The following is a 72089-nucleotide window of genomic DNA, read 5'->3' on the forward strand; positions in this document are numbered from 1 at the left end:
TGACTTTCACAAAAGCGCATTGTTTTCATTATTTTATCCCACCATTCATGATTTTATTGGTCTATGGGCTTCATGAAGACCTCTTTTATCTTCCTTTCAAAGTAAAATCACAGATGGAGCATCAGACTAACCGAGGTACGGTCCCAGCTGTCAATCAGCTGAGCAGCAGTTGCTATTAGCTCATCTGATACTGCAGGGAGGGGCAAAGCAGGAAAGCCGAGTTTATGTCTTCTTCCAAATAAAACATCATGACTGTAATTAGATAGGCTTCCCAGTTCCTGGCAGTAGTCGGGTGGCGCTGTTTCTTGTTACCCACCCTTTCCTTTTTTATCTGATTAACGTGTGCAAGGCAAGTCCACAGAAGCTAAATACCACCTAATTTAGACCAGATCAGCAGATAATGATGACGTGAGGTATGCAGAGAATATTCTGTGTTTTGTCTTTTGAAAGCAGATTCCAACCCCTCTGTGTTTTTTCTTCAACGTATATGTCTAAGGCAAGTCTTCACATCAAGCTCGAGCTTGCCAGACATGCATGCTGGTGGGAGGAGAGCGGCCACATCTTTTCCTCTTTCCAAACACGGTGACGTTACAGTCCAAATATAGTAAAACAGTTTAGGTCTGGCTTTACTTTCAGACCTTTAGGTAGCACTGAGGCATGGCAGAGCTTGCTCCCTGTTACGTTGCCTCTGTCCGTGCGTGTTGTGTAAAAAGCTGTGGCCCGGTTTGCCTTACTAGGACAAGCCAACATGGAGTCATTGGCAGAAAGCAGGAGGGTTTATTCAAACTCCCACTTGCCTTTTCAAAAACCCCCAACATCCCAGTTACAGCATGCTCCTGTTGCCTAGCAACCAGCTGGGTCTCGAGAGGGAAGAGGCGTCACGGATGTGTATGTATATCCACGGCTGAGCGGGAAAGCAAACACATCCTGCTGCCTCTCCCTCCCCTGCGAGCGCTCGCTCTCCGTAAACCTCACCGCCATGTAAAGGAGTATCACACACCACCCGGTCCTTCTCAGCACCACCCAAAGACACGGCACATGGAGAGGATGATCAGAATTATTTATTGTTGACACATTTGTCTACTCGGTAAACAACATACAGACTCATTATGCTGTCTTTATAGATCATTTTCACAATCAAGCATAAGAAAAATGACATAAGACACGATAAAGTTCATGGTCTTTTATTTGAAAAAAAGAAATAAAGACTAGCATGTACAACTTGGAATGAATGTAAACTGAACTCAGAAGAACATCTGCAAAGACCGGTGTGCCGACACTCCTAACAGCATGCGCTGCGAACACAGTACACCCCTCACTATGCTCACGTCTGAGTCGAGAAACAGAAGAAGAAAAGTGAAGGCCAGTGATTCTCTCTTGCAAGAAAAGAGGACAGACACTGCATCTCAGCGAGAAAAAAGAAAGATAAGAAAAAAGAAATGAGAAAGCTCACCGTAAGACTCTTTAAGTCCCCCCTCCTTTCAAAGGGCGGGACGCACAACTACTAAGATGGCCGTCCAAATAACATAACAAAAACAAAAGAACATGCCAAACATTTGAAAATGTTTTTTGTACATTGTGGGGTTTTGTTTTTTCCACTTTTTATCTAGCATACATTAAGTCCCGTTCCACTTTAACGCTTGAGTTAGAACCTGTTATATTCTCTCATCTTAACAGTACAGAGTTCCTCTCCAAATACAAAAAACTGTACCAAACCAACAAGAGGACAGCTCATAGTGGAATCAGCACGCTCTGGTAGCCCGGAGGAGGGGCGGAGGTGAGGGAGGGGTCGGAGGGTTAGGTTAGTGCTCCGGTCTCAAGCTGCATGCATGAAGAACAGAAAACAGAGAGAAAGAAGAGATGGCCAGCCCAGACTTTACCACTAGCAAATGGAACTGGAAGGAGTTCACCAAATGCTGCTGCTTTAGTCTGAAGGGAGTTACAGGGTTTGTCGTTATTATTTTTACTTGTTAAGTACTGATGCTAAACTGATCTCCGGGGGGGAGGGGACAGGATCACTAACCATTTTCATGCAGATATTTTTTGTATGTTTTTATATTTTTCCTGTGTGGACAGAAGGATATTTTATTTCAACATTCAATTATTTTCTATACAGAAACAGTATGAATAAATGAACATTTTTTCCAAGAGGTAAGTAAAACATTTTGATTTTTTTTTTTTTATCCTTTTTTTGTTTGTTTTTCTTCTAAGAGGGGGCAGGACGGGGCAGGCAAGCTTCACTTTGCAGTCATCATCTGTACAAACTCTGCAAACAGAGAGAGAGGGGACAAGAGACAATGAGGACATTGGGTGTGCGGCTTTGGCACAGCCAGTAAGAGCAGTCACCTGCTAAATTGTTCAATGCTTTATTAATTTTTTAATCAACTTGAGCAGGTTCAGAACACACATACTAATTAGTGTCCCCTTTCCAAACAGCTTCCGTGTTCATCTCATTAAACCCGTTTGATTAAAAAGCTCGAGCGTTGTGCTTACAGCTGGGGAGAAATGTGATGGTGAAATTGACAAGAGTGAACAAATAAAAGGAGGTTTTCGTGTATCCGGTCGGAGTGTAGAAGTAGGGCACTTTGCAGCCAGGACTTATGGACTGTTCATAATATATCAACAGCCTTCTAGAAAATGAGCGCAGTCTCTCGTGTAATGTGCCAGGGGACCAACAGTGGGAGGAAGGGAGGACGAGGGAGAAAGAGTGAAAAGGCTCCTGGCGCACTGATGATAATTCAGGAGGATGGCTTTCTCCTATCTCTGTTTCAGCAGGCTCCATCTATACCCCCCATCTAATAACTAATATAATGTGCGGCTGGCTTGTCTTGCGGTCGCCCTCAGAGAAATACAGTTTGGCAAATGAAGCGCTCCGTTCTCCCTGTTTAATAAAAGCTCGCACCCTGGCCTAGAAACTAAAGCTATTTGTGTAGCGTGACATTTTAGCATGCACTTTCCTTCGCGCTCGTCACAGTCTTTTACCTTCGTAGTTGACCTGTCCGTCTCCGTCGATGTCTGCTTCTCTGATCATCTCGTCCACCTCCTCGTCTGTTAGCTTCTCTCCCAGGTTCGTCATGACGTGACGCAGCTCTGCGGCGCTAATGTAGCCATTTCCGTCCTAGAAACGGAGCACGGGAACAATCGCATCAAGCGGTAAAACAAATACCCTGCAGGCTGACAACTGCTCAGGTAAAAATGGAGTAAGTAAGTAAGGAGAAGGTGTTACGCAAGCAGGAAGTAAACGAACAGACGACTTTTCTTTGCATCAGGTCTATTTTCTGTCACATACAGGCTACTGTTACAACGGGAGATGCTCGTCTTCAATTCTTGGATCTTCATGTCAAAGAAATAGGATATTCCCAATATGGTCATCTCAAAAAAGTTTGACCCACCTGCTGTTCAAACTCTGTTTAGGAAGGGCAGCCAATCAGAAGAAGGCTGACATAAAGGAGGAAGAAAGGCAGCTTGTTCCACACAGAGGAGAAACTGAGGGGCTTCACAACGGCCAAGAACGAGACAACTAAGGATTATTGTGTGGATTGTCTAACGCTACTGTAGTAGAGTCCAAAATAAAAACCACTGAGCTGGAAATGAATAGAATAGCTCTGCTTTAATTGAACATTAGCCTGGCCTGCTGTAATAAATTTACATTATCATGCAACTTAATAACCAAGAGGTTAAGGCGCATACCACATGCATCCAAATGCCATTTAGTCCCTGCGTTACCAAAGCATTTGCTGCATTTCTTCCCCCTCTAAAACTAATCTTAAAAAGGCAAAGAAAACAAAAAGCTCTCCCTGCTCTGAATTATCGGGCTTATTTGTTATTATGTGTAAAGTGCTTTGGGGTCCTTAGGGACCAAGTAAAGCGCTATACAAATACAGGCCATTTACCATTTATTTAACAATCCGTCGACCTCTTGTTCCACCAAAACCAAAACTTCAGCTTGGAAAGCACGGACGCTGTGCTGTAATTCCTTAATGATGCTCTTAAAAGCTTATTTACCTTGTCGAATACCCGGAAAGCCTCGCGGATCTCCTCCTCGCTGTCTGTGTCCTTCATTTTTCTGGCCATCATGGTCAGGAACTCTGGGAAGTCAATGGTTCCATTACCTGCAATGGGTGATCAACGGGGCGCGTTTAATCAGCAAAAAACTGCAATTACGTAAAAGCAAACACTGATAAGTAGACATAATACAACGCAGCATTTAGCTGATGAAAAGCACAAAAATACTCATTTATGTCCTTCTGCTGCTGCTGTGTATTACAGAAACATTTATATTAGCATTTAGGCCACGTCTGCTCTTCAAAGATGTTTTTGACAGTGAAGCTTGAGGCTGAACAGTTCAAAAATAATTTATCATACACCTTTACTGCTGTGCTAAACATATCTACTGAAGGCTGGGAGGAGGAGGAGGAGGAGGGGGGTATGTGTGAGGGTGACTCTGTGTATGTATGTGCTTCCTTTTCTTCCTTAGGGGAAGCCCTTGGAAAATGTTGCGTATGTTATAAGCAACGCAGCAGGATTGCAGTGAGGGGACCCATGGGCAGTCATCCATAATGCAGACATTTAGTGTACTGTGCAGCTTTGCCTTCAAGGAGCCTGCATGTATCGAAAGATCTCTTGTGGCCCCACAGTCACAAACTGAGGCTGGAGGGAGAATGAGAAAAGGTCTGGATGCTCCGTCCCTCCTATCCATCTTTGTTGCTCCTGTTCCCTGTAAAATATCTACTATTTTGTTTGCAGAAAAAGTGCAATATCTGGCACACGTGAACCAGCGATGGCTTTCCAGATGGTGCTAATGGTAGCTGCTATGCTAGTGACACATGCATGTGTGTGCAAATCGATCAATATCCATGTAGGTGTTGTTAAGACAGGATTACCAAAGGATCAGACATTCCTGACAGTGCAAGGCTCTATGGGGAGCTTAGTGGCTCACCAATAACACCATAAGAAGGAGAATGGGAAAGCTGGTGGGGGACGTAACAGATCTCCAGATCTATTACAAGATCTGAAGAATCAGTAAGAACTATGGGAAATGTATTTTCATTAACAAGTGACAAAAAATACCCAGAAATTTATGAGGGAATTGAAATGAAGGTCAGGGACACCAAGGGCAAAGTAACCATGAGGATTAGCCCTGGGGTGGGATTGTGGGCAGATTAACCAATGGCAGAGCATGCCTTAGAGGGAGAGCTAAAGAGTGAACAAGAGGATGGACGTGTATATCAAAAAAGGAATGTCGTAATGTGATGGGGCAGATGGCGATCTCATGGCCTGCGGTAGCAGTCTAAGGACCTGTTATCTAACACAGAGACATCAAGCAGCACCGAAGGGAAAACACATGCTGCCACTGGGGGGTTGGGAGAGATGGATATTGGGGGGGGGGACCACAATCCAAGGGGGAAAATAACAAGAGAGATAGCCCTTGAGCGATATCTGTACAGCTGCACCTCAGGCCAGCTGCAACAGCAAATGAGGAAGAACGGTAGAAGCAGATGGATGAAGATAGGGAGGAAGGCAGATGGGAAGAGGAAGAGAAAAGGGTGGTAAGATAAAGAGAGAGAAAAAAAGAGAGGGAGGGAGTGAGTGGGTGGCAGAGAGGGAGCTGGAGATGAGGGAGATGTGAAGAGGAGAGAATGTAAGGAGTGAACCGAGTGGGAGATGGTGCGATTACACATAAGAGGTGCTGACGCAAACTATAGAAGGCTGAGGCATCTCGACACTTGTGTGTGGTCATTGGATTTTCCTGCATCATAAAGCCAGCGTCCATCCCAGAGCCGGGAAGGAAGGGTCGGGTTGTGTAATGATGACGAGTGATGTGCTGCAGCTAAAGCTTGTATTTTAATTCATAATTACGCTTGTTTTTTATCCTGTCTTAAACATGATGTGATCTTCTTTTAGGCTGAGGAATATAATAGCTCCCGGGTGTTTTACAGCATGTGTGGTTATGCTTTCGTGCTCAACTCTGTGCGGTGGCGAATTAAAAACCAGCATTTCTATCTGATACCACACCGACACAGTGCCGTCTCTAGCTAAAGCCTTCCATCCTGTCTCCATTTGTTGTAATTCTTTACCCCAGCCTCCTTGTTTGGTAAATAAAGCTGATTTTCAATGGGCCAGCTGACATCCCATGGCTGCTGATGTGGGTACTGGATGTGCAAAGCGCAGAGAGGCCTTATGTAACCACTTTTATTTTCCATTACTAGCTTCACTGCTGTCTGACCTAGATTGCATCAGCCAAGGGAGGCAGAGGCAGAACAAGGGGATGTTAGTGTGTGTGTGTGTGTGTGTGTGTGTGTGTGTGTGTGTGTGTGTGTGTGTGTGTGTGTGTGTTCGTTCTTGGGTGTAAGAGAAGGGGAGGGCATCAAGGATTGTGGGAGGACGTTTCAATAAAGGGGCAGCCAAGCTGCGACGCAATTGATTTCTCCTGATCAATGTGCTCCCATTTACGAAATCCTATAAGCTGACAGAGCAGCACTGAGGTAAAGGCCCCACTGAAAGCTAACATCCTGTGCAGCTCAAGGACGGCCAACTTTTGAGCTACTAGCCAACAACTTGGATTCCTGTCCTCTAACTCAGTTTGCTGTCTCACTATGTCTGTTTCACACTGCAGCGCAGGGACGGATGCACAGGAGAAGAGAATTATGTCAGCCGACGGTGGTTCAACATGGGCTCGGTAACGCTGAGCCTTCGACACACAGCACTCACCAGCACTGAACACTCCTCGTGCACATCCATATGCGTGACACTGACAACTGTGATGGAGCTGAACGCATGGTGACTAAACTGCTGACACAGAGAGGATACGTCATCTAAAGATAAGGCTGGCCGGACAGTTGGCTTGGACAGTTGGTTGACAGTTGGCAGAAAAGGGAGGGACGTGGGCAACAGCACCGCTGATGTGTTTCGAGAAAGGGCCGTAATGGATGGTCGAACTAATCCCTCGTCCATTTGTAACAGAGGTTTTATCGCTAAAGTCACGCAATGAAATGTTAACTAGAAATTAAAGTCCCACCCACCCCATTAGACCATCCAATCAAATTAACAGACAAATCTCCAAACAGTTAGTCCTCTTTTCCCTAGCTGGGACCACATCCTCATTTAGGTTTGATAGTGTTTCTAGTACAGAATGGCAGATGGCGTGAACATGAATTGAGGCTGCAGTCTGGGGACTGGATGCAGATCCCCATGTACTGACAAGAAGTGAATGAATTGAAAAACAGAGGGTGGGTGTGTGGGTGGGCCACCAAAACAACAACGAACAGCGTGCAGCGTGGGGGTGGGGTCCACATATAGACAGAACCAGAAGGGGTCTGCATGGAGGTGAAGTCCCACTCCTGAAAATCAGTTAAATTATGTCCAACTGTATTTAGGCAAATGAGTCGCAGTTGTGTAATTTTTGCTGCTTCTCTGTTGGGAATGACAGCTGCCGGTCATTTTGTTGATTAAAAGTGGGGCCGTTACAGGAAAGGATCATATTAACCCAAATGTTCAAACCCATCTCCCTGGTTTAGAACGTAAGTCTTGTTTTTGTAGCCTGGACGCACCGTACCACAAATAACATCCACGTTAGAGCAGGGCGATATGGCCAAAAATATTTATCACGATATATATTTGAAAATTTGCGATAACGATATAACTGACGATATAATTGATGCGAGACAAAATACAACTCCACAACATTACTAGCGCAAAAAGACAACCTTCCATTTATTTTCACTTAAACAAGAAGCTGGTTTTTATGTACATTAAAGCTTTATAAAAATGTAACAGTGCAAATGCAAATTCCTTGCTGAAAGTTTAACCAAAAGGCATTTCCAGTAGAAATGGGCTGACATATCCTGAGCATAACCATGTATAGCATAACCATGTATAATATCCACTGAAGTTAAAAAGAGGTGCTTTGCAACATTAAACTGCAGTGTGCAGTACGCATTTTTCGGACCATAAGGTGCACGGGATTATAAGGCACATTAAGCGAAACAAAGCAGTCAGATAAATCAAACTTTATTAAACTCATTCTTCTTGCTTCCTCCACTTCTGTACCATTGATTCATTAATGTTGAATTCTCTGGCAGCTGCTCTATTCCCATGTTGTTGCAGTATATTAATGACTAACCTCGTATTGTGGATGGATTATCTCAGTTGTTCTCCTGACTGAAGTTTGGTCCGTTTACAGCATCCTGCCATGCGATTGCATTTGTCTCTAACCATGAGGAACCTTCACATTAACTTTTATAAGTGGAAAAGTGTTAGTGTTCGTCCTCCAGCTTCACTGTTTATGTTATGCTAACATAGCTGTGTCGCTAGTGATCACGTAGCACATCATTATATATCAGCTAGCCCAACTTCAGTAACCCTACAAACGTCACTGCTGTTTAGTTTCCTGTCTTCATTTATGTTGGAAGTGATAGCAGAGCTGTACGTTTGAATTTTTTCAGAAATCTCTCAGTCAGAACATGCAATATCATGCTTAGGTAACTAGCGAAACTAGCGAGCTAACTTCCGCTAGCTTCCTGCTAACTTCTAACTCCGTTAAATGTAATAACTTTTGTTTTCATGGATGCCTGGAAGTTAAACTTTATAGTTACACCTGGTAAAGCAGCAATGCTGATCATTTTATTAAAGATGAAAGAATTTAGACAGTTTTTAACTCTAAGTGATGCTGCAGTGTTGTTTGACCTGAAGCATACGGAGTTTCGGACCCAGATTACTCCCAGATTTAAGAGCATCTTAGTCCGACAAATACGACAATAACGACGGCCGCTTGCATGTTCTGCAAAAAAATGTGCTTTGTCGTGTATCTGACGGACAAACACCAAACCAGTTCCACATCACGGAAGTTGCACCATTTTTACAAACCAATTCTGGTTCATCTGTTTCACTCAACAATCGGCCATGTGCGTATGAAAACAAAGGCACTGCGCATGCGCGTTTTACTCCCATTCTATCGCGATATTTCATTTTCCTATCGTTGCCTAACATTATACCGGTATTACCGTGAACGGTATAATATGGCCCAGCCCTAATCCACGTGCATCCCTGATTCTAGTCGCCTATATTGTTTTTGGATTTGGAAAACATTATTGTTCAATTATCACATCAAACACAAACTCTTCACCTTATGGCACAAAGACGGGGTTAAAAAAATGTTCTCAATAAAAGTGATAATCGTCAACATAAAGTTAGGGTAGTACTTTTTCAACCAATCAAGAAAACTTCACTGCCTTATATGGCACCTAGGCATGTACTGAACTGACAAATCATAATTGTAATGAGTAACTTTACACAGTTTTGTTAGTCTAATGCCAAGAAATGAAGCGTGAGTATACTGACCATCAGCATCCACCTCGTTGATCATGTCCTGCAGCTCAGCCTCTGTGGGGTTCTGGCCCAGCGACCTCATGACGGTGCCGAGCTCTTTGGTGGTGATGGTGCCGTCACCATCCTTGTCAAATAAGGAGAAAGCCTCCTTGAACTCTGTGGGGGTTGGAGGTGAGAGCGCCAGTTAGATTGCTGTTGCTGTGCAGTTAGAGAATAGGTTGTGTTGGGACGCTGCGGTCAGGTCTAGAAAGGTCAACTGATTCTCAACTAACCTGCAAAGCTAATGCACACGTGTGCCGAGCTCTGACTGCACAAAGAAGTCTTATAAGACTCAGAAGACTGGAAGTGGGAAAAAGCCAGCGTGTCTGTTTTTATCTTTTGAACAAGCAGGCTTCTTAACTACAGTCCATAAAAACCCATCCAGAGATTGAAAATAGGCAATAGTGAGCATCAGCCTTGAGGCTTAACACAAGCTAATTAGCCACAGAGGGGCTTTGAGTGAGAAGAAACTGTGCAGCTTTCACTTTTTTCCCATCATTTATTATTAAGAATATCAAGGTGCCTCAGTGATTGAGACTGTTCCTAAGCTTGGCTTTAAAACCGTCTATGTGCTGCACGGGTTTCAGCCTTGACTTATGATTGCTGCAAATAGTTCTTCCCCTTATGTCCTGTTCATTTTGAAATGATAATGATCTGCTGAGGGAGGGCGGGTGCCGAATCTTTCAATGTTCTTTCACTTCATGTTCCCTATAAGCAACATGGAAACTGCCAGAACAGCTAATGGGAGACATTTCCTTACTCAGTTCTGGAACTTTACAGCATGTAAGTGATCCACTAGTACACAGGGGACATCGCACCAAGAGAAAAGGGGAAGTAGGGAAAACCTGCTTGTTCTTACCTGCAATCTGCTCCTCTGTTAGCTGGTCAGCCTGTGTGGTTGGGGGGGGGGGGGAGAATGGATTGTTATTGTCACAAACAAACAAGTCTTAGTCACAGGGCAAAGATTGCAAATCCCAAGTAGTTTTGTCATTACATTCCTCATCATCCCCACCGTGCAACCACCACACAGCTAAACACTGGCCACAGTGTTCTGGGGTTGGCTGGCTTCAGCTAGGAGCTCCTGTTGGGGCTGCCAAAACCTACCCACAACAATACTCCAAATGGGTTTCCTTATATTTCTTATCAAAATAGTGTTTTGTTCTCTCATATAATAGTTAACTGCCAATTACATGGCAGTAAGTCTCAAATGTAATGCTATAAAATTGACGCTAAAAGCTAGTAATCAGGTTTTGCTCACAGTGAGAGCGGAGGCTTACCGTCATACCGTCAAGGTTGTATTTGTAAGACTGGCACAGAGCTAACACATAAAAGCACTACATGAAGGTGATGTATGAAATGTAATTTCCAGCCGAAGAGTGGCTCCCTAAGACTGACGTCCTCGTGTATAAAAGTAGGCTACACCATAGCAGTGCTCACAAGGAGGACTGCTGGGTAACAAGATACTGCAATAAATTTGATTAAGTGCTGCCTCCAGACCAGGAGTCAAAGTTTAGGCGGGGTTGTTTCAGGACATATCAGTGCCGGCGTGTTTTCCATAACCGTAGTAACAAGAATAATGGCCTGGCGGGTTGGCCCGGCTTGGTTGCCCTCCCAGCCCTGCTCGCTGTGCCAGCTGGAGCTGTCTTAATAGCTCAGAGTGACTCACACATACTTTAAATGGCTTGAAACCGAGCATCCACCACCAGGCCTTTTACATAGATTTATTAAGCTTGTTTGTAAAAAGAGCCAGCGATTTCAAACAAACACCTTCAGCTGTAAAAGTGTGAATACAAAGCTACTGGTGCAGATAACTCCCACCGGTACACTCCAATCTCTGCCTTATAAAACATGATTTTGGGTTTTTTTATTAGTATTGTTAACAGAACGCTCTGACATCATTGTGCTTGGCAGCAAGGAAGGAACACACACAGACAAACATGGAAGAGTAAGCTAGGGCGCACACATACACAGAGTCCCTTTTAATAGCATTCTTCCTCAACACCAATACTTTCCACCCCCATGTTTCCTGTGAATTAGTCAGAGTAGCCGGTTATGCCTCAAAGCGAATTCCTGCAGCCCATCAGTGTGTTTATGTGTTTGCACATGTAATTTTGCATTGGGTACAGACAAACACGCCCTCCAGGTCGTACCTATACGCCGTAGCTATGGCGATTTGACCCTTGTGAAGTTCACATTTGGGAGTGAGAGTATCTTGTTTTTCTCAGTTAAACCAATAAATCAAATTTGCTTCATACATTTGCTCTGACTGGATACGATTTAGCAGATCACCACACAATGTGCTGCCAGATGACCTTTAACTTTTCACCAAAGAAAGAAGCCTCACGGCTTGAGCAGTAGCAGCAGGCTGGGGATGGATCGATTCAGTCAGCAAGGGGTTCACGAAGAACCTCGCGAGCACTCGTACAATTAGCTGACCTGACTCAATAACCTGCTCTGAACACGTTTCTTTCTTTCTTTCTGCTTTTTTCCTCCCTGCCTCTGCCCTCCTCCTGTCTCCACTTCCATCTGATGGAATAGGAAATGTCAAGAGACAAAAGCAACCTCCCCGACGCTGACGTGCCACTTGGGTCGACCGATATTCTCAGTCTCATCTTTGTATTTGAGTTCTGCTGCTGCTCTCTTCCTCTTTACATTTTTCGTCCCTTATTAACCCCTGTGTGAATTTCTCACTGTGTTCATGACTCCACCTTCCAGTCCTCCCTTAGTCACCCTCTTTGTCAAGCTGTGTTGCTTGTGCTGTCTCTTGCTGTCTCTCTAAGCGGACAGGGTGTGGGCACTGGTGACTCAGTACTATGGAACCTCTCCTGGCTTAGGCCCAAGCTGTCGGGGCCTTATGGTGCCGCAGCACCACTGGGCTCACTACTGACCCATCTCTTCCTGTCCTTCCTCCTCTCCCTGGCACTTGTACCTCTGCCAATATTTCCTCCTTCAGACCTTTTCTCCTCTGTGTGTCCCTTCTTCTCTCTCCATATGTGGCATACTGTTGAGAGGAAACTCCCAATGATTCACCATCCTCACTGTCTTATGGACAGCCATGTTTGCTGCCAGGCTTCCGGTGTTAAAAATGGCTTGTTTGGGGATGGGGTGTGCTCTGCTGGCAATAATTCACTGGCACGAGTGGGTCAACCACTCCCACTGTTGCCTGGGCAGTCAGCCCTAGCTATGCACTCCAAACAGGACTGCGGGAGGCAGGAGACAGTTCCCTGGGCCAGCGTAAAATAGCTTTTAGCTCTCACTTCCTTCCATATCAGGCTTGTACAAACACTGCATTCGCCTATGTTCATACTTGATTTAATTAGATAGGGGATGCAAAATAGCGCAAGAGAACACCATCAACTATCATCTTCTTCTTTAACAGCCTGTTATCAATGTTTAATGTGCATTTTTTTTCTCTGCTGCTGCTCATCTGTCACCGAGGTGCCCTAACAATTCCTGAGCTAGCATCTCTGCATTCACCAAGTGAAAGGTGCAGAACCAGCTGTCAGTCTGACAGATGGGTATGACACACACACACACACACACACACACACACACACACACACACACACACACACACACACGGTCCTGTTCTATAGTAGCACTGAGCTCCACAGCGCATTTAACACCTCTTCTCTTTGAGGCTGGACAAAAAAAAGAAGAGAAAAAGAACAGCGAGGCCTCAGGGCCGAGCTGTGTCTAATGGGAGTGAGGATGGTGTAAACAACACCAGGCTCCCAACATCCTGCAATGGGGGCGCCCGTTCACCATATGGCTGGTGGTGGCAGGTGACCGGGTACTCCATTGTACTTCATTGCCGCCAAACACTGGGAACACGGGACCTGGCTAGGTGTTGTCGGCAAGCGTATAAATTATTCACTGCACTGGATAGGATGTCAACTGAGTTACTAAACATGCATCAGCAAGCAAGCGCGTAACAGGAACAGGATAGGGCCTTAGCCCGGTCCCGCTACATATTCGATACGTCCACCTCAATGGGGGGAGTCTGTTTCCACTTCAGCGCATGTATTGATGCAGACAAGGGGGCTTACGGCCGTGGATTAAACTTTTCAGAGCGGCTGATACACGGGGACAACTATTCCCCTTTACACTCCAATTACTGCACTGCGCTGCAACATGAAACTGCATCACAGCTTGTTACCATATATGGGGTATTTGATTGCAGCAAAGGGGCTGGAGGAGGTCTACAGCTTCTTGACCTCCTTGAGCCATTAATGAGCTATCAAGCCCGATAATCAATGGATTAAGCTCGAAGGCCTCTTTTCCACATCCAGATCATTTCCACTTGTTAACTTCTCCTCACAGCCAGCAGAGAGGCTCTGCCTCGTTAGCTGGTTGCAGATGTCAAGAGTGTGTGTGGCTTCAGGGATCTGGTGAAAATTGTTAGTTGCCCCCCCCTCACAGAATTCAGGTTACTGCATTCTGTAGTGCAAGCCTGCCACTTCCCATAATTCGCAACATCTGGTTTTGGAAAAAGTCGACTGAACTCTCCAGCTGCTGATGCCTTTTTTTCTTTTTTTTTTTTGCGGTGACCAAGCGCCACAAAGAGCTTCTTGGACAACTCACACAGGCACCACATTTGCATAACATCGAGAAAAATTTGCAAAGAGCCAAGCAAATCAGCCACCATAACACAAATAGATAACCCCGCTTACGATAAACCACCAGTAAAGGCTGCATGCATTAAAGGTGGAATTGCGTCTATTAGTGGTTGTTTACAGGCCGGGATGACACGTATAATGTAGCCATAACCTCGCAATTACATAAATATGGTCAGTTTCCGTTGCGGAACACTGACGAGATACAACAACCGTTCCCCATCATGACACGGCTCGGCTCGACCAACAAGGTGGTGCAACCTAAAAAAAAGAAAGAAAGAAAGAAAGAAAAATGGAGGGAGGGAGAAGCAAACGCAGCCGGTTCGTTTTCCTTCTAATTACCAGTGCTGCGTTCACGTTGCGAAATTTACCGCGCTTCTCTGTTCAAACACGCTTCTCCCGGCTGGGGAAACAGCGCTTTATGGCTCGGCTACGTTTCTCCGAACGATAGGTGTGCTTCTCGGTAAGGTGTGCTCCTCAGGCGGATTGTAAAAACGCACCCTAACTCACCCGTGGCTCCAGAATTATGCCGTAATAACCCAGAATAGCTTGCTAGTTACACCGTTAAACTAGTCCAAGAATTAATTCGATATGCACCGTGCAGCCGTGAAGCGGCTACTTGACCCCATATAGCCGAATAGCCAATAATGCTGTGTGAATTGCGCAGTTATGAAGCATAAAGCAAACCCATTTGGAAGTGGACAGTATTTCCATTTAGAAAGTCACTAAAACGGACAGACAAAACACATAATAGTGTACTTCATATTGCCCCATGCACTAGCTTAAAAAATGCGCCTGGCGGGCGTTTTCCGCCTCCTCCGCGCATACCGGATAGCTGATAAGAGCAATCAATGACTAAACAGTAAACATACACGTATGGTAGGTTTGCGCTTCTAATAAGCAGGCTTTCCCTACGTTTAAAACACATTTCCCTACTAAACGGAATGAATGACAATACATACCATGTTGGATGGGTTGTGTGCTTGTTGGTCTGTGGAGGCAGACTAGGAGTGTAGTCGTTCCTTAGATGGAGTTCCACTGGCGGGTTAGGAGTGAGTGTATTGGCCGTGGTTAGAATGGGGATTGCCTCGTGTATCCCTCCGCCACACTAGCACTGATCACTCACTTCCTTATTTTCAATTCAGGGCTGTTGCAGCAGTAACAGCGACGCGGGCCTCCAGCAGTGGACACGTCAATCACTGGGGCCAAAACGCCTGCAGTACATGGAGAGAGCGTCCCTGCACTCGTGTCAAACTACACAACTTGGGATGTGGCAGACATGCAGTTATTTTACACATTATTCTACGTTTTGTGTTGTTGTTTTTCTTTTTGATGCAGACAAACACCGCTGCCCATGTTGTTGAAATTCTGAGCCTGCTAGTAAACATGATCTGAATAAATATTTCTAGATGTTACTTTTTATTCACTTGGATGTTTGCTGACTAATGCAGACTAATATTGCTTATAGATTTACATGGTTAGTTCCCCTTGGGAGCTTTTAGGCAATAACTGAATGAAGCAGCAGTAAAGCAGCACATTAAAGTTAAGCCCAACTATTTATGGAGCCATTAAGATGCATATAAAGACCATAATTAACTTTAAGTAGAAAAGAAGGAGTGTGAAGCAAACCATTAACACCTTCATCTTTATCAAGAATAAGATGAGGCCACATTTCAGAGGATAGGATGCACTAGTAAATTGTTTGACCGAACTCCAGTGATTAATACTTATCTGGAAACACTGTAAAAACCTTTCCTACAGTTTGATAATTAGCGTTAGCCAAAAGTCTATTTTATTATTGGTAACAAGTTTAGCATTCAATGTTCAAAACTCACGATGTGGTGGTAAAAAACATACTGTGTCTTTAAATTAAAAAGAGATCGGAACAGTTGAAGTCTGGCAACTTCACTGGGTTTATAAAATGACGAGTTGTAAAGTAAAAATTACAAGAAATTTTGACGCTACCAGCTATAGCTCAGGATTTACATTGTTATTATTATTCTAGGGGCAGGTATGTTTTACTAATATGGGTACTAGTTTGCAGTCGCGGAAGGATACCGCCAGTGTAGGAAGCCCGGTTGACGCCGGAGATTTGCTGTGCCGGTGTGTGAGGTCGCTTCTGATTGGCCGCTGCAGACCTGCAATATTATACTCCATGTGTCGGCACCATCGATTGGCTACACGGGACCTGCATTGCACCAGGCAGTGGCACTTGATGGAAACAGAATAAGTACAAATACATAAAACTTAAAAACAACGCGCCTTTCAGAGCCTCGCTTTCGCTGTTTGAGGAGTTTAAGCAATTATTTATTTTGTATAATAATAAATTTGACTGGGGCGAGAGGAGAAGCGACGGCTTTTCATTGGCGAGGGGTAAACATTTAATAGGCTCAATATAGGAAGTGCGCACATTTGCTATTGGCTGCCACAAAGGTTTGGAAGGCCTGCGCGAAATTAACAGTAAAGCACGGCGGGGTTGCTAGCTGCTTGTTTTCGGTCGCAGACGAGAAAAGGGGAGTGGGTTTAAAAATGAGCCGTCCTGTGTTATTACTCTTAGTAATAACAGTGGCTGACTCCTGGGTATAACACTGTGACTTGGGCAGGTGGGAATGACGGTGCAGAATTTGGCAGAGCAGACGGCATCGCAGTGCTGTCACAAGAGTCCGCACACACACCACCAAGACCCCCGCCACAGAGTGTGAAGCGTGCCCGACAACAAAGCACCACCCAGCGGACAAAGTGGAGAAATTTTGGACGCTTGTTTACAGCAGCCAGGCGGGTAACAGGAGGACGCCACACACTTCATAAGGACAAAAAATGCCTCGTATGAAGGGTATGAATCCTTCATAAACCATTTCTAACAGTGAGATGACAGCGTGTGGGTTGCTGAAATGTTTCATCAGTCGCAGCTTTGTTTCTCAACCTTGATCTTAGAGAGAAGACCTTTGGTATCCTGAGACTAAACTGATACAAGGCCCCAAAATGTTTTAAATCACAGTCAAAGCTATTTTAACAGCAGAACTTTGAACATTACGACTCTTCTCCATACAAACCCCCCCCCCAAAAAAAAAAAAAAAACATATGATGCAACAGTCATTATGACTGTATTTATAATTAGATATGATTAATATATCTACAGTTACAGAGTAGCAGTGGAACTGGTCACCAAGACAGATCATCCTTTAAATATCTTCTTAGATATCTTAGTGGAAGCTTTAGCCCGGCATAGTGCGTCTATGTGTTCCAGCCGGGCTCCTCGCAGCCCTCTCATCAGGTCGAGTAACTAACTCAAGTTGAGCCGTTTCATTTGTTAATCTGCTGGAACTAATCGTGACTTCTTACTGAATTTGTTCAGTGTTTCGCCCTGTTTAACGGGAGAAATGGCCATTACATAAGCAGATATACATTTTTCCTGCTATTGCTTTGCATCTCTCCGACTCTCTCTCACACATTTGTGTCTTTTCTTTAAATTGTTTGCTCTTTGCAGAATCACAGAGGCGAAAGCATGAGCTCTGCTGGTTATTTTCCAGCACAAATGGCATATGAAACATAATATTGCTGTTTTGTATGTATGCCTTACGATCCCCTTTTCTCACCTTAAACCTTTATGTTCTTAAAAAAATTAAGGGGGGCGGGGGATATGTGGGGCTTACCTGAGACAGTATCAGAGAATGATTAGTCAGCCATTAGGAAAGACTTTGAGCTGTTTAAAATATACAAATACATTGATACAAGATTTGCAAGGCAAATAAGTATTTAAATATTCCAACCAACACAAAGACAATTAAAGGCATTTCTGATACAGCACTTTGTTCTTTTTTTTCTCTAATACGCGGGAACTTCAGGGGTTTTGTTGTTTTTTTGGGAGAGCGCATTAAATGGAAACTATCAAAGTGTGTCGACACCCAGCTGCATCAGCTCATATTGGTGCGTGTGTGTGCACGCGCTCACGGGGGCTGTTAATACCCAACCCCAGCCTTGAGCTGACAGGGCAAATGTCTCATTATAAAACACGGCACCCATCTGCCGGCACCCAAACGCGCTGCGCTTGATTTAAATGTTTTTCTTTTTTTACCCCCTTCAATTCTTCCATTTGCTGAATGAGCTGCAGTTGAAATGCGTGACTGATTTAATAAGGCGAGAGAGCTTGCGAGGAGGGGGCTGCAGAACAGCAGCAGCAGCTCGGTCCTCACTGGAGCCCGGTGAGTGGTTTGATGCCCGTGCTGCATGGGGCCACTTTCTGCTGAGCAGCGAGTTGCACATGGCTCCACATCAAGAGGAATTAAATCAACGCTGCCGCTCTCCGTGTGTCACACTGCAGCAAGGGCAGCTTAGCTGGATTTACTTAACTTGGAGGCTGATTTAAATAGGGGAGGGGGTTGTGCGCACAAACATAAACATGTACCAAAACCCACTCTGCATTCTCTAAACACTTAAAAAGTTGGGCATTAGTGCAGTGACATTATGCAGCTCCTGGAGGTGACGGCTGAGTGAAACATCACAATCAGGGCGTTTCATCCCAAACATTCTGAGAATCTCTAAATAGCCAGTGTGCTGTGCTGCGTATGGGGAACACACAAAACAAGACTTTGTGTATTAACAGGACTATTTATGACACTCGGGTCAACGGGAGAAGTCTCATAATTCATGTGAATATCTCAAAATGTTGTAGCCAACCAATGAAGACTACAGGAAGTGAAAAGGAAGCAGATGCTGCTGCAGCAAAGTGAAAGAAAAAGTGATGAGAACACGCAGTGATTAGATATTATATTTTGTCATTTATTGTTTTAACACGTAACGGTTAAAGGAGAGCGGGATAAGCCAGACATGACATGCACAAAATATATCAAACTCTCTGAAGAGGCGACTCAGCTGCTGCCTCCTCTCTTTCACACAGCGATAGATAGTGATGGGGTGGGGAGGATGAGAGAAAACAAAAATGTTTCAAGGTTAGAGGTAAAGCCCCTCTGGCGTGCCCTCCTGCTTCTTGTACAGAACGTTCTCCTTGGACTTTTTGAAGTCTTCGTTGGTGACTTTCATTCGGCGCTCTCGCAAAGCCATGAGGCCTGCTTCTGTGCAGATGGCCTGGAGGATGAAAGGAGGAAACACAGGGAGAGCAACAAGAGTCAAACTGGAGGAAAAACAAGCACGTTACACAGTCTAAAAATAACGTAGACTGGTTGTGATAACAGCTCTGATTTGTGCTGTTATTTAGATTCTTAAGTTTATCTTCCTGGATAAATGCTTCATTGAATAATCTCAGGCAAAACCTACGAACATCTAAATAGAACGTGAAAACGGCTTACTTGAAGGAATTCGATACAAATATGTGACAAAGCGGTACGAGCTATAATAAATAAACAGCCGGTTGTTTGTGGCTTGACTTGATGTCAAACTGACCATGAACAGTCATGTCAGTCAGAGTCAGACAGAGCCTTAATGTTTAATGTTTGTCTGAGGAAAGAAAGGACATCCCTAATATTCAAACTCATTGTTTGCTTCCCAAACATTTCCATTTAAATGTCATCCAAGAAATCTCCATGTGTCATTCTGCCATGCTCCACACGAGGGCAGCAAAGCTGTGTGAGTGATCCGAACACTTTGGGCCAGGTCTTTTTTTAACGGGGAACTTAATAAAGTTAATTAAGTGTTGATGTGAAAATCATTTAGAAAATCAACCCCCGCTTGCTTTCCTTCAAGCAGCCTTTTCTGCTCATTTTATTCCCCGTTTTGCTGAGCCACAGTGTGAACTGGCTCGCCGCCAAGCCCTCACACAATCAATAGATGGCTGCAGCATCAGAGCGAGGCCGGAGCAAATGAAGAAAGCAGGACACAGCTCCTCTGCTAGGATGCAAAGAGGCTGGACATGCTTCGTATTTCACTCATGTTTTAAACAGTCCAGCAGAGATCCCTACGCCAATTCAGATTTCAGGTTGAGCATCTTTATCGATTTCTATTTTTCACACAAATGCACAAAAAAATTTAATGGGGTGAAACATTTAAAAACCATCTAAATGCTTTGGCAGACAATTTGAGCTTGGTGTTAGCTAATGCTAAAGCAGTAAAGTGGTTAATAGACTGGTAGCTAAAACTGTCAGGTCTACAAGTACAGCCACAGTTTCAGCTTTTGGAAGTGAACAGCAAACTTTGTGGGGTAATTTCTTAACACTGAACAAGTCATTTCATGGTAGTTTTATTTGTTTACTAATTTTTAAAGTTTAAAAAAATAGTTTTAATGTGAAAAATTATTTTCCCTGTGAATTAAAAATGGATTTCCTGTTTGGCAGAGTCTGCATGGAAGGGAAAAAATGAGCAAACTGAAGTTTGCATTGAGCAGAAAATTCAATACAGTTCGAGTTCAGCCTCACAGCATTCACTTGGTCAAACCATCACAGCTGGAGGACTGGGAGGGAAAAACTTGTGCTGAGCTAGAATGTGTCAGTTTCTGTCTTCAGTTATTGTTTTTTGTGCTTCTTTGTACTCTGAAGAAAAAGGTGTGAGTGCCAAAGAGAGAGAAAAAAGCCTGTAGTCTTCTCTTACCTTGATGTCTGCTCCCGACAGGTCATCCTTTGCCAGGATGAGGTCATCGAGGGTGACATCATCTGCTACTGTCATACGGCTGGTGTGGATCTGGAAGATCCTTCTTTTGGTCTTCTCATCGGGAAGGGGAAACTCAATCTTACGGTCGATTCTCCCTGAGGAGTACGACAGAAAACAAAACATCACAAACTGACTGTGACTCTGTTCTGCCACGAGTCTGTTAGTCTTCAGCAGATCAATGAGTCTCACTCAAAAACCGTCTTGTTAATCAAACTCAGGTGATCAATCATACATTAATAATGCAGGGAAGATATTTATGGAGCTACTTTTCTCATGACACTCCCAACACTGTTCGTAAGCAGGACTTGGAGCAGTGTTTGCTAAAGCTTAGACAGCACTGAGTCTTTTCTGGAAAAACACTGAGGAAGAACATTTTACTGCTCGTGGCTGATTAGAACAAAATATGAACAGTCACTTCCAAAAGCAGCGCTGCAGTGACTCAACAAAATGCAGCCATGTCTTGAATGTCAGTCTAGTTTACAGTACTGTGGATGTGAATAAAGATGGAAGGCCGGTGACAGTCACACTGGTACTGACCGGGTCTGATGAGAGCTGGATCGAGCGTTTCTATCCGGTTGGTGGCCATGATAACTTTAACGTCTCCCCGCGAGTCGAAGCCGTCCAGCTGGTTGAGCAGCTCCAGCATGGTCCTCTGGATCTCCCTCTCACCGCCGGAGTTAGAGTCGTACCTACACAACACAGGCAGTGAACACACCACGTGAAAATCAAAGGCATCCCCTACATTGTCTCCCGTCATGGGCTTGCTTATGGTCCTCCATCAAACAGGCTTCATTTGTGTGGCACCTTTTATTCAGCTTAAAGTGAAGGCTGAGAATTAATCAAGATAAAAACTGGAGAATGTGCTGGACAAAATGTAGACCTTCATCGAGGAGAAAAGGAGGAGGAGGTGCACTGACTGTCGAAATCATAGTGCAGCCTAGTAACCTGCAGTCTGAGGTTCATACAACAAAGTCTGTTTGTTGCAGTGATCTCACAGCGCTCAACAAGAGCAGCACATGCAGCAAGCAAAGAAAAAGAAAACAGTTACAATAGACACATGGGCAGAGGATGGGAACAGTGACACACACTGCTCAGAATTGTTTTATCCTTTAAAGTTTTTACAAACAAATCAGGGAACTGAGCAGCTTTTAATGTCAAGTAGTGCCATATTTTCCTAGCAGCACTACACTGTGCAGCCACCACTTTGTGCAAGCTGCCTGTGGTCACAGAAACACATTTCCTATTGCAAAGACTACACCCTGAACTATTACAACCTGCAGCAGGGTGAGAGGCAAAATGAAGTGTAAAACGTGTAAGAAAGGACTGTGCAGTGTAACTGATAAACTCAGCATCCTGTACTTGAGATGACGAAAACCCTGCAGCAGCACATCACCTTGCACTGTTAATGTGCTGTGAAAGTATATTAAAAAAACGCCGCCATTTATCACACATACTAATCAACACCTTGGCGTCCCCTTCCAGCTCCTCAGCAGCACAGGTAAAGCATCACTGTGCCGATGCTTTCAGAGCTTCTTTTTACCTCTTTGTGCCGATGGCGTCAATCTCATCGATGAAGACAATTGAAGGGGCGTGCTCCTCTGCTACCCTGAAGAGTTCTCGCACCAGCTTGGGCCCATCTCCCAGATACTTCTGGATCAGCTCTGAGCCCACCACACGCAGGAAGGTGGCTGATGTCTGATTGGCTACAGCCTTGGCAAGTAGTGTCTTACCTGGTACATGCATAACAGAGGAAAGCGTAAAACATACCTGCCACACGTCTATATAACTCCCTAAAAGAGTATAGTTTAATCCAAGTGAAACAGAGTCCAGCGTAGGACTGGACTCTGTTTCACTTGAACCTTAATCTTTCATTTCAATGCAACATGAAGAACAGTTAGTCTGTGACCATGAGCCTGCATTCAATTGCGGACATTTCCAGTAAAAATGGCGTCACAAAGAGCTCATTACACAAATGTCATTTCCTGTGGCTGCTGACAGAAAGATCACCAGCTACAGTTTCTAAGAAGGCTTAACTCTTTACCCCTATGGAAGCCTCCTAAAAGTAATGCTTTAAGCTTTGTGCAGTTTGTGTCATATTTCAGGTCTGCTTACAGAACACAACGACTGGCTTTGCATCAGAAGTTAGTGAGGGTGATCTCTGCCGACGCAGCTACCCTTGAAAAATTTTTTTTTGTAAATTTTCTATTCTAATTGTCCTCAAACAAAGTTTTTATTGATTTATACTGAGGCGTCAGAACCCATCATTACGGGTAGACGGGAGATCATCAGATGGAATCTTTATAGGGGAAAGAGTTACACAGCTTTCCATAACATAATCACAGCTAACTCGCTTGTATTACTCACTTAGCTTTATCGCTTTCCATGCATTATGTATTTAACATTACTGGAAATGTTTTATTAGAAGTTAAAAGGATTTTATGAACTCTGAAGATAAAATATTAAACACTGAGCAGCTAAATTAGGAACTCAATCATCTGCACAGTTCATGGCCTTCACACAAAAATACCTTCACTGAAAGAAAGTCAACTTTCTGCAGTCGCCGTACTATTATTTTTCTGTTTAAGATATTTCTCAAAATCCCCTCAAGACAACCATTTTTAGAGTGAAACTGTGAAACTATGTTGCTATGTTTGTTTGGACGCCCTTGAAAATTACAGAATAAATAGCCAAACATATGAAGTGTACCAAAATACATAGCTTTGTGTAGGGCTGGGCTATATCATACCGTTCACGGGAATACCAGTATAATTTTGGGCAATGATAGAAAAATGAAATATCGCGATAGAATATGGGTAAAACGCGCATGCGCACACGTCGGAAAAAGCATGGCGGTGAAAGCAGATCGTTAAATGAAACGGATGAACCAGAACTGGTTTGTAAAAATGCTGCAGCTTCACTGGTGTGGAACTGGTTCAGCTTTCGTCTGTCAGATACACAACAAAGCACTATTTCTGGTAGCGCATGCTAGCAGGCCGTCGTTATTACCGTGTTTTTGGAAAATACGTCACACTTAAAATCAATCCTTTGATTTTTCTGAAAGTCGACAGAGCCCCTTATAATCCCGTGCGCCTTATGTATGAACTCTGGTTGTGTTTACTGACCTCGAAACGATTTTATGTACACGGCGCTCGAAAATCTGTTAAAGGTTTCAGTACGACTTTGCTGAGCTACGAAGCCGCACCGCTTGATGGATTGTCGGAGCATTACGGCTATTGTAGGCGGAGCCTCGCGGAGTGATACGTACTGTGCTTCAACATAATATTACTGTATTGTGTGTGTATAACCTCTTTTTAAGTTTTGTGGATGTTATACATGGTTATGCTGAGGATATGTCGGCCAGTTTCCACTGGAAATGTTTTTTGGTTAAACTGTCAGCGAGGAATTTTCACTGTTACATTTTTATATAACTTAAATGCACATAAAAAACAGCTGCTTGTTTAAGTGAAAATACATTGATGGGTTTTTTTTTTTTGCACTAATAAAGTTGCGGAGTTGTAAAGTATTTTGTCTAGTGTCAATTATATCGTCAATTATATCGTTATCGCAAATTTTCAAATGTATATCGTGATAAATATTTTTGGTCACATCGCCCTGCTCTAGCTTTGTGTTTTTCAACATCTCTGGTTCAATTCTAGCAGGAGAGACAAAGCCCCACTGGGGAGGTGTCAGGAGGAGCATCTGGCGTATAACTCTCCCAGATCAAACATGCAGAGCTGTCTGCTGTGGCGACCCCTCGTGGCAGGAAAGCAGCCCAAAGCATCTTTCTACGTGAAACGGCAATGACATGCAGCGCCTCATAAAAAACACCAGCGAGCTCCAGACACGACAGTGAAATTTACAGCTAAGTCAAAGCACAATGCATGTCCCAGTCATTGTGCTGGGACATGCTGCTGACATCGTCTTCAGTCAAGAACAGATTTTATGTAAACTCATAAAATGAGATATTCAAACAGTGTCGTGTGATTTCTGAGCAGACATTAAGCGATTAAAATATTATAAACACTTGTGGTGGAGTTCACTGTACAACCAATCACCACCACAACAACAACAGTAAACAGGACTATCACTTCTTTTTAAAGGCAGAAACTGATCTTTGGACACTTTATTAAAAAGAACTGATGGCAGAGTTTTTCTTTCTTTCACACTGAATATCATATTATAGTGCCTTATAGTGGAGTTTGAAAATTACAGAAAAGTATTAATATTTAAAGGTTAGATCTGAAAAGGATCTTAAAACTTCTAAGAAGTAGGATGAATGGAGAGATGACACAAAACCACTAAAATGATTTCATAGGTTATTATTTCCCTACAGCATGACTAATATCAGTGTGGACACTAATGTTTGTTGGCAGGAGAAAAAAATTTTAAGAGCCTAAACCCACAGTTCAGAGACTTACCTGTGCCAGGTGGTCCATATAAGATGACTCCTTTGGGAGGCTTAATGCCCATCTCTTCATAATACTCTGGATGTGTAAGAGGCAGCTCCACTGACTCCTGTTAGAAATTTGTTTAAAAATGCAGTTAATCTCTAAAAAGAAGCACTTCACTATAAGACGTCAGTTTGGCTTCTGGCTTCTTGTCATAGTGTACCTTAATCTCCTGGATCTGATTGTCCAGTCCTCCGATGTCAGCATAGGTTTCTTGTGGGGCTTTTTCCACCTTCATCACCGTCACCAAGGGGTCAGTGTCATCCATCAGTACCCCAATCACAGCATGAACCTACAATAATATACAAACACAAGACAACTAGTGTGAATTTTTGAGGTCAGCTAAATTCAGTTTTGGGGAATTGATTAATACTCACTGACCCAAGGTCAATGAGTATTAAGTTAGGTGGTGGAGTTGGGTCAAAAACACTGCTGGGAAGTTCATTAACACTTTTTTTTTTGGTCTTCACTGGTCCTCTCTTCTTTGGTCCTCTCCCCCTGGAGGGGAGAGGGAGGGGAAACAGGAGGACAAAGGAGGGGGGAACAACTAAGCTGTAGTGCCTCTTCACCTCACTGTACAATACCTTTTGTGCAATACTTTTGTAAATAGTCAACGGTGCAATAGACTCAATACTTGAAATGTGCAATTCACTTGTATTTTTATTCCTATTTATTCTATTTATCCCCTTCGTATATTTTATTTATATTGTCTCTGTATTTATATATATATATATAAATAATATTCTGTAACTCTGTAACTTCTGTCGGTGCTGCGCTTTTTTGGAAATCGAATTTCCCAGAGGAACCCACCCGAGGGATTAATAAAGTTCTATCTAATCTAATCTAATCTAAATAAGAAAATATTAATATTACCTTGTGGTTGAGCAGGACAGAGCAGCCTGGCTCCAGAAGATCCTTATCCACAAAGGACAGGATACTAACGTAGTGCTCTGATCCCACTGAGGTGGACACAATGGCATGGTTGTCATCTATGATTTCTTCCAGAGTGCCTACAGACATGGGGGTCCCCCGCAGGTCATCTACCTTTGACCTTTCCTCCTGTAAACACAAACAGCACTGGAATAACTTCATTTGATCCAGACATGGAGCACAAAATGAAGTCAGGTACAAATCAGAATCAGAATCAGAATACTTTATTGATCCCTGGGGGAAATTATTTTTTGACAAATACTGTCAAGATGATCCCACGCTGCTTTAATTATGCTGAGGTATCTGGGTTACAAAAACAAGCCAGACCTCAGCATAATTAAAGCTCCACTGTGTGTTTTTAACCCAGATATGCTTTTACTGCACAGCAATGTGTTTGGGATCATTGTCATTTTGAAAAAGGAAGTCATTGGAAGTCAGATGCTATTCAGGTGGTACTGCATGATGAATTTGAATTCTGAGGTCATAATTAATTAAATTAGTTAAATTAATAATTAATTTTGACAAGATCCCCAACACTACTGTTTTGTTTTTGGTAACTTCATTTCACCCAGACCTGCTTCACAGAAAGAAGTGTGGTATTTGAGGTGCAAATGCTGACCTCCTGTTTCTCTTCCAGGGGCTTCATCTGCTCCTGGTTCCTGATAAACTCTTCCTCCATAAGCAGGTAGTCTTTGATCCGTTCCTGCTTCAGCAGCTTCAGGCGGCACTGAGTGTGAGGTGTAACTGAAAGCAAACAAGCAGAACGTCAAAAAGATGCACAGCATATAACCCAGTTGATACAACCACAAATATTATGTCACACAAAGGAAAAGATTTCAACTTTAGAAACTGCCAATTATCCATGATATCTTGAGTAAAAACAAAGTGTCCAGGGATGCATCCAATGAATTCACACAGAATATCGAATAAAAGCATGGAATAAAATGTAATTATGAATGTCAATTTTCTGATCTACAGGAAAACAAGCTGGCAGCAGAGATTTTTGTTCCCAGTGCAAAGCTTTTCACTCCTTTACCCAATGGTAGTTTGCTTGCAGCATCTGGTCCCTTGGTCTTCTTCTTTTTCTTGCCAACTCTGGTGGGTATTGGAGGCTCATACTTCTTTTTCTTATCCTTCATTTAGCAGAAAAAGAACAAATTAACAGTGGGAAACATTATATACAGTTTCAAAGCTCAAACTACTTATGTAACAACATAAACACATCCTATCAGCCTATTATGTAGGACCTTTGAATACATACCAATACATACAATCCATTTCCTCAAACCATGACGCCAGCAAAATGCAACCCACTATGTAAGGAAGCCACCAGATCCCCTCACTTTAGAGGTAAGAATTCAGTTTCATGTCTTTCATTTGGCACTCGTCTGTTGTACAGTCATGGAGAAAAATGCACATATTTTTTCTGTTCTTTCAAGATTATCCCACAGAGTTTAAATAATATTTTAAGTCCAGGCTCTGTGGAGGCCAATCCTTGACTGATGGTGTTCCATTGCGTAATATTCTATCCACAAATGCTTTTACTGTGTTGGTTGTGTTGGGTTCATTACCATGCCACATTAAAAAAACAAGTCTGGCTCATTAGAAGTAAAATGTGGCATGAAAACCTTTGCACAGTATTGGAAATAAAAAATAGTGACAAGAAGGTACGAGGTACTTGTTCAGACGTCACTGTAAAGATAAACCTTTGCTACCAAAACAATCAGCTGGCATTCTCACCTTGTCATCCTTCTTGCCTCCTCCTGGACCGTGGCCTCCACTCTGGCTTTGTCCCTAGAAGAAAAACACACTTGTGTTAACACAGTAGAAATTAAAGAACGAGTTCACTTTGTCTCTTACAGACGATTATATCTGTAAGCCAAAATCACCAGTTAGCTCAGCGATATATTTAGCGCCTCACAGGCAACTGGAAAGTGCTAGCCCTTTATTTTACACCACGGGAAAAACAAACTTTAACAGAGAACCCGTTGTGCTTTTTAAAACATTACTAACATTAGAAAAATAGATGAAATCATCGATCGAAAATATGAATGGCTTAGATGGCTGAGAGCTTCGACAACGGCACCCGAGGAAAAAAGCAAATGTCGCTAGCCTTTCCTTTCGCTAGCAGACTGATGTTTATGTTTAATTCCATTTTTACTCCACATGTTATACATAAAATAGTCTGAAAGAACGTGGCAGCGCGTATACTGGAGTTTAAAATGAGAAGAATAAAGTTTAAGTAGCAAATAATAGGTTTCAATATTTTAATTTTAAGAGCCGTAGAGAAAATTGCTTGCTCACTTACCATTGTTGCTCGTCGCTATCGAGTGACGTCACAGTACGGCAACACTCCAGGACAAAAATGTGTCAGCCGGAAGAGTTTCACTGCATGGAGAAGTGAGTTGGCAAAAACCTCTATGTTTTATTTAACGTTCTGTGTAAGGTTATCGACCAAAGCCGTGAACGAATTCTACGTGATATTAAACATTATTATGTAGTTACTGTGGAATAAAACAAAAAACAACTGGTCCTTCTTTTATTGATTAGCATGGAAATACTTAAAGTGAATACTTAGCAGTTGATAAGTAGAGAAAGTAAGTCACCAATTTAGTACATTTTAATAAGGACACAGATATTTTTTGTTCACAATTCATTTTAGGGATAGAGATGTTTGCAGACTCCAGTCCAAATTTTGAACATCTTTGCCAAACACATCATCTAATTTAAGTGGTATTACATACAGTGGATCTGGTAAGAATTCACAGTGCTTCACTTCTTCCACATTTTGTTCAAAACCACTTTAAAAAACAAGTCCCACGTGTCATTTGCTCAATACTTTGTTGAAGAATGTTTTGCAGCAATTACAGTCCATTTTTGAGTATGACGCTAAAAGTTTTGGGGCAGTTTCTTCCATTTTTCTTTGCAGAACAAGTCAAGCTCCATCAGGCTGGATGGGAGCGGTGCAGCCCTTTTCAGATCTCTCCAGAGATCTTGAATCAGTTTTAAGTCTGGGATTTTGCTGGACCACTCAAGGACATTCACAGAGTGGTAGCAAAGTCACTGCTTTGTTATCTTGGCTGTGTGCTTTGGGTCATTGCCCTTTAGAAGATGAACCTTTGCTCCATCTGAGTTCCAGAGTGCTCTGGAGTAAGTTATGATCAAGGACATCTCCGTACATTGATGCATTCATCTTTTTCTCAACCCTGACTCGTCTCCCAGTTCCTGCTGCACAAAAACATCCCCACAGCATGATACATGCCACCACCATGCTTTACTGTAGGGATGGTACTGGCCAGGTGATGAGTGGTGCCTGGTTTCTTCCAGACATGAGGCCTGGCATTCAGGCCAACGATGCCAATCTTTGTTTCATCAGAGCAGAGATTTTGTTTCTAATGGTCTGAGAGTCCTTCAGGTGACTTTTGGCAAACTCCATGCAATTTTGACTGTCATGGCTGTGAATACTGTACATGTTATATTTTTGTATTTTATTTTTAATTTTTATTTGTGTATTTTGTGTAGAGTATTGAGGTGAAAAATTAATTTAATTCATTTTGAAATAATGCTGTAACATGACAAATGTGGAAGAAGTGAAGTATGTGGAATTGTAAATATAGTGCTTTTCTACTCTACCTGACTACTCAAAATGTTTTGCACCACTTGACTCACCAGTTCACACAAGCAGTTCTTCTCTATGTAAGTGCTTTTTATCTAACATTCAAACACACTCACACCCCATCAGAGAGCAAAGTGGGGTTAGTACCTTGCCTGAAGTAGCCAGGGATTGAACCACCAACCTTCTGATTTAGTAGCTGACCTGCTGGACCTCCTGACAACACTTACCACCAGAAAGTGTTATGAATACCTCCAAGTGTATTATAATTATAGGGAAACGAATTATGGTTTTTACAAACATACTTTCTTTATGGTAATCTTTCTAGCATAAACATGTTCAGTTTTATTGTTTTTGTTGTTGTGCAAGGTATTTTGTTCACATTAATTTCTAAAAGCAATAATCAGTAAGGCAAATAAGTCTCTAAAGCATGGAGGGTCAAGGCTCACTGATGCACATAGAGAATGAAAGCTGGCTTGTGTGGTCCGATCCAACACTTGAGCTACTGTAGTTTAAATTGTTCACAAAGTTAACACTAGTTCTGATACCAAAACTGTGCTAGAATACACCGAGCAGCGCAGTTTCTTGTGTGTGTGGCTGCAGAGCCTGAGACCAGTCAGAGTGCCCATCCTGACTCCAGTCCACTGCTGAAAGCACCAACAATGGCTACCTGATCATCAGAGTGGACCATGGAGCAATGGAAGTAATTAGTCTGCTCTGAGGCACACACTCAGGCACATGACGTATGAAGAGTTATGTGCACACTGACGATGCATATGCTTTAAAAAGTTTATTAAAAAGTTTAAGGTAATTAGCTGTACTGTTTTGCTAATCCCTGTAGTCAAACATGTGCAAAGTCACCGCGTGGCAGCTGCTGTCCTTTACAGTACCTGTATAACGCTGAGGCTTTATTGACTTTCTTTAGTATCATTTGCATTTTCTGTAGTCTGATAACTACAGCCACTTTCAGTTATTCCCAAAATTGCTGTATTCACACATGATGGTTTTTTTTTACCCTGGTACACAACGTTTTATCACCTGTTGCAAGCATAATAATAAAATAGCCACCTATTAGGTTTATTCTCAGTGAAGCATGAAAGGTGGAGCACACTGAGGCCACCCGTGCAGCAGTGTGGAATCAACTATATTGTCACATCCCACGTGGCTCCTCCATTAGAGTGCGTATCAAACAGAATGGATATGACAGTGGTATCAGTCACTCTCTGGGTGGTGTCGTGACTTGTTTAAAAAAAAAGAGCTTTGACAAAGAGTCTTTGTGTGTCTACATCTGCCCGTGGCTCTGCTGTCTCACTCATAATGTATCTGTGCACTCTGAGACACACAAACAGGAACACACATTTCTTCAAAGCTGTTATTATCCATGTAGGCATATTGACATATTCATAATTCTTCTCCGTTTGAATAGTTTGTGTGTGTTGCAGTTTGTGATTGCGTTTGTGTGTCCGTAGCAAAGAATCAGTCTAAATGTGTATTTTCAGGTTAGTTTACTTGATGAAAATATAGAAATGTCCTTGTTTGTTCTACAGCGAAAAGTTTTCCAGGCTTCGTCCATGAAACACCCGGGCATTCTGTCAGCTCATAATGAACGTGCAGTAGCAGAGCCAGCTGACTTTGACAACGAGCCAACTTTCTAAAGGATCAACCTGCCATTTTTTGCAAACTTTGATTGTGTTTCTAAAAAAAAAGTGTGTGCTCCCAGTTTTACCATTTTAAATTTTTTGCACCCCCCCCCCCCCCCCCACTTCTCTGTGCTTTCACTCAGTCTGTGGTGAAGCTAAAATCAGGTGGCATTCAGTGGGGAAATTCAGCACAGTGGTCTGCTGTCAGGACCACAGCTTTTCTTTGAAGCAACCAGTGACACCCAAAAACCAACATGTACAATGGTAGATGCACCATATTAAATTTGGGGTATTTTCTTTATTTCAAAGAGAAGTAGACAGAAAAAAAACTACAATTGGCAGTTTGTGTTGTACTAATACTACATGCAGGGATCTTACTTCCCTGGCAGGTTTGCATGGCTGTCATCTCATCAAGACAAAACTCAAGAGTATTCTCTCTCTGCTCTTCATCTTCGGTCATGAGACGCACTTAAAGCTGGGGCAGACAAAAACATCCATAATAACCTTTCAGCATATTGTAATTCAAGTGGTCTGAGAGTGAACTGCACACCTGCACCCCTTCTTGGCTCTGTCGTCAAGCTGCAGAAAGTCTGTGAAAAAATACAGGTCTTTTCAGAACAAATCAGATGAGCTGTATAAAGAAGCATGAAGAGAAAAAAATAACTCCGTAGATGCAACGTGTACAGGACGTCTCCCTGGAGAGACTGAGATTTGAACCCCATGTGAAGTAGTGGGGAGAGCTGCAGGGAAAGCCATGCCTATTTTAAAATACTGACATTTAAATGAATTCATGTCATCAACATTTCTGATGAGCCTCTTCTACACGCTTTAAGTCACATGTACAGCAGGTACTGTCAGAGGTGGAGCCCGGAGGATAACAACCCTGTAATTTCAGTGCAGAAAGCCAGACCATTATTGTAATACATGTTGAAGGGGAAAATATCTTAATATGGTCAAAATATGAACTGCTAAAAAAAATTAAAGGAGCACTTTGAAAGCTCATCAGATCTCAATGGGGAAAATATCCCAGATATAATTCCATGCTGTATGCTTGGCTACATTTTGGATCCATAATATTCTCCTTAGAACCCAAACCTCTGACAACAGATCTGACAATGCTCACTCTGTGCCTGAGGCCGAGTCAGAAGTATTTACCTCAGTTATTTTCCTCTGCTGAGGATACAGAGTCTGTCGTCTGTCAGCCGGGTTAGACAAAAACTATCAGGCCGAATTTCATGAAACCTGGCGAGGAGGTAAAACATTGGAGGTAAAACACTTTGGAGTTGCTGCAGATCACTTTTGGTTTTAAATTTGCAACACAAGGATTGGCTTTGGCTCCTCGAATATTCTTCTAATTGTTTACTGCACTTGTCGTGTGGATCCAGACTAACAGAAAAAAGAAACAGCAAGCAGCACTGAGCCAAAATGTAATAATGAGCCCTGGAACTACATGTTTTTACCTCATTTGTATCAGTACCAAACACCAGCAGGCCTGTGTCACAACAAAATATGAAAATGCCATAATTTCTGTATTTGTGCTTGACTAATGTGAAACAAACTCGGAGTAAACAGAAATCCTACATAATGGGGATCAGTGCAGGCTCTCTGATTCTGCAGAGGGCAGGGCTGCTCAGGGTTGTAATGAGGGAGATTCTGTCTTTGTTGTTGCCATTTGTTGTTTTAATGAATGGATGCGAGCCACTGAATAGTGTAACAACATGGCTGTGAAACATTTACCACAAATGCTGTGAGCGTAGAACTAAAATCTTTTTAGTTAGTCATGTTTTCCCGTCTTTTTTAACTTTCCAAACATGACACAGGGCTTTGTGCAATGACTGCTGTGAGACTGAAGAAACACCACCTTTATTAAAGCTACTTCTCTGACAATAATACCTTTCATGGACCGGGCAGAGTCGTAGTAAGTGTTGTGAAGTGCTGTGAATGAGTGAAAGTTGCAGGTCTATGTGAAGCAGCACGTAGTGCATCAGGCTTTAAAGCTTAGATACAGGCTTTAGGCAGGCTTTTATTTATCACCATGGAAACTGGATTCCTCACAGGGGAACATTCCAGCACGCCTGGTCCAGATGTGGAAATCCAGCACGCTATCGTGCATCTTTCATCTTGCCAAGTTCTTGGCAAGAAGCTGGGCTGAGATGGTTTCCGTCTAAGCAGTAGCTGCTGGGGTCAGCCTTCCTCCTCCAACATCAAAGCTTCTTCTTCCTCGGGGAGGCGGCGCTCAGTGTAAGTGTCATACTCTTTCTCGTGTGTCTTTTGTTTCCTTTAAAAGGATCTCGCGCTGTTTCTCCCTATCTGTCCACACTAGTCTCTGCCAGGCGGTTGTTCATGATGCCCAGTGCACCCACCCCTCCCGAGAAGCCGTTCTGACGTGAACTGGAGCTGGACTGGCGCTGGTTCCCGACTGCCATCTCCGAAAGCTGCTTTTGCATAATGGCCAAGTTCACCTAGAGGAAGAGATTAAAAAAAATCATCACAAGAGGAAACGGAAACTGCAGAAAACTGGGGAAAGTGAAGTGGTACATTCAAGCTATAAAGTCTTGGCAAACAAACACAGATCGAACGGCAGCATCTGATTTCACAGGTGCATTAAAAAGCTGCCAGATGGTATTTCTTCTTTAGTGGGCTGCTTTAAGCAAACAAAGGTGAAAAGTATTGACGCGAGTGTCAGTGATTTAACTTTTGCCACTCAGCAACTTTTACCCTTGATTTTTTTTCTGCACAACAAAGAGCAGAAAATGCAACAGGCTTGTTTTGTATATAATCGGGTGTAAATGTATCCACTGTCAGGTCAGGACTTTATGGTTTTAAGGACTTTGCTTTCTCCATTCCCAGCTGCTTTATTTTACCTGTGGCCATGGAAGTGATTGGAACACCTGAATTCAATGAATTGGATGAGTGAGTGAATACAGTGTATCTGCTGACTTTGGCAAACCTGGCACACGGTTCACCTCCATACTGTTTTGGGTGAATAAGTGCACCACAAACACTTGAAACACCACACACCTCTGACGCCCGTTGCTTGCCATTTTGGCTTTATAGCAGAAATCAAGAGGCCAATCAAAGGATACATTTTTCAGCCAGCAGAAAGAGGATATATTGTGAGTGCGTAAGCTAGCGCGGAGGTTAGAAAGCTGCAAATGTTTACAAAAATGTGGCCGCTCCTGCAGATGATCCAAATTGAGGCACAATTTTTAGACTGTTTTGTTTGTTTTGGCACATCATGGTTTATTATGAGGAGAATGAGAGGATGGAGAAGATGTGTACTGGTACCAGTTTACAAGAACAAGGATGATGGGAAGAGCTGTAGTAACTACAGAGGGATAAAACCGATCAGACACACCATGAAGACGTGTGAAATAGTTGTTGAAGCTACACTGAGAAGGGAGGTGACAATCAGTGAGCTGCAGTATTGCTTTAATCTGAGAAAGAGCAGATGCAATGTTTGCTTTGAGAGTGTTGATGGAGAAGTATAGAGGTCAGTAAAAACTTCACTCTGCCTCTATGGAACTAGAGAAACTATACGATAGGTACCAAAAGAGGAACTGTGGCATTGTATGAGGAAGTCAGGAGGTGCAGAGAAGTATGTGAGGGTGGTGCAGGACAAGAAAGTGGTGAGGTAGGAGTAACAAGTGGATTCCATCAGCACCTTGTTGTTTGCAGTGGTGATGTCTTTATCCTGTCTTCCTTCTCTCACCCCAACCGGTCGCAGCAGATGGCCCAGCCCCTCCCTGAGCCTGGTTCTGCCGGAGGTTTCTTCCTGTTAAAAGGGAGTTTTTCCTTCCCACTGTTGCCAAAGTGCTTGCTCATAGGGGGTCATATGATTGTTGGGTTTTTCTCTGTATCTATGAAGCGCCTTGAGGCGACTTTTGTTGTGATTTGGCGCTATATAAATTGAATTGAATTGAATTGAAAATTGATGGACAGACTGACAGATGAGGCCAGGCAGACGTGGACTATAATGTTTGCAGATAACACTTTGATCTGTAGAGTAGGGAGCAGGTGGACGAGAGTATGGCGAGGTGGAGGTATGCTCCGGAGAAAAGAGGAATGAAGGGCAGTAGAGGCAAGACAGAATACAAGACTGTGGATTAGAGGGAGACAGGTGGAAAGTTGAACATGGAGGGAGTAGAGATAGTGAAGGTAGATGTGTTTAAATGCCTGAGATCAACCATGGAAAGCAAGAGAGCACAGGTAGGGTGGAGTGGGTGGAGACGAGTGTAGTGAGGCCTGCTGTCATGTATGGTTCACAGATGGTGGACGGTGTTCGTTCCTTGAAATATTCACCCCAAAGCAAAAGCTCGTTTGTGTTACCAACTACAAGTTACATCAGCCACCTCCTAACCTGGATACAAAGTCGTCCTTTGAAATTTGGAAAAATGTTGCAAATGTACATATTTCTAGCTGAATTTCCAAGCCTCAACCTCCCTTCTTGTTCCTTTGCTGTTAGTGAAAGCAACGCTTTGATGTGGAACGGACAGACTTACATTAACATGCCTTAGACACACACACACACACACACACACCCCCTTCGCTGCTGTCTCAGAGACCTCACAGTTTTTAAACGCCCAGTTGTATCAGGTTAATAAGTACAGAGCTTTTGTAACTTAATGAGCTCGTGGAAGTCATGCCACCAGAGCTTTTGAACCCTCTAAACCATCAGATCTTTCTCCATGAATGAATACCCATCTGGGGTACAGCCTTATTATACCATCACTCTCTCCCTCGCTCACTTCACCTTGTTTACCTCGACTCTTTCTCTTTTATCTCGTAGACTTTTCACAGCTACTCCAACTGCTCCAGCATCCACCGTTTTAGCTAGCTGGGGAAAGCTACAGATAGACACCAGGGAACACAAACGCACTGTCCTCTTCCTGTTTTGGTTTCACAATTAAGCCTTTGCTTTCCCCTGAGACGGGCACACAGTGGTAGACGGACTGTCATATATATATATATATATATATATATATTATATTTGTCTCTGTATTTATATATGTGTGTGTGTGTGTGTGTGTGTGTGTGTGTGTGTGTGTGTGTGTGTGTGTGTGTGTGTGTGTGTGTGTGTGTGTGTATATATATATATATAACAATTCTGTAACTGTAACTTCGGTCGTTGCTGTGCTTTTTGGAAGTCGAATTTCCCAGAGGAACCCACCCGAGGGATTAATAAAGTTCTATCTTATCTTATCTTATCTTATCTTATCTTATAATGAAAGCAGAGCTTACAGGGAACCGGCCGAAAAGCAAACTCTGCCCATTATTCTGCTGCAGGTTTATCGTGCAAACAGCATTTCCACCTTAATAAAAAGTTAAAGCCTTTGGTAGTGCTAAGTTATTTTAACTGTGCAGTGGAGATTACTATAAAGTGTTTGTACTTGTAAAGAAGGTTATAAGTTTTGTTATAAGTTGCTGATTTCTGTGATATATCCCCCCCCCCCCCCCCCCCCGCCCCTTTTCTCTCTGTTATTGTTGTATTAGCAGTACATAACATTCAAAGGTGGTCTCTCAGATTTAGCAGGTGCTCCAGTGAAATTCCAGGCTCACATTTTCAGAGTGAAATCGATTACCATCAATTACCCATAAATTATTATGTTTTACGTAAAAAAGAAGCGCAAATGAACATGTGGTGCTTCAGAGGTTAGAAACCGTGCTTCACTCTAACAGGGAAATATCATAATTTGCAATAAATTTTACCATCAACCAACACACAAAGACATGAGTTCCTACAGCTTGATAAAAAGTATTCACACAGGTTTCTGATGTCATCAGCTTGTTCTGAGGCTGAATCAGACGATTAAACTCAGTTTCCTGAACTGTACAAAATTTCATTCATCTTATATTTCACTAACAATCCTAACACAACACAAGACAGTTAACTTATTCTTGGTTGTGTCAGTTCAGCAGAATTAAACCATTCGGCCTTCTAATTTTCTCAGTCAGGACTTCCAGGACCTGTAAAGAAAGATCTAAGAAGGATTTCTGATCCAGTGCAGAAGGGCGCACACTTTTGACATTTAATTGTAGCTCACACTGCTCATTAGTCTTGTCTACATGGTGGAGTAGTAGATATGGAAATGTATGGACAACTGACACTCCTGAGGGGCCACAAGAGCTGCTGAATAAGCAGTGCCGGTGGTTGCTTAGCTGTTGATATTCAAAGAACTTTGACGCTGCATATGCATGCAGCCCAGCAGTTCAGCAGCCAAACATAAGACACTGAATATGAAGCATAAGCTTGTATCAAAATAGGAATTCTCCCCCGTATTTTTTCACACATATGTACAGCGAATACAAATATTTTGATCAGTTTTAATAAGAACATATATGCACCGGTAATCACGTGGAGGTTATGGCTCATAAAGAGACATCTGACAGCAGCAGGACAAAGGAGTTTTCCCTCCACTACTCGCGTCAGTCATCAGATTACTCTAAGAATGAACTGCTTGCTTGTAAAGACAGGTGTGATTTCATTCATCAGGTGCAGAGTCACACGAGTGGTCAGTCTACTCTCACCTTGTTGGCTGCTAAGAAGTCCCTCATGGAAATCATTTCCCCAGACAACCTGCGTCCAGTGTCGGTCTCGCTCTCGTTAATGGCGTCTGTCTCGATGGATGGGTCTCTGCGGCCACGGAGGTGGCCCGGGGCCACCACATTCCGACGGGGATGCCGGTGCGGGTGGTGACCCCTCCTGGGGAAACAGCAGCGACAGGGGGCCTCCAGCCTCCTCAGCAGCCAGTTGAGTACCTGCTTGATGACGATGGAGATGACATTGAAGAGGGAGTAGATGCAGCAGACGCCGGTCAGGATGAAGAAGAAGTTGCCCAGCCTGTACGCAACCGTAGCGTGGCCTTCGTAGGCGACTCGCTGACTGCTAACCATATCTCCAAACCCAATGGTGCTGAAGGCTACAAAGCAGAAGTAAAGCGAGTCCAGGTAGCCCCAACCCTCCGCTGCGGAGTACATCAGCGAGGCGCAGCAAGACACCAAAACGGCTGCCGCTCCTAAAATGAGCATAACGCAGTAGACTGAGGGCTTCCAGCCTGCAAGTTCCTCCCCGGCTCCACTTGCTCTGTTTCCCTCAGAGACTTGACGTCCGTTTTGTGGCAGCACAGCCTTGTTATGACGTCTTTCGTAGCACGACTTAAGGACAAAGGCAATGACGGTGATGACACGCTCCAGGAAGAGGTTGAAGAACAGGATGGTAGCCGCACAGCCGAGCAGGCCATAAAACATCAGGAAGACTTTTCCTCCAATGGTGGCCGGGGTTGTCATCCCAAACCCTGACGTTCACACACAGAGAAATAGATCACGTAGTGAGAGTAAATTTACACAGTGTTACTGCTATCATTATAAGATGACAATAGCAGTGGAAGCTCACATTTATTGGTCTTTACCCTCTCTAGTACTACAACCGAACACTCTCAGTGTTGTGATGTGAGCTTTGTAGCTACACTGACAAAGATTGTAGCGGTAGAAGTCTGCCTTCAGTGCTTTTTAGCAGAAAGACCTTCTGACAAAAGCCTTTTAAAATAGACTAACAGAAGCCAGAGGTCATATAAAGACCAACAGAGTCTGATCTAGCTTTTCACCTAATGTCCTCCAGGATAGTCTCCCCCACTGCCTTAAGGTGAAGGTTGATGGATGTTACACTATTGTTACTTTTAGACACCAAATCTGTTTGAAGACGTTTAGGAAAAGATAATGGTTTGATGTGATAAGATTACTTTATGGTCACTCTTAGAGGAAAATCATCCTCATCATCATCAGCAACTAAAATCAAGACAGAAACCTTAAAAGAATTTGGTTTGATGCACATTTTCACAAACATCAAGCTTCTTTTTTTTCTTTTTACCAAAGGCGTTGATGACTGAGCTGTGGCTTGTCGCATCTGTGGACTCTCGATTTTACTTGCCATGTCTGCAACGATGCTAGGAGCTAAGCTCGCCAACTCTGCTGGCGCCCAGTTTGAAGTCTGCCACCTGACTGGGGAGCATGTGTAGTTGGGGTATTGTAATCTAAATTCTGTGTGGTCAGACCTGTGAGGTCATGCACACAGACCCTGACACTCTCCATCTGATAACAACATTTGGACCGAAGCGAAATCACGGACACGGAAAGTGTAACTGAGACTAAACAGGAAGGACTGCTTTGCTGTCAGGCTGCTGGCTGTGTTAGCAGAGTATAACCAAGGCTGCATACCACACGTCTACTTCATGAAACTAGTTTAAAACTGTATGAGGCTATTTTGTTTCCTTCCTTACACTCTCAAAGCAGCATCATGCTGTCGTTACACTGTGCTACATGTAAAAAAGGACAAAGTCAGAGGAAAAATGATTAATGAGAGAACTTTAAATCCTCAGCTTGTACGGATCATCTTTGAATGAAAGGACAGACTAAAAGAGTTCTCGTACGTTAAAACGTCACCTTCACTTGAAAATGCGAGTCCTGCCCATAACTTCTGGGTTTTTTCTTACACACAAGCAAACTAGAGAAAAGTGGCTACCAACCTGCAGCTGCTTTATCTTTTAAATCAAGCTCTCTTCCTATCTGCCATCAACAAAGACGGCCAATTACAACTCTCTACTCCTACTAAGTGAAAAACGTGCTCATGCGACTGCTTTCCTCCACAGGGTTGCCATTGGTGACATGCTAACCCTCTCTCGCTTTGTCTCTCTGTGCAGCAACACTCAGTTTGAGAGCCGAGGTGTTCCAGTCTCACATTTCACTGTATTTCTTTCCACACTATTTTGGCAAATGAAAGACGCAGTGGAGACACCCCACGCCTCAGGTGTAGCTTTTTTTTCTCCAGATTTTTAAAGGTCAAACAGATTTTGCAGATTTTTATTCCAACGGGATCTGAAGATGTTTTTCTGTGACTGACTTTGTCTCTTCTGAACTGGCAGATGAAGAAAATGGGAGTCAGAACATGAGGTCTTTCAGCTGCACCACTCTCACTGATGTCTTTTCATCCCTCATTTAACACTAAAGCTCATGAAGTGCCGTCTGTCTCTCTGCTGCTCTTCTTCTTCTTCTTGACCAATTGTTGAAAAATCGAACTCTGGCTTTTATTTTAGAGTGGAAACGTCATAGTTATACACGCTCGTGCGACAAATTATTGTTTAACAATATGATTGTCCTTTTTACTAAAAACAAAGTTAAACATGACTGTATCCACTCAGGAAAAACACACGGTGCAGCGTGACTAGCTGCCTCCATGCCAGAGGCAGGCGTCTTGTGGAGGGTTTGATTGCCTTCACATTCAGAAAGGATCTCAAGGTGCTAATTGAAACAGAGATTTCATCCAAATGCAACAATAAAGCCAAATGGCCTGGATTTTATAGATGTGTATTTCTTTCCACTTGTTTTGTAAATTTGATGTTGATGAGTCCTGTGAACAAGATATGCGGCGCTTCAAAGAAAAAAGGTAAAATTTCAGCGCCATTACAGCGCTCTCAGGACACAGTCGGGGTTATTTGGGGTTGCACAGCTAAAGTTTGTCTTTTTTGGGTGATTATTTGCTTCTTGATCAATAATAATCATTAAATAATAACTCGATTGTGTCTTTACAGGATGTACGCAGCATGAAACAACCCTTTAGCGTAGTTGGCAAGTTTTTTTTTACAAATAGAAAAACAGAAATGTAAAAATAGGATCTTTATGAATGTGTTTTAGTGATTATACCAGTGTTACTGCAGAGGATATAAAATATGACAAAGTCTTACAGTGAAGCCACTAATTTGTGGGAGTCCTGCCACAGTGGAGTCCAACATCACATCACTTCTTCTACATTTGTAAATTCGACTCAGGATTCAAATTTAAACTGCGATTGGATGTTTGCTACATTATTAAGCCTGCAGTTACTCAGCTGTAACGGCCTCCTTTCTGGATACACTTGTTTTTTCTTACCCAGTTTTTAATGTGTTGTGCTCATAAATTGTTCATAATGTTTATGCTCTTTTTTACCTTTTTCTTTTTACAGTTCCCCCTGACAGTCTAAAGCACCTCATAAGTTTGTTTAATATAGATTTGAAACTGTCATCTAGTTTTCCATCAAATAATAGATCCGCTGTCTTAAACGTCGCAGTGATGCTTTAAATTTGACAGTTAACCAGTCAACAGACGACATTATTACATATCTGTAATAAAAATACTCAAATACTCAGAAGAAACTGAAGAGAAGGGATTTTTTTCACCAGTCTACTCGGTGAAGTCGACCTCTAAACATAATGAATTATACTTGGTTTCCTCAGCACACATACGAGATGCCTTTGAAATAGACTTCTTGTGCCTACGCATACACTCAGGCTGCTGTTCTTTGATAATCGAGACACATTCATCCAAGCTGTGATACACACAGTGCTCTCAGAGAAGATGCAAAATGATGATGTGTTCCTAACGGGGCTTTCCCTGGCAAACACTGAGAGGTGATTGTTGGAAATAAAGATGAGGAGGGACTGATGAAACTGGGGAAGAATTAAATATTATAACAATTTACATATGATTGTTTTGAAGTGGCTGGACACAGCGATTAATATACCATCAAATTACTTTAAGGTCATTTGTAAGATCAGAGATCGTCTCTTGTTACTTATAACATGATCAAAGGTGCTGTTTCCCCCTGCGCTTGTATCATGAATAACTGTGAAGTCATACCTCAAAAAGACAATCCTGTTTTGTTTTTTTAATCCTTAGAAGCTAAACTAAGGTGGGATTAAATGTCTGTTTAAATAAAGCTGTTGTGCACTGTCAGAGGGAAAAGTGCACAACGGCTGACACTCGAGCAGAGGAAAGTGTGGTTTCAGGTCTGTTTTTGAGGCACTTTCACTTGAAAACCCAAAGAATTAAGCTGTATAAGGAGAGTACTTCTATATAAAATATGTTCAGCTAGTCCACTCATTTAAACTGCCACGGGCAAGCCAGTTACAGTCATTACAAACAAATTAACTCCAATCAAGTTGTTATAATGGCTGCAAACATGACCTGTCCACAACATGAAAAAATCTGAAAAGACTTAAAAAGCACAAATCAGAGGAGCAGTTTTGACAAAAAAAAAAAAGGATCAGCTGCAGAACGGTGAGTGATGGCTGTGTTTTTGTCTGCCTCACTGACACTAAAGACTTGAATGCTCTCAAACGGGCAGCCAGTCCTGAAATGGAGAAATAACAGTCAAGGACAAATCTCTGAAGTAGGCATTAAAAGGTTTGTGTGTGAGAGAGGGTGTGTAGTTCTGTTGAACCCACTGAACCACACTGTAAGCACTGAGTCAACTCTCTAAACTGATGCTGAAGTGGATCTGCCTACTTTTCAGTAAAGACTGCTACTGCGTTTCATTTGGCCTGTATAAAAGTTTGATCAAACTGAACCTGGCCAGTCTTTACATTCCCGGGAGAAAGGAATATAAAGTGATGAAGAGACGCATTGATGTGGGAGTTTGCTATTTGCATCCACCAAAAGCACAGAGTCACGAAACAAAAAGCCAGAAACTGATTATGTAAAAGAACGAAAAAGTGATGTATCTGACTGAGTTTGCAGAGGCCAGCATCTTCATCTCACCGATGGTTGACACCACAGTTCCTACGAAGTAAAAAGCGCCCGTGAAGTCCCATCGAGGTCTGATTGCGTCCACGCGGATCCCCGCCACGTTCGCCTCCTCGTAGTTCCTCAGGAAGTTATTCAGCTCTTTCTTACTCAGGTTGTACTTCTGGCTGAAATGTTCGAACCTCTGCGCCCAGCGCTCCTTCGCTTCTCTCTCCTTTGGGTGTTCCAGCGCAGAGAAGACGGCGGCCCCGCACAGGAGATAGACAACGATGAACAGCGCCAGCAGCAGGAACCGCGCGTTATCCTCGTTTATCGGACCGGAGCCGCAGCAGCAGCCGCTCCTGCATGCCATTATGCCGCCGTTGTCTCCGTGGTGCCGCTGCAGTGAGGGACCCGTAGCATGGTGCTCTCGAACACAACGCGCAGTCCTCGGAGGAGACGCTCACATGACAACCGGTTAAATCAGAAAGATGCGTTTTTAAATTGATGAATCAGGTCTTGCAGTTCTTCCTGGGTTTGGCATCGTGCTCGCGAGCTTCTGTTTGCAGCCCGGGTCCGGAGTGCTCAGCCCGGCGCGTGCTCAAATGACTTCATGTCCTGTGACTGCACTCTGCAGCGGGTTGCTAAGATGTTCAGAGAAGAGGAGAGATGCAACCTGTGGATGCAGAGAGTCGTGCTGTTGCGCTCTCTACCGCTGCCTCTCCAGAGAAAGTCTCCACCCCGGAGCGCACCTTTTACGCATCACGGATCGGCCACTTACATGTGCGTAAACTTAAAACAGCTGTCCGTTCAGTTTGCATGTCGAGAGCAAACACTCACAACGAGCCCCGATGTCACCTGTCATGTTCCACCCGATCCGTAACTTTGGAGGTTTGATCCTGACAATATAGAGCGTGTTTGCATAGTGAAATCAATCACTTGACATTTCCGAATTCTGACGAGGGATTCACGCTCCCGCACATGCTTACCCGGGGACGATGTGAGCAAATGTCACAGCGGAAAGACGGTCTGAAATAAATAATTCAGGATCACAGGGACAACAAAGGAGCTATTTCTGTAAAATTGGGAATTCAACAAAATGAGGACGAGTCGAGGCCGTTTCAGAACCACGGACAGAGCAGCATCGCTCCCTAAATGCCTCGATCTTAACTTTTAACATGCGCAGCAACTAAGAGCTGCTTCGAATTAATATTAATGTTTGTTTAAATATTTTTTTTTAAATATTCGAAAACATTCTAGAGACACCTGAAATAAAACAAACAGAACTGAATATTATGTACTTGAATCTTTACGTGTACATGCACGACTCACAGCATCATTACGCGCTGTTAGTTTTGAATCCATAACACACAGCAAATTATTGATGTTTCACAGGCAATTATTTGGAGATTAGTGTTGACAAGAGGTTCTTCACTCATAGAAGCTGACATGGATCTGAAATCGACAAGTGATAAATAAGCACTTATAGGTCACTGAGACAAAATACGAATTGCAATTCTTCACACTCAGGGTTGAAACACCGTGTTTTCTATTGACAAATACTTTACCATCCATCTGTTTTTTTTTTGTTTGTAACCACTTATCCAGTAGCATCCTAAGGCGCCTGGAACCTATCACAGCTATTACTGGATGAGGGGTACACCTCAGACTGATCGCTGGTCCATCACAGGGATGACACGGAGAGACTGACAACCATTTACACCCACAAATTAACCTAGCATGCATGACTGTGGGAGAGAACCCACACAGCACAGGTAACATGCAGACTCCACACAGAAAGTCTACACTATACTGCGCTACACTAAAGTATAGTCGGGCATATTATACTATACAGCACTAACGCTGCCCGCATCAGTAAAGGTAAATGTTAAGGTCAGTGCTTTGACATCAGTAGCAACAAGCACACATACAGAGATTCATTTCTTTAGTAGTTACATCAAACTACTAAAGACAGGACAACTGATACAAGGTCGAGACACTTAAAGAAAGCTGAGCTAAAATCTGTGGGAGAATGCAACAGCAGCAGAGATTGTGTTAGAAGTATAAATTCCAGCGAGGCAACATCAGCAAAACCTTTAAGTTTTAAAAACAGATTTCGAAGATAACAGCAACAACAACACAAGCACCTGTGGGAGTTTCAAGGTGGCTGCCAAGTGATAACACTTACTCTTATGAAGAGGACTGCTTTGTGGATAATATAATTGATCAAATCTGCGATAAATAAAGTAAATCTTATGCATTCGTGTGAGTCAGATCTTCTAGTTCCCTGGCAGATGTTTCTGTGACATCCTCTGGAAGCTTCCAACCATTAAATGCTACAACACACCTGATCACATTATCACATGACAGGATTAGTTTGACTCCAGCCAGTCATTCCAACAGGGAACAGACAGCAAATGAAAACACCAATCATCCGAAAAACTTCAGTTTTGTGCTTTTCATATTCATGTATCCAGCACGACACCTGCCAAGTCTGAAGTAAGCAGGATAAACAGATGTTGAGACCGGTGAGAAAGATGAGAGCACATACAAACATTCCTCAATTTATTAATGATTAAACTAGACTACATCCCCTATGTATAAATAGAAAATATATACATTTTATTACAGTCTACTATTCACTATGCTAAACCATGCTGCACTGAACTGACAACCTAAAATTAAACTTTAATACTGATCAACTCTGTTTGCATATGTTTGGTTCTGATTTAATGAAATCTGTGTCGTATCTTGTTTCTCACAGTGAAATATAACAGCTGAAGCTCCCTTCACACTAAAGTGCGTGCTGTTAATTATTCTATGACTTTGCACCCCAGGGACCGGGATAATAAATATGATTTATTACCCCTAAACATTTATGTTTTACATAACTTGCTGCAGGAGCTGTCAGGAGCTGTGCTTCTCCACGTCTTCCTCTGAATCAAAGCAAAGTCTGCTTTTGCAAAAGTAGCCGTAGTTCCTTGCAGAGACGGCAAACTGACTGTCTCGCTCCAGCAATTTGCCAAGTGCTAAAAAAGCAGAAAATGAAGGCTATCTAGTAACAATTCAAAGCTGTACAATTTAGATGAAAATCTGAAAAATGCTCTCAGCTGCAATTTCCTTTGCTCCTCGCCCACATTCATGCTTGTGCAACTCAAATCTTGTTCTTCCAGAACACTTTCATTTCCTTTTAAATACTTTTTAGTGACTCTGATTTTGCAGCACTAACAGACAGCTGCTGCATAAATAAAATTAGATTCATTTAACCATTCTGGTCTTGTTTCATGAAGCATGGAAGAATAGCAGAGCGATGGTGGATTAATGAATAATATAAATCACAGTAGAGTCCAGTGAACCAACATCACATTTGAAAATCTTCCCCTTAATTCTGGGTTCAGACAGGAGTCGCTGCATATTAGTTCAAGCAGTAAATGTTTCATTAGCACTCCATTACTGGAAGAGGCATGATCAGCCACCCTTCTCCCCACTGTAAATGAAATGTAAATGTTATAATGTAGATTTTCCAAACAGCAGCTTTACTAACAGGACTTTGCATCTATATTCTCCTGTTTGTGCTTTTATGGCCTCGATTAGAGGCGGTCATTTGTGACCTAGCCTGGTCTAGCACGTTATGGATGTGCATTTGATATTTTTAAATGCAAAGACCTGACCGCCTTGTAAGACTCTGACCGTGTCACTGTCACAGTCAATATTTACTTAAAAAATAGCCCCATGTGTAGAAAAGACCATCATTTTTTGTGTGTTTTGTTTTGGAAGCTTATGATCAGTCGGTCTATGTCCCCAACCTTAACCATGGATGCTAGCTTTGGGTTGTGACTGAAAGACACAAATGAGCTGGCCTCTCAATCAGGGATAAAGTGAAGAGTACAGTCATTCGAGACAGGCTCAGAGTACAGAGCCGCTGCTCCTCAACACTGAGAGGAGCCAGTTGAGATGGTTTGGCATTAGATGATTGGATGGATTGCTTGGACCACTCTTTTGACATTTAGTACCATGTCATTAAGACTCAAGCTTTAAGGGTCGCAATTCTGCTACTTGCGTGAATACTGTCTTACTTTTAACAGGTAGAGCAGCGCTGACACAAGCAGCTGGCACTTTTACAGCAGCTTTTCAGCATTTTAGAAAATTTGCCAACTGCTTTTAATGCTTAGCAGGAGCAAAAAGTCTTTTATTCAGGCTAGCAGATAGAAAGACCGAACCTGCGTCTGTGTAAATTGTGCAAAATACCAAACTATGTGAGCTCTGTAGGTCGTGATATGCTTGCTTCGTATCTCTGGAGTGAGCACAGGAGCTCCATTAAGAGGAATGATGCAACCAGTCCTGTTGCAAGACATTTAAATTAAAAGCAACATCACATTTCATCTCTGTTTTTATAGGAACAGAAGCAATTAGACCAGCCAAAGCGATGGGAAGAAGAATTTTCTCAGGGAAAAGAGAAAAGGTTTAATTTCCAGTTGGACTGAATGACGACTTCTCAATAAAGTTTTTTTAAATAATGCTCCCTAAATGTCTTTCAAGCATCTTGTGTTGCCGTTTAGACAATTAATTTTTTATGGGTTTTTCTGTGATGTGTTTTTTTTTTGGTGTCTGTCATACTCTTTCATTAAAAAGTCAGTTTGTTATGAATTTATATATTTATCATGTGAGTGTAATTAAACTCGCATATTCTACATCAGTGGGCATGATGGGACTTTCAGGACAAAACTTAAACACTGTTGTGCACTTGTGACTGAAAGACGGCATAATATGTTGTCACAAAGCTCCAAATGTTGTGAATTGAATTAAAACATGGCTCTAAAACAGGGGTGGGCAACTCCAGGCCTCGAGGGCCGGTGTCCCTGCAGGTTTTAGATGTGTCCTTGAACCAACACAGCTGATTTAAATGGCTAAATTAGCTCCTGCAGTTCTCCAGAGGCCTGGTAACGAACTCATCATGTGATTCAGGTGTGTTGACCCAAGGTGAGATCTGAAACCTGCAGGACACCGGCCCTCGGGGCCTGGAATTTCCCACCCCTGCTCTAAAACATGGCACATCTGAGATAGATCTGATACAGTACATATATGACTCTCTATGATATGTGATGTATTCATTTATATGACTATATGTAACTCTGTATGATCTACATGATATATCACATATCATGTAGATTTACATCAGATATCACGTACATCACATTTATGTAACTATATGTGACTTTGAACTGGACAACTGGAAGATGAGATTGATGGATGGAGGCTAACTGGTCCAAGTACTGTGTAGCCTTTTGTTTTAACATGTGTTTGGTTAGTTTTAGCCAACAAATCTACTTGGTTAGCTTAAAGCAAGCATTACAATATGCGGAAAAATTGATCCTTTGACAGGACATGCTACAAAGCTGCACATGTGGTAGTGAGCTAGGATACCACTTTATTTATTATTTTCTGGAAAGTCTGAAAAATCGAGCTTTATGTAGTCATGGGAAAAACAAAGTCACTGCAAAAATGTAACTGTTTCCAAGATCGCAAATCTTTAATGTAGCCTGTTCTAAACTGTGAGAAAATACGTTACTTTATATTTACAGAAACACTTTATAAAGTATTTGAGTTTTTAGTTAGTGTAACTTAGTTTATTAGATTTCTTTTGCACACTTTGAGTTTGTGAAAAACAAATTATTGAAAATTTAAAACAAAATCTGCTGTATTTCCGTCATGTTTCATCAGGTCCTCTACCCGCTGAGATTTGGCTTGCAGTGAATGAACCTGCTGTTTATCTCGATGCACTCAAATCCTGATATTCCTTCATAGCAAGTGAACATGAAGAGAAATTAATTTGTATTTTCCTTGGCCAATTTTCAGGAATCATTTGAGTATAAACTTGGCTACTGAAGCATCAAAACCTGTTTTACATTCAGCACGAAGACGGACGAACGACTCAAATGATAGTTTTAGACACACAGCAGAATAATTTAGACATAATGGTTTCATTCATATGAGATATATTTTGAATATAATTTTTTTTAAATTTCTGATGTCGTTGTTATGGCCGTGTGTGTGTATGTATAAATTCAGAAGAAGAAGGAGAAGAAGAATTAACCTGCGAGATGTGTTTGTGGGCTTTATTAATTTATATAATTAACATATCCACAAGCATGCAATTACTTCATGTAATTTACTGTTGTTGTGATTTTGTGGTAGGAATGAGATCTGTTTCCATGGAAATTGGGAATATTCAAACTGGTTATTCATGAGCGTTACGACATTTTGTAACCACAGCAACAGACCTGCTCCATCCTAATAACAACCTTCTTTGTCATTTTTTTAATCACAAAACATTTGTTTAAAGTGTAAAAGTGCACGAGTCCAGGTTTTCCTTTTTTGTTGTTGTTTTTGTTTTTTACAAGTTGACACGATGACACCCTTGAAGCTTTACTTTGACTCCAACATTAGCAACGCTGTAATTTGGCAAGGTCAGAGCCATTTGTCATCATCTCTCGAGCTCTAAGTGGCCACTTCGCCTTATTTCGCCCCAGTTTAAAAGCAGCATCATTAGGCTAGTGTGCTAATAACTGCTACACAAACACACACAGCTCTAATTTAAGCTCCTGTGGGTCCACACTCATTTGCATCGTTGAAATATCTCTGAGCGAAGATCTAAACATTTCGAGCTGCTCCAGGGTAGCTGCTCTTATTTAGCTGATCCTGACCTTTGACCTCACTGTGTAGCAAAATAAGAGTGAAAAAATCAGGTTAGCAAGAAGCTGAACTACTGAGGATTTAGTCACACAGGCATAGAGACCAGTTAACAACCCCCCTGGCAACCTCACATTACCAGGAAAAAATATGCATTATCTTTCTGGCTGGAGAATAGTTGCTCGAGATTGCTGGTGGATGAAATCAGTGCCATACGTAAAGGCTGCTGCACCAAAATACCCGTGTGGTTGCTTTGGCTGCAAGCAGATTATTGCAGTCAGTGGTAGTTTGCATGAAAGACACCAATTTGTCTGCAAACACTTGTTAATAAACCCTTAAGTGATAATAGAATTAGTCTGATGCAAACAGAAAACAGAGAAAAAATAAATAAATAAATAAATAAATATATGTGTGTGTGTATATATATATATATATACATATATATATAAATATAACAATCATTTTCTTCTTTAGAGTCCTCAGCACATAAAATCTGTTTATAATTTAATCATAGAAATAATCATAAAATCACTTTTAGCTGGATATTGAGTACTACTTGCAGAGCTTTAACATCTGCATTTGAATAATTATGTCTCTGGACTTTAATTTTAAGCCAGTGACAACACGGCAAATGAACAATCTTTATTCCGTTTTGGCTAAATTACTAAATTAAGGTGAAATTTGCTGAGCACAGACACAAACCAACTCCCTCTCTCTCTCTCTCTCTCTCTCTCTCTCTCTCTTTCACTCGATCGCTCTGGAGTGAGACATCTATGCACTGAGCATGAGGTAACCATAGTAACTAGAAACTAGGTTATAAAGTACAGTATATAAACAACAGTAGAGTGCACAGGAGCGTAGAGCGCACTGCCTCACATCAGTCAATAGAAATCTTTGTCAGGATGTGTGTCTGGCTTTGTCTTTATTCACCGTCTGACTCACTTTCACATATTACAGCATCTCTGGCTGCAAAGCTTTTTAAAGAAACATGAGGCAGTCTGCCTGTACAGAAGCTACAGTAAATACTGTATGGAAATCACCAGGGTGAGCGCTTTGTAGATTAAATCTAATCTGCAAAAACTCAGACACTGAAGGCAGCTTTTGTGAGACGGCTGATCTGAACATCTTTTACAACCAAATCAAATGTATTTAAAATCCAGACGCACAGAAAACACGTTTACATTTTATATAGAAATACATTTTCTGTTTCAAAGATAATCTGATTTTGACCTTGACTGCTGTGTATCACCTAGATGCTTTTTAGACTTTTAATCAAGGGAAAATTACTCAGTGAGAAATTGGTTACATTGTAGTCGTTATAATGGCCCGAAAACACCACTTTTCATCTTTCAAATTTAGATGTAAAATGGATGTGACTGACTAACCAGATTAAGCCCAGGAAACAATATTCAGTGACTTCCTGGTGCTGGGTGGGGGAGTGCTGGTCAACCAATAAACAAGTTGATACATCATCAGGAATATGATTTAAAAACGTCCAATATAAAAAGTGACATTTTTGATTTGAATTCATAGTTCATCATTTTCAGGAAAATGATGCATTGTGTGATTTAATCTTTAGTCCTTTAGTTTGTTCAAATTTTTGAGACAGACAGATCTATCTATCCTCTCCACAGATAGATGACCATCTCTATTGTCAGTTTTGTTTGTTTTCAAACTGCAACAAACAGCTTGTTTCAGATAGTGAAGAAGAAGAAGAAGAAGAAGAAGAAGAAGAAGAAGAAGAAGAAGAAGAAGCTGCACTTGCAGGTGCTTTGGTTGCTGGCGATAAGCACATAATGAGGCAATTACACTGTATAAATTAATGGCTCAGCGATGTTCGGAGGCCTGCGTGAATGCTGACAGGCAATCGTATTCAGAGCAACTGAAAAAATACAATAGAAATCTGGCATTCCTTGATCCGTGTCATAATTACTTCACTACTTCGGACTGACTTTGTAGTCGGAATCTGAATTTTACCAATAGCCAACCCTCAAGTGTGAGATGTCCTTGTTAGCTTGAAGTTTTCCAGTTTCTTAAAAAACTCAGTTAGTAGTTATCGCTCACTCAACTTCATAAAAAGAGTGAAGCCAATCGATTTCTAACATCTGCCTTGACCTTGAACATTATTCTGCTGTCCTCTCAGTGATTAACGCAGCCACAGCATTTCTGATTTGCACATTTGTGCAGCAGTCCTTTTTCTGCAGACACTATTTTTTTGCCGTTTCACGAAAGATTCTCTTTATTCTGCTGTTATGTGCATTCAGCTCTATCAGTGCGATTTGAAAATACTAGTACTGGCTGTGAGAACTGTGTTTGTTACCTGAAGACTGTGACAGAAACTGCTAGACTGAAGTATCTTTACTGATGCACATTTTTGCACAGATAAAGCGGATCATGTTTCAGCAGGGCTGCGTATTTATTACCTGCCGTCCATTTGATCAAATGATCTTGCAAATTCAAAGGGACACATATCAAATACTTTCTTCTTCTTTCTTATCTTTCCTCTGTTCCAGTGAATCAGACGTAGCAGGAGAAAAATCCGAAAGGCCACGCACGGTGTTTTTGCCCTCTGTGGGGATGTCATGGTGAGGCACACTGGTTGTCATGGCTATTTCCAGTAACGGGCCCTTTGATGTATCATTGCAGCTTTTCCTACCCGTGCTGTACCACCCTGCCCTGTGACTCCAACACAGGTTCTTATCGATATGGCAGCGATGCACCTTTTAAACCACTTTCATGCACATGTGTGTTTAGTTAAGCAAACTAGAAGACAAGTTGCCTCCCAAATAGAACAGTAGGAAGTAGGAAGTCAGGCCTTGCTTAGCCTCTGTTCAACCTTTCACATCCGTGTTGCAGGTAGAACTGTGTTTAAGTGAAGATGAATGAATAGTTGTGTTCAGATTAAGAGAGGAAAACTAAGTATCAAAAGAAATAGAAAGTACTAGATTAGCAGCATTTATGCCACTATAGTCTAACACTTCACCCAGCATCCTAATAATAAATACCATCACCATGGTTTCAAGCTGAAGCTCATGCACAGTAGGAGGTGTTGAAAAGTTGCTGTTTTTCAGAGGAAGTGTTAAAAAACAGATGCTCTTCGTTTTCTGATGATTTAGAGGTAGCAGATGGTTCTTTTTCCACTAAGCAGCGTGGAAATCAGACACTTTATTAGAGCAGCCCACCAGTGTGTGTGCACATTGCATTCTTGTATGTGTGTGCGTCTATGGATCTGATATGCATATGTCATGCATATGTTAGTGACATATGCATCACATTTATCAGTGCAATTTTTATTATTACACAAATTAATATAATTTGTTTACTTATACTTCGTGTTTGATTGATCCACCAGTTTAAGCAACAACTACATGGTGGGATACACAGTGGGTGGATGTGATAACGTCACCCCGGAGGGCAAATGGTGATGTGATTTCTACATGCAACACACCAAAAGGTATATCCTTTAAATGATGACAGATGTGGACACAAACGTTTGTACCAATAATAATGGCTCATTGGGTAAATCATTGCATAGCAGACTGCATCGAAATCACTGGTATATAATAGAGCTTTTCTAGTCTTAGAGACTGATCAGCAACCCCCTGCCAACCACCACTTGTCAACTTGATCAGCTGACAACTGATTGCTGAATTCATTCGCAAAGAGCTTCACCAAAAAACCTTTTTGGGATAAGTTTGGTTGCAGCCAGATTGACATACCCGATGACTGGTTTCCGCTAACTGGCTTCTGAGCATGTGTGACTGGAGCCAAACTACATGAACCACTTTTTGCATGTACATTCATAACCTTTCTGGTAGGGTCATGATTTCAGGCTGCACAAGCTGATGCGCGATCTTTATAGTGTATTTCCCACATTCAAGCACGTAGCCACGGCGACAGCGTCAGGTGATAATAAACCATCTCTTACTGAAAGTTGAAAAATAGCCAAATTCTTTCATCTTTAATAAAATGGTCAGTGCTGCTGCTTTCCCAGGTGTTACAATAAAGTTTTATACCCAGGCATCCATGAAAAAGAGGATTTATGAAGTTTAACAGAATTTGAAGGTAGCAGGAGGTTAGCTTGTGCTAGTTCCCACCTAATGATGTTAAACCATGTTGGATTTATAAAAAGCCAAAACACAGACATGAATCAAATAAAAAACTAAACAGCAGCGATGTTTGGAGGTTATTAAAGTTGGGCTAACTGACATATAGTGATGTCTAGCTAAAGAGCAAATGGTTAGAATATTGTAAACACGTTAGCATAACTTTAAGTCAGTGTGAGAGAAATAAGTGCAATCACATGGCAGTGAAATGATGCTGAAAACCTTGTAGGCTTAAGTCAAGAGAACACGTGAGATGATTCATCCACAGCATGAGGTAAGTTTGGATGACTTGCTATGAAAAATTCCTGACCCTCATCTTCATGTGTCCTTGGAAATCTTAGTTTACATCAGAGTGATTCTTTTTCTAAAGCTTTCCAAAATTTCGTTGTCTGGAAAAATGTGAGCACATAGGCTGGAGGGACATCACAAGGTTTTAAAAACTGACCTTAAAGAGGCGATGCACATGAAGGAAGCCGAAAATGACCACTGATATTTTTAAGGGTTTGATTATGTTAAATAAAACCAGATACAAAGCATTACAACACATGAGAAAAAGAAATAACAGCCTCAGTGAACACAGTTGGAGCTCCTGTAATCCAAAGGGAACCTGTCCTCCATTCTTCAGTCTCTTTGCATTTCTATGTGAACACTACATGCTGGGTTTTTTCTTCTTAGGGTCCAGACTCTGCACGTTACTTTCCTGTGGTGTTTGTTGTCAGGCTGTGTGATGTTTCCTATCTTTTTATACTCACTCTGGTCTTTCTCCACCCTTACCCCCCTTACCCTCACCAACTACTTGCTCAAATGGGATTTCTGGATAAAATCCGCTAATGCTCCACAAGGGCCATTTTTTTAAATAACCCAGCCCACTCCTTTCTGCTCTCTTTTCAAAGCACAGTGATAAAAAAGACTTGATATACTTTCCCAGACTGCCAGGAATCAGCAGGTCAGCATAATAGCCTTGCGGTCATCTCCTACAGACTGGATGAGGTGAAAGTGCTCAGAGTCCACAAAGATGTGCGTTTGATGTCAAACACAAATACGCTAATGGTTTGAATGGTATGTGCCCTGCTTTCATATTGCAAAGCAAGTCATAACTGAACAGAAAGCAGAAAAACAAACTTTGTTTGAAATAGAACATCCATGCATGTTAAATGAGATTGCCTGAAAACACTGTACTGGTAATGACCTATTAGCCGAAGCAGCAGCGCTCACAGCGGATTGGCTCTGCTTCAGACGGCATCTTTCTGAATGATAAACAACTAATTAACGAACAACAAATCAATTACACTGCCAAGCTGTATTATTAACTTTACACATGCTAACTAACCAACCAACCATCATCACCCCATCCAGCTGGTAAAGAAGCAATCCGTGCCCCCCCCAGCCTCAGTGATTATGCTGTCACTGCAACAGCTGTAAATTAACACTTTTCCCTTCCTCATTCAGCCTCTCAGCAGTTAGCCAGCAGCACCGCACTCTAATAAACCTTGTCAGGGACCTGGGGATCTAAAGCTATTGGACTGATATTGAAAAGAGGGGTGGGGAGGCTGTGTAGTCATGACAATTTGCGTCTTTTGCTTTTATTGCCACCGTGTGTCACCTCTTTCACAGTTACATTTGGACATGTTTGTGCAGTGGAAACGACTGAAACAAAAGATCTACTTTTTTGAGTGGGTGTGGGGGGGTGTTTAGTGTCTTTACATCTGAAAAACGTAACTTCCACAATGTGACATCACAGGTTACTTATATAGTATTTCATGGATGTAATCGTCCAGCTGCTATTAGTGATTTCTGTGACACTTGGGAAATATTCTACTCCCTATTGTTGCAGACAGTTTGATAGGAGGGTGAATGCACTGTCATCCCAATATAGTTATAAGCGATTAAGCTGTAAATGTCCTCACTCTATTACACTTTATCTCATTTATTTAACACGTGAAAATAAATTGTGTTTTTCAGGGTCGAGTTACATGTTGGGAACTTCCAGGAGTCTGATAGTCTGGTAGCCTGGCAACCAGCAGCAGAGACTTTGTGTACTGATGCAACAAACAAGATATAACATGTCAGTTAGGGAGCCTTGGGGGATTGTGTTGAACTTTGGGCAGAGCCAAACTACCTGCTTCCCCTTGTTTTAAGTCTGTGTCTCTTGGTTGTCGATTCAGCGTGCTCATCCTTTTTGCTTAGGAACTTGAACAGTAAGGCACATCGAATGTTTCATGGATAAGCCTTATGCAAACAGAGAGGTGAGTGCTGCTGTTTCAGTTTTTAGTCACGTTCCTAACATTTTTGGAGATGCTGTGAGCTCTTCTTTTCCAGTAGAACCTCCTCCTTCCATTCACACAGATCTCTACCGTTTTCCACTTACCTCACCAAAAGAATTATGGTATAATACTGTTAGCATGTAAACCAGCAGGACGCCTTAAAACATGCAAGTTTATAAATGTAATTCAGCTCTTTAGGAAATTTTGTGGCACTTTAGTCACCATCTTATTCTTTGGTGATGATTTCTTGCCACCGTTGTTCACTGGCCAGATATGCCATGCCATCACATAGACAGTGCCATCTATACCGGGCCTGGCCCATATCTGGACGACATACCACTTACCATGCCAGAAGTCAGCAAGCAGTGCTGGATTGACACCAGATCTGGGCCACACCTGTCTGCTATGTGGGATATCATCCAAGGTCATGATGGAAAGCTTTGTAAAAAAAAAAAATATTGCCTGTATATTTAAATAGTGCTCAGCAAGGACTGTTTTCAGACAGGTCACTTCTGCTGACTTCACATAAACAAGACTATTTATACTTTCATAGTTTTTTCTCTTTTTTTTTAATCTGACGCAGCCAATACACCAAGTGACTCATTAACTCCATTCTCTTCAGTAGAGCATGAATATGTACAAAGAGAAACATTAGTGTCTGTAGTGGTGCATAGAACAAAACAAAAAGGGGGAACAAAGACATGCGAGAGCAGCATTTGTAACAGTCTAATTGGGCTCAAACAGCGTCGGCCTGCCAAGAGGGACAGTTAGAAGATCAAAAAGAAAAGTAGCGTAAAGAGTAGCATTCTGGAGGCCCTTAATCTTCCCCTACCCCACACATCTTCCTCCATCCACTGCTCCACTCGTCCATGCATCCACCCACTATGCAAATTCAAGGGGACACCGTTCCCTGGCAACCTTGGGGTAGAAGGTTCGGCAGCCACGGAGGGGCCGAAGATGGGGTCGAGCTGAGGTGAAGACGCATCTGTGTGTAAGTAGGCGTGATATCGTGGCCAGCGGCTTTTAGGGTAAAGCCAGGTGAGCAGGAAAGTGCCAAGAATGTGAAAGAATATTAAATTGAATCCCAGCTCCACAGTTAAGTAATACCTTTAGTTCAGAAAAAAAGCTTATGCCTGCCACTCCCGCTGCCATCAATTTGCCTCAGTGAGACATAAATTGGCTCTTTGGCAATATCCATCAGCTGGCTTGTTACCTTCAACAGTTCGGTAAGTTGCGGAGCACTACGGGACTCAAAGTGGAAATTTAGCAACGAGCTGAGAAGAAACAGAACTGATAACAAGATGAAGAGAAACCAATTTCAAAAGATGACAAGTGATCGTTATGAGAGAGTGAGAGCTTAGAGGCTGGCACAAATGACTCCCATACAGGAGAAATGAGTCTGCCCCTCAAGGACCAAAAATTGCAGATGGAAATATGTGTGTGTGTGTGTGTGTGAGTGAGAGAGAGTGATTGCACTGTTTAAAGCAGCTCACATTCCAGCCACAAGTGCAATTTAGCTCTTCTTCCCCCCCTAGAAGCCTGTATTTCTATTCCTGAAGGAGTTCAGCACATTTTGTCAGCGGTGTCACCATGCCAGTGCTATTTTTAGGCATCCATCTCAACCGCCTGCCTCATTAACATCTTCTTGTCACATTGTGGGAGAAAAACAAGGCTTATGATTGGCTCGCAGGGTCTGAAGTGTCTCCACAGATCTTTGAAGATACTCAAATAACGGGCAGTGGTGACTGATTGTATTCTGTCTTTAACGCCTTTGTTCGGCGAGTGAGCGTGACCGTGTGGATTAGGTGTGTCTAAAAGGTTGCAAATTGAAATCTTCGTACCAACTGTAACAAATCTCGATCTAAAAGTTACACTAATCTGGATAAATTTGAAAACGATGTTTTCGTCTAAAAACACTTCACATCCACACTATCGTTTTCAGTCGTTTTCATCCACACTGAAAACACTTGCGTGAAGCGTAAGACGATTTGACCTGCGTCATTTCCATCTGCCATTTATTTACTTTCTTTGAAACATCGCGGCAAAACGTTGAGGAAAAGCACCAAGTTTTTTAAATGGACTGACAATGTTGTTGCTGCAAGAGTACAAACTGATATTAATCTTTAATAGGGCTGTCAGAATTGAGAGCAAACAAAACAACAGCTGTACAATGCCATCCGCCATCTTAGTTGAATTGGTCACGTGACTGCATCATATGATTAAAATGTGTCATTGTTTTGGCAAGCCTCCATTTTTTAAGAAAGAGGATTGGGCACGTCTTTTTTTTCGTCTTTTTTTTTCTTCTGAGAAAAAAGTCAGAATTCCCGTTTCCAACAATGTCGACCGCTACTAAGTTTTAATATTACTCTTATTAATCTTTCTGGGTCACAAAATAAACTTTTAACATATTTCCAGATGAGAAAGTAGCTGTGTAAACTTCAAATATCTGCTTGGTTTATCAAGACATCGCATATTTGCAAAAGTGCTCCGAAGTTTTCGGAGACGTCTGTTACCCACCAGCTCGATAGTTAGCCGGGGGGTTCAATGGTCACTCGAGCCGGCGAGAGCAGCGGACTCCCGGCTTCATCATTTTCAGAGCCCCGCTGTCTTTCGCTACTCAGGTTAAACATGATATATAAGTCATGTAATTATTTGGCTTTTTTCTGTGTTTTACTTATTCCGGAGTAAATCGGTTTGGCTGAGATCAAAGTTATTATATTATTAGATTAAATAAAACTTTATTAATCCATCGGGTGGGTTCCTCCGGGATTTTTACGTAGACCGCGAAGGCCAGGTCCTCCGAAGGATGCAGCCGACGTTTTGGGACACAGCTTGTGTCAGCTTCTGTGTATTGATTAGCTTCAACAAAGACTGATGTTACCAGTTCAGCAGAGATATGATATGTGATCACTGGTGGCTCATGGGGAACATGTTAAGTAGGTACCACAGGCTATCGGTTATAAGACCTGGGGATCAATGCCAAGCGTTCAACAATCACAGAGAGCAAGAGGTGAGCCATCTTAGAGGCTCTGGGGAAATTACATACAAAATATATTCATACAGACATGTGAAGAACTGGAGGAAAGAACAATTACAGACTTTTGAGGAGATTCTTCAGCATTTCTGCTGCTATGATTTTAGGCCGCATTAGAGGGATAAACAATCTGAAAAGAATATATTATTATAAAATAATAATATATAAATAATATGTAATATATTATTTGTGCGATACTTGTTTATCAGGCTCAGTCTGTCCTTCACATCTGTGGTCACCCTGTATTTGGCCAAAATGATAGCCTGTACCCTATAGTGTAAAGTGTTCCAGCCTTTTAAAAATGCCAGTGCACCATAACTAAAGGTCAAATTCTCTATCTTTGAAAATGCCCAATTTCCCATCAAACGCTGACTGACAAAAAAAACTTGCTCCCTCACACATACCTAATGATGGCTGTGCAATTAAAGGTCAAAATTGTAAAGTCAAATGTGCTTCAAGGTACCACTGTTCCCAATTCCAATGAAACTTGATGGAAGTTGTGCTTTTTTGGCAAATTTGAAATCTTTAAATGACAATAAACTCTTAATAATAAGTTCAGCTGGGATGAAAGCTGGATGGATGAATTTTGTGTTCATTCCTGGTGAAGTTCAACTTCCATGTCTGAAACATCCACCAGAAACTCTCTTTAATATAGAGGAAATTAATATCCACAGTTGAATATGTCTGCTGATGGCCTCATCAGTTCAGTGAGGATATCCCTCGTCTCCAATGCTTATTTGACGTCCTTGAGCTAAACAATGATGAGGATCTCTCTTGTTATAATCGACTAGTAACTCCCACATGAGTCAGAATATTAGGCAGCTTCTGTGACAGAGACAATTAATAATAGTGTAGTGCAGCTAAGCGATACACACACTAAACGGTAATCAGTGACTTTGTTCTCACTGTGGCAGGGCTGCTGAATAGAGCTTCATTCATTCACACTAATGGTGCCTTATCTAGTTCTGACAATAATTAAACACAGTACAGCTGCTGATGTTGTTCTAATGTTCCTTAGAAACACATGACTGGCGAAATGGTAAATGGTCTGCACTTACATTGTGACTTTTAACCTGTATCTAGGCTGTACAAAGCACTTTACAACGTGTCTCTAATTCACACACACACACACACACACACACACACACACACACACACACACACACGCACGCACGCACGCACGCACACACACACACACACACACACACACACACACACCAGCGCAAAGAGCTGCCTGCCACTCTGAAACCCAAGCTGTTCTTAAACTGAAGTCTTTGGATTTTACTTTACTGCACATAAGCAGGTCCATAAGTTTTTGGACTATGGTAATGTTTTTGTACTTTTGCTTTTCTCTGATCAAAGTAGAGACTTATAACGTTAATTGAGGATTTTAACAGAAGGATTGCATTAACCGTTTTGGAATTACAGCTGTTTTTACACTAAGTACCCCATTTTTAAGTAGTATTATTTTGTGACCAATGACAAGTTTTGAACTAGGCTGAAAACCCCCCAAATGAATCTTTCAGACAGAAAGCTTTATGAGCTCCAATCTGGTACACCAAAAAAGAAAGGAATGCACTGGCCATAATTCTTTCCCTCAACATCCAACCATGCGCATCATCACCAAAGTCTACAATCAAGAGACACCTTCAGGAATGGAAATACAGAGTTTACAATGAGATGCAAACCACTGGCTGCACTCAAGATGAGGAAGAGCTGATTAGCCAGAAAACATCTTAAAGAGCCTGCACAGCTCTTGCCAGAGAAAACTTTGGAAAGATGAAAGTAAGATGAGCTTGTACCAAAATGATGGTAAGAAGAAGTACAGAGAAGGTGAGAAACAGCTCATAGCAGGACTTGGGATGAACCAGTGTTTGAGTGAGTGTGAGGCTGTGTTTGAAGTGCATGATGTACGAGTGAAAGAAGCCATCTATGTCTACTGTGGCTGTGGCTCACGACACCAACTGTCTGCCACCTATTATCCAGTTTGAGCTCCTTTCCCAGGTGCCTTAAGGCCCACTCACATATTGCATCAGTTGATCTCAAGAAGATACGGTGAAGCAAGGTCTCGCAATGGTTTCACCCTGAACGTCTGCTGAATATGACCCACACCCTTTTTCATGTGATGAGACACATGATCAATAGGAGGTCAACGACCACCTTAAGGGAAAACTCCCACTGGGGCCTAAAATACCTGAGACCACCATTTGGTTTTAGAACTAAAGAAGTTTTGGGGAGGAGAGGCGAAACGTCCTCAAGAAACAAGAAGTGCAGTCACTTTTCTTTCCAAGCTTCTCAGATTAGCACAACCTGGATGACTGAGAACCTACACAGACGATATGATGTCAGGTAGTCATCGATGGAAAAGGATTCTCATCTATCCAAAAATTAAAACGATCCTTATTATTAGCTGCTCCGTATTCTTATATTAACAAACACTGCAAAATGCTTAGCTGTTGTAATAAACCCACAGGCACAGATCGTCCAGCTGGGTAGGATCCTGCAGTCACACCATGTGTCGGCTCCTTTCATGATTCTGCTTTTACAGCTTCACTGATTAGGTGTTTAGTTTAGTTTTCTTGTTTGTTTTGTCTCTTATTGTTTACAGCTGCCACATTTTTAGGGAAAAACTCTACAAATCAACGTAGTCAAAGGAGCTTGCAAAGAAAAGCGTCTGGACTTCTTTAAGTTGCTTGAAGACGTTTCACCTCTCATCCGAGAAGCTTCTTCAGTTCTAAGGTCAAATGGTGGAGAGTCCCAGATATAAACCTAGTGGGAGTTTCCCCCCACAGAGGGACAAAAGGACCCCCTGATGATCCTCTAATCGCCTGAGCCAAGGTGGGAAACTGGGCGTGGGTCCCAATCAGCCAGAGTTTCGGGTGTGTTCATTGTGAAACCTGGCCCCACCTTATCATGCGAATTCCTGAGGTCAGATGGCCCAGGATGTGAGTGGGCGTTAAGGCGTCTGGGAAGGATCTCAAAACTGGATTATAGATGGCAGAGAGTTGGTGTCGTAAACCCCGCCTCTGTTCAAAGATGGTCGCTCACAGTGGACATAGATGCTTCTTTCACTCCTCTTTCATACACCACATTGTGGTGTATGCTGTACAGTGCAGCGAGGAATGCTCAGACCTCTACATTGGAGAGACCAAACAGCCACTTCACAAGCGCATGGCACAACACAGAAGAGCCACCTCCACAGGACAAGACTCAGCAGTCCATCTGCATCTTAAGGATAAAGGACACTCTTTTGAGGATGCCAATGTTCACATTTTGGACAGAGAGGACAGATGGTTTGAAAGAGGAGTGAAAGAAGCATCTATGTCCACTGTGAGCGACCATCTTTGAACAGAGGCGGGGGTTTACGACACCAACTCTCTGCCATCTATAATCCAGTTTTGAGATCCTTCCCAGACGCCTTAACGCCCACTCACATCCTGGGCCATCTGACCTCAGGAATTCGCATGATAGGGTGGGGCCAGGTTTCACAATGAACACACCCGAAACTCTGGCTGATTGGGACCCACACCCAGTTTCCCACCTTGGCTCAGGCGATTAGAGGATCATCAGGGGGTCTTTTTGTCCCTCTGTGGGGGGTCACTCCCACTAGGTTTAAATCTGGGACTCTCCACCATTTGACCTTAGAACTGAAGAAGCTTCTCGGATGAGAGGTGAAACGTCTTCAAGCAACTTAAAGAAGTCCAGACGCTTTTCTTTCCAAGCTCCTTTGACTACGATGACCTGGATGACTGAGAACCTTCACAGACATATCTACAAATCAACGATTTTGTAGCCTAACACCAAATAACACACAGTCAGAATTGGCAGGCAGCAGGTGAAAATAGTGAGCAATTCATCGAAATTTCGATTAGGATTTAGTGACGACCAGAACAGAGAGAAACAACTCTAAATACCTGCCAGTGTAGTCTGTGTTCCTTTTCCTTTTAACTGTCATGTTCATTGTATAACCCGAAGAGAGGTTAGGTTTGTTTCAGCCTTGGAACTGAGTCTGTATTATAACGCTTGTCAGCAGCTGTGAGCAGAAAAGCTCAAACACTTTCCTTCTGTGAATCAGCACAGGACAAGAGTTATCAGTTTACTCTTGCCATCTAGTGGAATATGGTGTATAGTACACTCATAATAATTGCCTAAATTCCCCTTCAGTTATGATATATTGAATAGAAATCCTCTGCTTTTAGCTATAATTTTGTCTAATAGTATTAATAATGCATCCATTAAATTTGGTGTATCCTATGGACAGAGGAGAGTTGGTAGCAGAACAAGGAAGCAGACAAATACAGGATTTAATACTAGAGGTTGGCAAAGATAAAATGGGGAACGGCAGAGAGACAAAGAAAGTAGACAAGAGAACAGGAGGGCAGGCAAAAAGCAAGGAGACAGGTGGCAAAGGCAAAGGTGAGATATGTATGAGGCTGGATGTTAAGGAAGGAGAAATAAAAACTTGTCTCGATTGGCTAGACAGAGAGCTGGAAAGGATGTGCAGCAGGTTCTTTGGACGATGTTGTCTGCTTTTTGTGATCTTTAGTGAGAGTAGGGAGCAGGTGGAAGAGAGCCTAGAGAGGTGGAGATGTGCCCAGGAGAGAAGAGGAACAAAATCCTCTAGAAACAAGAATGGACAAGATTAGACATGAGGACAGCAGAGTGACAGCTCAGGCTAAGCAGTTTGGAGACAAAGCTAGAGAGGTCACAAAGGCATGACAGAAGAGCATGCTAGGCATAAAGGTGGCATGGTGGCACCTTGTGTGGTGACCACTACAGGGAGAAGCCAAAAGAAAAAAATCAGAAGAAGAAATGAAGTGAAACCCAACACTCGTCCGTCACTAAAAAGAAGATTATATTTTAAATATATGATGCATCTCCTGCGTCGCTGAAAGTCAAGTCTCTGTGCAATAATGGCACCACACTTCAACAGGTTGTGGGATCATGTTATGAGTTATTCTCAGAGCTTCTAGAAGAATTTCAAAACAATTTAGTGCAAAAAAAGCATTAAAAGAAAGTTTCACTTTCCAGAAAACAAGTTTTTTGTTTGTTTTTTTAACTGGTACTTTGGATGGAGAAAATTGAAAACTTTCAGGTTGCGATCATCGGTATGTTACGTGTTGGGAATGAGAATGCTCTGTTTGGAGACAGTCACTCTGACAAAAAGGCAGGAGGCTGAGCTGAAGATGCCACTTAAAGATGCAAAGATTTAAGTTGGAAGCGACCAGAATGGACAAGATTAGACATGAGGACAGCAGAGTGACAGCTCGGGCTAAGCAGTTTGGAGACAAAGCTAGAGAGGTCACAAAGGCATGACAGAAGAGCATGCTAGGCATAAAGGTGGCATGGTGGCATCTGCTGTGGTGACCACTACAGGGAGAAGCCAAAAGAAAAAAAATCTGAAGAAGAAATTAAGTAAAAAGAAGATTATATTTTAAATATATGATGCATCTCCTGCGTCGCTGAAAATCAAGTCTCTGTGCAATAATGGCACCACACTTCAACAGGTTGTGGGATCATGTTATGAGTTATTCTCAGAGCTTCTAGAAGAATTTCAAAACAATTTAGTGCAAAAAAAAGCATTAAAAGAAAGTTTCACTTTCCAGAAAACAAGTTTTTTGTTTGTTTTTTTAACTGGTACTTTGGATGGAGAAAATTGAAAACTTTCAGGTTGCGATAAAGTTCTGTTTGCAAAAATAAAAGCTGAAAGAAAAAAAAAAGATATCATATATAGCATGCTGTAACTTTGGACAACAGCTGTGCTGGCCGTCACACACACGGTCCACGCTCATTACCTGTCAGGTGAAAATGACTCTCTTCCCTCCTCTCCCTGCGATGCTCTTGACCTATGGCTGGAGGAGGCCCAGCTTCACTGTGACAGTCCAAACGGATTGACTCAAGTGAGCGACCTTGTCCATCCCCTCTGGACGTCTGTACGCTCGCTCGCTGTAGACAAATCAGTCAGATCTTTGAACCTCGTGTGGTGCGCTGCACGGCCATGAGAGGGAGCTGAGATCCTCTCGAATCCCTCAGAACAAACTACCGTGGCGCTCTTTCTTGCCCCCCAGCCTTCTTTTTTTCTCTTTGTTTTTCTCTCACTTCTTTTTTGCTTCTGTCATGTGTCCGCCATTCTCTTTGCACGTGTGTTACTTTGCATGCTTGCCTGCCTGCCTGCGTCTGGGTCTCCGGTGATTGCGTGTACAGTGTGCGTGCGTGTGTGTGCACGTCCCTGTTCCGCTCTCTGTTGTGGAACAAATTACACAGCGGCTGGGGAGCCAAATGACTAATCAGTGGTACACAGATTAAAATCCAATTGCTGCAATTTGAAGCCACACAGGAGTGGTATGGGAAATTAACTACTACAGTGTCTGCGCTGCTGTCTGCACCAGGCATACCTGTTAGATGTTGATCTTTTAATTAGAGCAGCCCAAAGAAAGCGTAGATCAAAGAGTTTAGAATCACAGAACTATATTTTGCTTCCAGACTTTGACACTTCAATTTTCTGACAACCATGCTGAGAATGTGTTTCTGTCTGCAACAGCGCCCGCGGTGGCAATTGATGCATCTCAAGAGTTAAAATGCAAAGTGTGTGAGATTTAATCTGTGCAGGAAACATAATGAAGAGGGAAAAAAGGTTAACAAAGTTAAAGCATACAGCACTCTGTGGTTAATTTAGTCGTGCCCAACAGGAGGGATGTTAAGATGATGAATTGTGGCGTTTATGATGGGGTTGGGTAAGATGGGATGTTTTCTCCTCTGATTCACAATCTCAGCCCACAATAAACACTTATCACCCACAGGCTTAAGTGGCCATTGCCCGGGCTTACCATTCCGACTTAGAATTGAAAGAGCCGCTCGCTTATTTTAAACTAAAGCCCATCAGACAATTCATTTCTGCTGCGGAGGATGAATGATGTGAATAGTGAGCGAGTCCTGGCCCAGCCCGTTCAGCCCCGTAGGTGAAACCAGGCAATTGACTCCTGTTCTTATTATATTATCCCCTTCTTTTTTCTTAGATGTGCAGAAGTGTGCTGTACGCTCGAGCGGGGCTGAGACACAACACGCGTGCCTGCCTGGAATAATCTCAATGGCAAAAAATAATCTCATTTTGTCTGAGAGTGTAAAAATCCTGTTTGCATGGCTGTGGCGTGTGTCTTTGTGCCTGAGTGTCTTATGGCAGGCAGGAGACGTGCACACAGGCTGTTGCTGAAACCATAGCAATTGCACTGGAACATTTCATTGGGCATGATTTGAAACACGCCACGTTTACCTTTTCCAGAGATGTGACATCTTTTAGTTTTTGCATTGAGTACACAAAGGGCAGCCTTGTTTTTCAGATTTCTAAACAGTGTGGAAAACGTGCTCTAAATGCCCAAACGGCATCTTGTTCAAGCCTCTGTTAACCTGCAGTGCATTTGCACAACACATCTGCTCTTTTTCAGCATGTCCTGCATATTCAGTGGCAGAACTAAGCACACCTGGGAACTGCTGCAGCCCCCATGGACTTCAAGCAACTCCATTGTAGCAGTTCTCAGCTCATGCACTTCATTTAAGAGTTTCTGTGTGGACAGAATATGTTCAATGATTTTTTTTCTCCCAGCCAGACAAACCGTGCACTTTTTCTTCATAAGATTGCTTCTGAAAAGTTTGGACTGCTCTATTGTAGCTTGAGGAGCTTTATTCCACTTCTACGTCTGGTATTTTCAGTTACTCACTGAGACCAGGCTGGACGACTGTAATTCATTATTATCAGGAAGTCCTAAAAACTCGCTGAAAAGCCTTCAGTTGATCCAAAATGCTGCAGCAAGAGTCCTGACAGGGACTAGAAAGAGAGAGCAGATTTCTCCTGTTTTGGCTTCCTGTTAAATTCAAAATCCTGCTCCTCACATACAAGGTCTTAAATAATCAGGCCCCATCTTATCTTAATGACCTTGTAGTACCATATCACCCTATTAGAGCACTTCGCTCTCGCTCTGCAGGCCTACTTGTTGTTTCTAGAGTATTTAAAAGTAGAATGGGAGGCAGAGCCTTCAGTTTTCAGGCCCCTCTTCTGTGGAACCAGCTTCCAGTTTGGATTCAGGAGACAGACACTATCTCTACTTTCAAGATTAGGCTTCAAACTTTCCTTTTTGCTAAAGCATATAGTTAGGGCTGGACCAGGTGACCCTGAATCCTCCCTTAGTGATGCTGCAATAGACGTAGGCTGCCGGGGGTTTTCCTTTCCAGTCACCTTTCTCACTCACTATGTGTTAACAGACCTCTCTGCATTGAATCATATCTGTTATTAACCTCTGTCTCTCTTCCACAGCATGTCTTTATCCTGTCTTCCTTCTCTCACCCCAACCAATCACAGCAGATGGCCCTGCCCCTCCCTGAGCCTGGTTCTGCTGGAGGTTTCTTCCTGTTAAAAGGGAGTTTTTCCTTCCCACTGTCGCCAAAGTGCTTGCTCATAGGGGGTCATATGATTGTTGGGTTTTTCTCTGTATCTATTATTGTACGATCTACTGTACAATATAAAGCGCCTTGAGGTGACTGCTGTTGCGATTTGGCGCTATATACATAAAATTGAATTGAATTGAACTTTAAAATCCCACACTAGTGTTACACCCCTGAAAACAGGGGGAAAAGAATCACGAGAGTGATTATGACTTGCGTCTCTCATGCAGTAGTTTATTGCAGTGAAAATGAGCAGAAACGTTTCACATTCTGTACTGCTAAATGTCACATGGTGGAAGAAAAACACTAAATAATAAACCGAAATACTAAAGTGCTTACTATACATATACTTGAGCAGGTTTCCTGACAAAATGGCTGACAATCGCGGTGTTTTTAGCTCCTGCCGTTATCTTAATGGCCATTACACAGTACAAAACACAGCTCAAAACCGCCACGTATATGTGCACAAAACTGCAATGTAATGCTTTTAACGCTTACAAAACAATGAAGGATTACCTCTTAAATATCTTAACAGTGTACACATTGGAAATATATCAACTTTTAAACACTTTTACCTGAAAACAGGGGGAAAAGAATCACGAGAGTGATTATGACTTGCGTCTCTCATGCAGTAGTTTATTGCAGTGAGGAGAACGCGCGAAAGCCCCCTAGTGGAGAATAGAGACACTACTAATCGATCCCAGAAAAGGCTTACTAGCCGATCACTGATGTATAGATTGCAGTTCTCTTAAGTAACATGAAAGCCATTAATATAACATGAAAAATAATAAACTCTTAACCATTTTCTTACCATATTTACATTATTTTCGTCCTTATATCAACTGATATGAATTAGTATTAACTGAACAGTTTTATATGCAATAGTCATTCAACCTGTCACACTCTCCCCCACTCAAAAAATGTCGTCCCGACATTATACCAACAAGATGCTTTTCAGTCTATATTCTCTTGTAGTCAGGACATCAACAGTAGAGTGAACCAATGTCCTTAATTCTGTGGGTTTAACACCTGTTTCACCACAGTCCATCACTGGTGACTGAAGACAAAGTCTATAACCAGTCCATATGTGAGTCTTCACAAAGTCTATTGTCTATGGTTATAATCCACAGATGGGGAAAAGTTCATGTCTTTTTCTTGATGACAGTCTTTAAGTACAGTTCTCAAGTCATCAGTGGAAAAGTGTCAACTTACATTTGCTGGAGTCCATACAAACCAATGGGCTGGGTGCAGTATGACTGCACAGCTGGAAACCATGGAACCAGGCCCGGGTACACAGGAAGCAGTTGCGGTGCTGGCTGAACACTGTAGCAAGATGGGGTGCCCAGTTGGTCATACGTCATCCGTCTTGGCGGGTGTCTCTCTCGCTGTGGCCGCTGAGGTGTCTCCTCCTCAAGTCTCTCGAGTACAACAGGTGGAGGAGGGGCAGGTATGTCACCTGCAGTGGGCTCTGCCTCCTCACAAGTTGTCTCCACGGCAGCTGGGTCAGGCGCCTCCAGATGGTCTCCAGCAAGAGGCTCTGGTGTTGGTGCAAGAGCAGGGACTGAAGCTGCGGGCTGAGACGTTGCTGTGAGAAGTTCTTGTTCTGATGGCTGGGACACAGGTTGAGGTGGTGCGTAATGACAGCGGTATTCATCAACACTGCCCTCATCATCAGAGTCTGGCACAACAGCGACAGGTTTATCAGTCTTTTTCTGTTCATGTCTTGTACGATTATCTTTTTCAGGCACTTTTTCAAAAGGTAAGTGGTCACATGACATAAGCAAGTTTCTGTGAAGCACTCTAGAGCGCCCTCTGCCTCTCTCCGGTCTTACCTCATAGATAGGGAGGTCAGGCCCCATTTGTCTGACTACTGTGTGAACAGTGTCCTCCCAATAGTCTCTCAGTTTCCCTGGGCCTCCTCTAGGTGTCAGGTTTCTGACCAGAACTCTCTCGCCAGGTTGTAACACAGAACTCCTTACTTTTGTGTCGTAGTGTCTTTTGCCCTTTTCAGCAGCTTTCTTTGCATTCTCATTTGCTATAGAGTAGGCTTGTTCCATGCCCTTTCTCCATTTTTCAACATAGTCTCTGTGGTCACTAAAATCTGTTTCTGAGTACAGTCCAAAGAGCATATCTACTGGTAGCCTGGGTGACCGTCCAAACAGTAGGTAAAATGGGGAGTAGCCAGTGACTTCGCAACGTGTGCAATTATATGCATACATTAACTTGTTGATAGATTCCTTCCAGTTCGACTTTTGTGTTTCAGTTAGCGTTCTAAGCATTTGCAACAATGTCCTGTTCATACGTTCAACTTGACCGTTCCCCATTGGGTGATAGGGTGTTGTCCTAGAACCGGCCATGCCACACAGTTTCTTGAGCTGACTGAATAGCTGATTTTCAAATTCACCTCCTTGGTCATGGTGAATGCGACAGGGGAAGCCAAACTTTAGGGCATAGTCATTGAATATCAGGTTTGCAGCAGTTTTGCCTGACTTTGAGGTGGTGGCATAGGCTTGGGCAAAACGTGTGAAGTGGTCAGTTATCACTAGAATATATTCATAACCGCCTTTGCATTTTTCAAGATGGAGAAAGTCTATACACACCAGCTCAAAGGGCTGCGTAGTTACAATGTTTGTTAAAGGAGCTCTTGTTTCATGGCTGGGCTTTTTCTGCTTTACACAGGAACAAACGTTGGTCACATAATGCTCGATGTCTGCCTGCATGTGTGGCCAAAAGAAGCGTTCACGTATCAAAGACACTGTTCGATCAACACCTTGATGGCCCATATTATTGTGCAGCTCTTCAAGTACAGTCTTTTTGAACTGATCTGGCAGGACTAGCTGTTTCCGGGCAGAAGTGAGCCTGTACAAGATGCCATTGTTATCTAGTCTTAACTTGCCCCACTCTCTGAACAAGCATTTTGTCTTAGGGTCAAATGTTCTTAGCTCTTTGGGCAGTGGTTTTGAATCTGTCTGTTTACACTGTAATACAGGGCTTATAACAGGATCAGACTTTTGCGCTTCATTAAGCTGTTCTTTTGGTATGGGTGTGAATGTTGCTTCTGCTGGCTCACCGTCTGCTGTGACTGACATTGCTGCAGCTGAGAGTGTCCATGCGGCAGGTGTGTCTTTCTGTACCTCAATGGCCTGGATAGCAGCTGCAATAGTGTCCGGTGGCACTTCCTCAGAGCAGTCTCTCATCAAGGTTTCGACATCAAGTGGCATTCTTGATAAAGCATCTGCATCACTGTTTTCCTTCCCTGGTTTGTACTTAATGGTGAAGTGAAAATCAGCGAGCTCAGCGACCCATCTTGATGTGGTGGCATTCAGTTTGGCTGTTGACAGAATGTACGTTAGCGGGTTGTTATCGCTATAGACAGTAAATGTTGGGGCATAGTACAAATAGTCTCTGAATTTGTCAGTGATAGCCCACTTCAATGCTAAAAATTCTAGTTTTCCTGCATGGAAGTGGTAGTTTTTCTCAGCCGCTGTTAGAGTACGGGAGCCATAAGCAATAACTCGCAGCTTACCATCTTGTCTCTGGTACAACACTGCGCCTAGCCCTTTGTGTGAGGCGTCTGTGTGTACGATGAACGGCTGTGTGAAATCTGGGAACCCCAGCACTGGTGGGTGGAGCAAACAGTCTATTAGTTCCTCAAGCGCACGTTGATGCTGGTCAGTCCACACGATTTGTTTTGAGGAGGGCACAACTTGACTGGCTCTCTTTGGTCTTGCCCTTGTCCCTTTTGTGGTGTCTGAGTTCTCTGTGGTTTTGTCAGCTTTTAACAGTTCATACAAACAACCTGCTTTTCTGGAGAAGTCTTTTATGTATTGTCTGTAGTAGGAGAGAAGGCCTAACATTTTTCTGAGCTGACCAACATTTTGTGGTTTTATACCTTTGAGTGCTTTGACTGCTTCAAAGTCTGCAGGATCCACTTTACTGCCCTCTGCAGACACTATTCTGCCCAAATAGCGCACCTCAGACTTAAACATGTCACACTTACTTGGCTTAAGCTTTATACCAAAGCCTCTCAATCTCTGGAGCACTTTTCTCACGTCCTCCAAGTGATCTTTGAACGTTTTGCTGTAAACTAATGTGTCATCCAGATAGGGGATGCAGATGTTGTCGCGCAGCCCATCCAGGCACTCTTCCATACAGCGCTGAAATGCTGCAGGGGCATTCATAAGTCCAAAGGGGATGCGAATCCACTCATATAATCCCCAGGGGGTCACAAAAGCAGTGAGTGGACGACTTTCTTCTGACATGAACCCCTGGTGGTACGCTTTCCCCTGATCTAAAAGCGAAAACCAGGAGTTTCCACCCAAACTGTCCATAATGTCCTGGACGCGTGGGATGGGCTGGCGATCAGGATGGGTTTTCCGATTCAGGTCTCTGTAGTCTATGCACAGTCTTAAAGTACCATCTTTTTTTCTAACACAAACAACTGGTGAGGAGTATGACGAGTCTGACTTCCTGACCCAGCCTTGTGCTATTAAATCATGCAGGTAACTTTTCATCTCTTGGTAGAGCGGCCGTGGCACAGACAGGTATGTTCGTTTGACTGGTTCGTTGTCTTTGAGTGATATGGTCATTTTCAGTTTTTCAATACAGCCTATATCATTGTCTGTTTTAGAGAAAGACTGGCATTCCTCTCTGAGCATCTGTTTTGCTAATACTCTCTGCTCTTCACCCAGGTGGCTAAGATCTACAGGTGGGTCCCACTCTTCACTAGCGCTACACTGGGCTTGTGTATTTGTCTGGTTAACAGTAGCTACAGATGCGGCTTTTTCAAACACCTGGGCAGGTAAAACAGCTGT

The 72089-nt window shown here is 42.5% G+C and overlaps 3 protein-coding genes across 3 annotated transcripts; all 3 read right to left on the bottom strand.

Annotated features, from left to right (window-relative positions):
• Positions 1 to 1147: 1147 nt before the first annotated feature.
• Positions 1148 to 15040, bottom strand: LOC146616795 (calmodulin-1). The gene is made up of 6 exons (XM_085373290.1): positions 14945 to 15040; positions 10226 to 10256; positions 9340 to 9483; positions 4006 to 4112; positions 2983 to 3118; positions 1148 to 2266 (listed from the first exon to the last, which is right to left on the bottom strand). The coding sequence occupies exons 1-6, from the start codon at positions 14945 to 14947 to the stop codon at positions 2238 to 2240; spliced, it is 450 nt and encodes a 149-aa protein (XP_085229416.1). The 5' UTR covers positions 14948 to 15040; the 3' UTR covers positions 1148 to 2237.
• A 3719-nt stretch (positions 15041 to 18759) lies between these two features.
• LOC146616796 (26S proteasome regulatory subunit 4) lies at positions 18760 to 28306 on the bottom strand. The gene is made up of 11 exons (XM_085373320.1): positions 28269 to 28306; positions 27701 to 27754; positions 26997 to 27093; positions 26580 to 26704; positions 25904 to 26089; positions 25194 to 25322; positions 25001 to 25097; positions 22123 to 22312; positions 21120 to 21271; positions 20523 to 20677; positions 18760 to 19067 (listed from the first exon to the last, which is right to left on the bottom strand). Exons 1-11 carry the CDS (start codon positions 28269 to 28271, stop codon positions 18933 to 18935), a joined length of 1323 nt encoding a protein of 440 aa, XP_085229446.1. The 5' UTR covers positions 28272 to 28306; the 3' UTR covers positions 18760 to 18932.
• A 5213-nt stretch (positions 28307 to 33519) lies between these two features.
• On the bottom strand, positions 33520 to 43118 carry LOC146616797 (potassium channel, subfamily K, member 13-like). The gene is made up of 3 exons (XM_085373171.1): positions 42782 to 43118; positions 37742 to 38508; positions 33520 to 33675 (listed from the first exon to the last, which is right to left on the bottom strand). The coding sequence occupies exons 1-3, from the start codon at positions 43116 to 43118 to the stop codon at positions 33520 to 33522; spliced, it is 1260 nt and encodes a 419-aa protein (XP_085229297.1).
• Positions 43119 to 72089: the final 28971 nt, after the last annotated feature.

Source organism: Diplotaxodon limnothrissa, linkage group LG15 (assembly GCF_057381915.1).
Source record: "Diplotaxodon limnothrissa isolate DT_005_m linkage group LG15, D_limnothrissa_male_GT1.1, whole genome shotgun sequence".
Lineage (NCBI taxonomy): Eukaryota > Metazoa > Chordata > Actinopteri > Cichliformes > Cichlidae > Diplotaxodon > Diplotaxodon limnothrissa.

Bases quoted from the DNA above. Each gene is read 5' to 3' on its own strand.
- LOC146616796 (XM_085373320.1), bottom strand. The intron at 27,094-27,700 runs GTGAGAATGCCA...TGCTAAATGAAG, and splicing joins GAGGCAAGAAGGATGACAAG to GATAAGAAAAAGAAGTATGA. The intron at 25,098-25,193 runs GTACACTATGAC...AATTTCTAACAG, and splicing joins ATCAGATCCAGGAGATTAAG to GAGTCAGTGGAGCTGCCTCT.
- LOC146616797 (XM_085373171.1), bottom strand. From the start codon at position 43,118: ATGGCATGCAGGAGCGGCTGCTGCTGCGGCTCCGGTCCGATAAACGAG. The intron at 38,509-42,781 runs GTGAGATGAAGA...TGTGAACGTCAG, and splicing joins AACTGTGGTGTCAACCATCG to GGTTTGGGATGACAACCCCG. The intron at 33,676-37,741 runs GTGAGAGTAGAC...CTCTTCCTCTAG, and splicing joins ACTTCTTAGCAGCCAACAAG to GTGAACTTGGCCATTATGCA.
- LOC146616795 (XM_085373290.1), bottom strand. The intron at 9,484-10,225 runs GTAAGAACAAGC...CAACCCCCACAG, and splicing joins AACAGAGGAGCAGATTGCAG to AGTTCAAGGAGGCTTTCTCC. The intron at 4,113-9,339 runs GTCAGTATACTC...CACCCATTGCAG, and splicing joins CAACGAGGTGGATGCTGATG to GTAATGGAACCATTGACTTC.